Below are 72,089 nucleotides of genomic sequence, written 5' to 3' on the forward strand. Positions count from 1 at the left end.
GTCTTCTTGTGAATATGGAGGATATGGATATGCAGGATGTGAATGTAATATTCTGTTATTTTTTGTGATTTTCTCTGAAGGATGTGAATGTAATAATATGTGATTTTTGTGATTTCCGTGTTTCAGAAAATATTATGTACGTTCTACAAATTATTTTTATCCTGTTCATGACTATAGGTGCCGGTTATTTATATATGGTGTCATGGGCGTCCCTGAAAGTCTTATGCGTGTCAGTTATTTATAGGAACCGACATCTATAATATCATATAGGTGCTGATTGTTCATCTTTTAAATTATATATCAATTTTTAAATCACGATGTCTTCCTTTGATTAAATGAACTATTAACGACCTATAGTGGTTAGTGCTAAATACATAATGACACATAATAATTAATGTCATAATAATGTTTCAAATAATTATAGTATACAATATCACCTAAAAAAATATACAACACTAATTTGAATCTACATATGTAAAAATTAATACAACAGAATTTAGTTATAAACGCTATAGATCTTATAAACGCTATAGATCACGCATAACATAGGAAAGCGAGGTATAGGATATGCATATTGCAGTAACAATTCATATATAAGTACATAAGAAATTGTGTCAATGTGAACTAACACTACTAGAATTCAATGGGTTCCTAGAGTTTTAAAATCTTCCCTAGAGTTTTTGAAACAATCCTAGGGAGCAAAATATCCCTAGAGTGAATTTTGCAAACCCAAGGTAACGAACTGAATCCCTAGAGTTTTTTTTTGTTGCACTCCTAGGGAACCTCTCGTGAAAAGGACACACAGCTATGCCATGTCAGCACAAAAAGGGAATAGATTATTCCCAAAGTTTTTTCAGAGATTTTTTTTACTCGCGCCAAGCAAAGCGCGCCCTGACAATACAAATTTTCTACCAATTTATTTTTTTCCTTCCAACCTTATCTACTCCCGTGACTCAAGGCAGACCACGTCTTGTTCTATCTTCTTCTTCATCCAAGGAGTTAGCCGGTTGGCACCGGCGTCTAGCGGCTGCCATTTCATCGCCGGCAGTCCAAGCTCGAGCTCCAGCGACTGGCTGCAGCAAGCAAGCACCTGACAGCTGCTGCTCCTGACGCGGCAGCTCGGAGTCGTTGCTCCCACCGCACTTCCATCTTCTCCATTCATGCACTGTTCAGATCCAAGTTTCTTGTGTCCTGATTTCTTCTACTGTATTTTCTTGGTAGCCTGCAGCCAAAGAGCGAGCTCCGGCAACCGGCGGGCACCACACGGTTGCTGCTTCTCCACCTCCACTGTGATGCAGGCCGACGCATGGAAGTACAGATCCAAGTGAGTGCTGTTAAAATTTAGCTTATACTTTTCGTATGTGTCCCTTTGCAGATTATCTAGATTTTGAGCTATTGAGGATGATATTTGGGACTAGTTTGGAAGAGGCATGGATTGGAAACGTTGGAGAACAACAAGATTAATTCAGCTCACATCTAGCCATTCTCAAGCTTCTACCGTACTAGCTGCAGCAGCAAGCTAGAGTGCAGTGGTTACATTCGTCCCCAAGAACTTGTATTCTTTTTTTTTTATCATTGTTTGGTTCTGCGATGTTGTCGACGGATACATCAGCACATCCTAAAGTTTGTCATATGTTTATAAAAGGAATAGTTAGCCAAATTTTTAGATCTATTGTTGTACTTAAAAAAAGTACTATGTAAAATGGAGAATCAGTTTGTATGAATTGAGTGTTTCATGTTAATAATAGAATGGTATTATTTTCTACAATTGATTATAATTAGAAGGCGGATTTGATTGACGTATAAATAGAACACATTTATAAGAAATAATAATTTTCAAGATTTGTTAAAAAAGAGAGCCCCTAAACATTTACTTAAAAACATCTTACTTTTAATTTACACTTGATTTGCTAGTCATTTATTCTAAACAAACCACATCCACCATCTTTCTACATAATCAAGAATATTACGGGTAATTGATTATAGAGATAAATTAAATGTTATATGGTTTAAAGCTAACAAATAGCTTGAAAAACTTATTTGAGAAATTAAAGTGAAGAAATTTTATGGAGAAACAGTACGTTTGAAGCCGGCATGCGTTATTCGGATTATATTATTTCACCCTAACAAGTTTCTCACGTATACCCGCGCATTCCCGCGGGCTACATTTCTAATTATTTATTAATTGCCACATTGGCAACAAGGATGAAAGGCCTGCATGCTTCATTGTTTCAACTTGACCCCCTTGACCCACCATCTACCCCGTGACACTAATGATCAACTAATGGGAGTTCTAGTTTTCAAGAACTAGTGTTGATTTTTTTTTAGTCTTTCAAGATCTGACGACTACAGTATGGAATCACTGTGATGACGTCATCAGCGCCTCCGCGTCCTCGTCGTGAGTCCACCACCCAGTGGCGAAGCCAGATCCAATTATGAGGGCGACCAACTTGACAAGTACATCCGATATAAAATAGCATAAAAACATACGAAAATTCAAAGCCTTTTACAAACAATATTTCATACTAACGTAAAAAACACATAATAATAATAATAATAATAATAATAATAATAATAATAATAATAATAATAATAATAATAATAAAACCCAAGTAGTTATACTGAATGTATTTATTCATTTTAGTTAGCCTTATGAGTACTAAGCATACAAATGATTAGGGTAGCTGCGATAATATACCAACCAAATTAAAAGTTTAGATCGTGGCAAACAATTAGAAAAAAAAAAACTAGATTGTGGCAAAATGAGAAAATCAATTATCATCTTGCGGGTATTGACTAATATATTAAAAAATAAAATTAAAGCAGATAGTTGAATTATACAATAAGGGTTGAGGTTCAATTCATACTTGATTATGTATACCATAGTAAATTATAACTTAAAATGTTAGCCACTTAAAGATGTAAACATAATTATTAGATACTTAGATTTCAATAAAAAGTGCACTGTCTCCATTCTTTTTTAATGATGTATTGGTATATTAATTTTGTTCTTAAATAGATAACATTTTGATTCTCTTTATTAACAAAGTCTATGAATTAGGTGTTTGTCGAGATAAATGCAGCTAGCGCTCTCCATGAGGCAGCACTACTGCTTGCATTGATTGGGTACACTACTTAAAAATGATTTTTATGTACGAGAACTTATGATTTTTGCAAACGGACCATAACTTGCAGCGTCTGGAAAAATCAAGCGACATTTTCGATACGGCTCCTTAAGACGCCCGTATCGAAAAATCGATTTTCCCATGCGGGCTCTTAAGTGGTCCGCCAAAAGTGAAAATGATCATTTTTGCATGCGGGCCACTTTGGTCTGCATGGGAAAATCGATTTTTCCATACGGGCGTCTTAAGTAGCCGTATGCAAAAATAAAATTTGAACCTACTTTATCTCACTCATATTGAACTCCAAATTGGATGATTCTTTTTCCTAAATGTTTCTAAAATCATGCTCTATCATGTTATTATGTTCTTACTGCTATTATTTTGGCTATTTTTTCTTGTGACTTTGTTTTATCAACTAAAAATTTGAATTTGAAAATTTCAAATAATATTTTGAAGCAGTAAATAATTTAAGCTAGAAAAGTCGTGATCATAAAAGTTATAGAACTCATCAAGATATACAACTTTTATTTTGTTTTTTTCTTCATCCGACAAAGTGATAGTAACATTGTTCATAAAATTTACATATCTTTCTTATAGTTTACAAAACCATATGAGAGATGTAAATTTTATGAATAATGTTACTTTTACTTTGTCAGATGAAGAAATAACCAAAATAAAATTATAGGTCTTAATGACTTATACCAACTTTGTTGTTGATGACCAAAATAAAAGTTATAGGCGAGGTCTACTCAGCTGCCTTGGGCGACGACCTGGAGCTGGCGGAGGTGGGGGCGGCTCGGCTTCCTCGGCCGGGGCCCTCCCTCACGTGAGTTCGGCACCGGCGACGACGAAGGACGGTGGGGACAGCGGATGCAGCGCCGACAACGACGGCGGGTGGTGGGGGCAGCCGATCTGGCATCAGCGTGGACTGCAGGCGGCGGGGCCGGTGGATGCGGCGCCGGTGACGACGGCAGGCGATGGGGGCGGCCGATCCGGCGCCGGTGACGACTGCGGGCGGTGGGGGCGGCCAATCCGGCGCTGACAAAGACTATGGGTGGTGGGTAGGTGTGGGCAGAAAAAGACCGAAACCGAAAGACCGAGACCGAGAAATTCGGTCATCAATTCGGTACTAGGCAGTGAAAGACCGAATTTTGAGACCGAATTTTGTTCAGTCAATTCGGTTAGTCTCCTTGGTTAACCGAATAGACCAAAAAGACTGAATTAACAAAAAGATGTCTAAATGCAGCCTACAATCCACTAAATGCAACCTACATCCCTACTTCTTCTAGGCATGCAACCTAACAAGAGTCTTTACTCATATGTATGTACGAATTTTTGTTGTGATTTTTGTGTTGAAAATTTCCATTATTTCTTTGCATATATGAAAATGTTGTTGAATTTCGATCAGGACCGAGACCAAGACCGAATTTGTCAGTCCTGACATTTTTTACGTTGAAATTTGGTCTTCACTTTTCAAAAACCGAAATGACGGAAAGAACGAAGACCGAGACCGAATGCCCACCCCTAGCAGGTGGGGCGGCGGATCTGACGCTCCGAATGCGTGCGGCGGGCTCGGGCGGCAGGGATACGGCGCTCCGGCGGCGAGCTAGGGTTTTGGGGGGGGGTGTTGGTTTTCTTTTTGTTAGTTCAATTTATTTTCGCATGTGGCCGGTATAAGAGACTGCATTTTCGCATGCGGTTGCACTACCCGTGTACGAAAAACTCAATTTTCACATACCTTTTAGTGTATGCGGTTGCAACCGCATGCAAAAATCCCTTTTACCTGTATGCGAAAAGGGTTTCCGTTGTAGTGGTAGTTGGAAAGAAATTTAGCAAATGGGGTAGGTTAATTAAGCAAATGAGGTGGTTATATGTGCGGGGTGTAGGTGGGTTATAGGGCTGGGCGAGGAGGGGCAGGCATCCTCCAGACCCTCCCCCCTCTGCCCTAGTGTGGCTTTACCCCTGAGTCAGTATGAAAGGAGAGAGGTAGCTAGCGGTTTGAAACTGGGAGTGATGAACTAACGGTAGAGCATCTCTAAAAGTCTCTCCATCTAACTCTCCAAGCCAAATTTTAGCCATTCTAGCAAAAAAAACATGCTCCAACAGCCTCTCCAACCAGTTGGCTAAGTCATCTGGCTAGCAAAAATCCCGCCTCCACTAGCCAAATTTGGCCAGCCAGAAATCACTGGCCAACCGTGGGCCGCACACAAATTCCTCCCCCCGCCCATCTCCTTTAGCTCTTCTCCAGGATGGCGCAGGCGGCCACGACCTCGACGCCGTTGCCGACGCAGGCACCGTGCACCACCGCGAGCACCGGCTTCCGTGCGTCGCCTGCATCTCCAGGATGGTGCGGTGGAGCCCCTCGGCCGAGGGCGCTGGGCCGCCGCCGCTCGGCTAGGAGGGGGCCGTGGTGGGGTTCTTGGGGACCCGAGCTCGATGCGGCACAGAAGTGCGGGCCGTTGGCGGAGAGCACGACGGCGCGTGTCAAGGCGAGCGTCTTGAACCCACGCCGGAGTGCCACCATCGTTGTCGAGGTCGCCAACCGCTGTCATCGTCGTCGTCGTCTGTACCGTCGCCAGTCATCGCCATCCACTGCTGTCGTCCCCAAGGTTGCCATTGTTGTCGTCTGGATCCAGCTCCACCCGACCTCCATTCCCTCCGTCCCCGCCGGATCCATCCGGCGCGATGTGGATTCGGGCGACGCGGCGTGGATTCAGGAGGAGGGGGCAACCTCCGCCGCCTCCGCCTACGCCTCCCTGGGCTGCGGTTGCCGTCGTAGTTGCCATTCGCCGCCGACACCATCGCCATCCACTACGGTTGCCGTCGTCGTTTCCATTCGCCACCGTTGAGGAAGGGGGGAGAAAATATAGAGGAGGAGGGGAAGAAATTGGAAGGAGGGATAATAAAGGCTGGCATATGGTTTTAGGCTCAGAATAGGGAGCTTAGATGGAGAGGCTGTTGAGTAAACAATGAGTTTAACTAACCAAATTAATTGGCTAGCCGGCTATATGGGTGTTTGGAGAGTCTATTTTAGGTAGTCTGTTGGAGATGCTCTAATAGCGCTAGCTCCTTTCGCTTACGGACAAGATTACGCATGCAATGCAGTTAATATATATCAAAGAACGACGTCAGGCGCAAACAGAGATTGGAATTAGTCAAGGTTTGTAACTAGTAATTAACAAAGCGGGTTTGTGCGTGATATGTCCTAGAAATTAAGTTAGTCAATGATGAAATTATAGTTGATCATTAATCTTTAGAGACAACAATTAAATGTATATATAGATCAGATCTAGAGGCACGTTGGCTAAATGGGTAATAAATAACCAGCTGCAATAGAAAATTAAAGTAAAGAAATTACTTGCGGTTCATTGGTGAATCGCGAGAGAGCTAGTAACGTGCGTGCAGAATATTAATATTCCAACTACGTACGTACATCGATCTCGCGTGCCCTGCATGAATACATATATATATAGACTTGCATGGCCAGTGCAATATCTCGTGCATACAAGCGAGCGAGCTAGCTAGGTTAATTGAGTAAGCTAGGTCGATAAAAAAAAATCCGGTATATATATATATGTTCTCCAATTAAACATGGTGGCGAAACACGTTGCCATGGAACAAGTAGTGTTATGGGTTGTGCTTGCTGCTCCTGCAGCCGTAGTAGCACTTTCTGTGATGCCGCCGTCGGCCACTCCGGCCCAGCGCGGGGGGAGTGCCCGACGACGAAGTGCGGCGACGTTGACATCCCCTACCCATTCGGCATCGGCGAACACTGCGCCTGGCAGGGTTTGGATGACTTCATCGTCACCTGCAACGATAGCTTTAGCCCTCCCAGACCATTCTACAGGGACCTAGAGATCATTGACATCTCGCTGGAGAAGGGGGAGATGCGCATCTACATTCCCGTGGTGTACGTCTGCTTCGACTCGCCCAACACCATCGACTCCTCCTTCTCGTTGACGCAGAACCTCACCGGCTCGCCGTTCCTGGTGGCGCACAAGAGGAACGAGTTCACGGCCATTGGCTGCGACTCGCTCGCGTTTCTCAAGGGCGCCAGGGACGACTGGAGCCTCCTCACCGGCTGCATCACGACGTGCATGAGCTTAGATGATGCTGCCAACGACGGTGACCTCTGCTCGGGGCTGGGTTGCTGCCAGGTGACTTCCATCCCCCGCAACCTTAGCACCGTAGCGCTCGGCTGGGGCGCCAACAACGACACCAACCTTGCGTGGCCATACAGTCCCTGTAACTACGCCTTCATAGCTGAGAAAGGCTGGTACGTTATCCAAAGACCCATATAACTTTCCACACAAAATATATCAATAAAAACTATTAAATAAAGTAAAACTAGCTATAGTTATGTATAATCAATTACATTGTATATATATAGTTGAGGAAAACCCAGGTGGTACCATATTTTATAATGTAAAATTTGGTATATTTCAGTACCTCTAGCACTAGGAAACTAAAAATTTTGCTAGCTCTTAGTAGTTTTAAAATTACTTGTATGTAACTTGCGTATAATTATAATCAAACGAAGGCATGCACTAAGTAGAATTTTTTTCCTGCTACTTTATTGCGTTTATTGATTTCTGTTCGTTACACACACACTCGATCCATTGGATGAAGCTGCTATGGATTTTTTTAGTTTATATTTATAGTTTATATTTATTTTTTAAAAGATTTGAAAAATAAATTCCCATCTCAAAGTTTTATAGAAATATACTCCCGCTCTACCATAGGGCGAGTCTACGATAGGGCAATCTATGTAACGTGGCATCCTGTGAGAGGACGTGCCATGGTAATTTTGCAGACGGCCCCCTCCCAGTGGCAAATCTCCCTAGGGAAGGTCGATTTATCACCGGGAGAGGGCCACATGCAAAATTGCCATGGCGCGTCCCGTGCACCACTAGACTATGCCAATGTCATCAAAATAAATTGTCCTATGGGAGAGCGGGGTCATCTGCAAAAATTGTCATGGCGCGCCCCTCCCACCACGTGCCACATCACAAAGCCTGTTCTACGGTAGGGCCGGAGTAGTATATTTTTACAAAACTTTGAAATGGTAATTTATTTTTTAAATATTTTTTTAAAATAAATATAAATAAATATATAAAAATTCCTAAATGTACTACCGAATTATATACTTCGGCCCTATTTAATTCAGCTTAGGATTATTATAATCTAGCTTATTAAGAGTAAGCTGAAACAAACAAGTAGATTATTATAGCAGATTATAATAATTTATAAGGCAGATTATTATAATCTGATAAGCTGCTCTAGAGGAGCTTTTTTCAGATTATATAGTGGCTAAAGACCCACTACCCCTACATACTTGAGAAAAATTATCCACCTATGCCATCATTTGAACAGATAGTTGAGGGCATTATAGGCTTTAGCCTTTTAAACCCAATAATCCATGCCTTCAATAATCCAGACAAACAAACAACTCATAGCTTATTCTATGCCAGCTTATTATAATCCAACTTACAGTATTTAATAATTTAGATTACAATAATCATAAGCTAAAACAAACAGGGCCTTCGTCGAGCCTATACAAATGCAGGCCGTCCCACCGGCCCACTAAGCTGCCAAGCTGGTTCCATTGCGAGGAAATCCTGGAATTTTTTTATTTTTACTTTTTTATTAAAAATTTACAAAAATATTTTTTTTTGAAAATTTACAAATCTAGTTGCCTCTTGCTCTCTAGTGGGGCGTTTTTTAAAAATCACCCTTCCAAGGGCGATAAGGGACCTAAATGTAATTTTTTTATTTGTGTTCAAACCCTTTCCACCGGTTTTAATTGCTTAAAAACTAATAATGCTTATTCGACACTCCAAATGATTTTAAATGGAAAAGTAGCAAACTGCAAAGTTGTAGATCAAATCGAGATGTAAAACTTTTATATAAAGTTTATTTCCGTCCAAAGTCGTTTGAAATGTAGATCTAAGATTTATTTTAAATAGGTTTTATATTTTGTAATGAATATTTGGATATCTAGAAGATCTTAAATGAAAAATTTATTAAGTACAAAGTTGTAGATCTTCTCGAGATCTACAATTTTGATATAATTTTTTTATTTCATCCAACTTTATATGATAATTTTAAATTGTAAAATATTAAAGCTAATAAGCTATACTGGGAACTTTGCAATTAGATCCCTTATTGCCCTTTGGGAGGGCGGTTTTTAAAAAACGCCCTCCCAAAGGGCGAGAGGCGACTATATTTGTAAATTTTCGAAAAAAAATAGTTTTGTAAATATTTTAATAAAAAAGTAAAAATAAAAAAAAATTCAAAATCCCGAGCAGGACTGCGGGAGATATGGCAATACATGCTTTAGGGACGCATCTAGCTAGCGCACAGCGGTACTGTAGTCTTAAACTGAGACCTCTCACTTTTCCAATTTCACGGTTACTTTTTATCACAGACCTCACATACTTTCTACTTCCTAACATATATATATATATATATATATATAGGTCATATATATATATATTATATATATATAGTATAATAATATATATACACTATTATAATATATATATATATATCTATCTATATATTCTTATATATATTATATATATTCTATCTACTATCTATCTCTTATCTCTACTCTCTCTCTCATTTCTATCTCTCTCTTGTCGTCTGTCTGTCTGTCTGTCTGTCTGTCTGTCTCTCTGTATGTGTGGTCTCTCTCTCTTGTCTGTCTGTGTCTCTCTCTGTCTGTCTGTGTCCTATCATATCTCCTCTGTCTGTTGTCTTGTTCTCTCTCTCTGTCTGTCTGTTGTCTGTCTCTCTCTCTCTCATCTGTTGTATGTACATATATATATGTATGTATGTATGTATATGTCTGTATATATGTATGTATGTATGTGGATTACGTTTTTGGCTGAGGTCAGAGTGGGAGGGTGGGTAAGGGAGGGGGAAGAGGGGCTTTCCCCAGGCTTTGAGGGATGGCCTCGGGGGACATCCGGAGTAGTGGCAACGTAATGGGCACGCAATGAGGATTGGAGCCGTAGGGCTGGAGGTCGGCAATGGGCCGAGTTCCTGGCAGGGCCAACAAGATCAAGCTGGTTAGGAGGCGGGCCGGTGGAGGCTCGTGCGGGTGCTTCACATCGCTAGACTTGGAGAAAAAGGATGGAGGGGGAATGGGGAGGGAGGATGTGGGTGAGGAGGCCAGTCCAGCGGGCTTTGCTGGTGCCTTTCGCATTTTTTGGCCAGCTGGGATTCCGCAACGAAGTGATACAAGGAAGCGATGTGATACTATGTGCAATCTGAACCTGCCGACGAGGATGTAGCAGAACAAGCGCTCACTCCTCCTGCGTAGCTCATGTGTCCTCGGCACTCTAGTGGACACAAAGTCACACGAAAAATAAATTAAATTTAAGGGTTTAGGGTTTAGGGTTTATGGTTTATATATTTTAGATTTGATTAAATTACTTTTTATACATTAAGTGAACGGTTTACTATTGGTTAGTTCTATATTAAATTTAATTTCTAGACAGACTTATGTTTTTACCCCATAATAGATTTACTTTTAATAGATTTACTTTTAATGTTGTGACAAGTTATTTTCTTTTTGTTTTAAGTTACTTCTATAATACAAGTTATTTACTTTTATTTATCTAAGAAGTAATTTAATGAATTCTAAAAGTAATTTAGATATATTATAAAATTAATTTGTATTTTTTATTAAAAATATAATCATGTGAGAATATGAATACGACGGTATAATCGGATCGTATATCGGATGAGTAATTTAAGAGAAAATTTTATTTAAAGTATAGGTGGTAAAAATATATTTTTCTACTTGTTGCTTGATGAACTATTATTATAGTTAAGTAAGACTCTTCTAGTCATCTGATGCTATCGCTGGTTACGACTAAATCAAGAGGCTCTCGATTTAGATTTTACAATCCTATGGTGTTCAGCCAAGGTCGTGCAAGAGGAACTCAGGAACACCGCAAGCGGGAGAAGTTTGGATTGATCATTACCTGTACCATCCTCCGGACAGTATTCCGTAGCTTAGTCACTATAAAAAATATTACAAATTAATATACTAATTGGTAACTATATTGCTCAAACACATAAAAGTGTCTGATTGAATACTTTCATTTCGCCCCGGGCTAACCGCCAATGAACCAAACTTTTTCCATGAGATGTGCATATATTGAGTTTATTATTACTGATGTGCGACTACACATCACATAGGTACAATTTCAGCCGGCAAGATTTGAGTCGTACCGGCAGCAAGAGCTTTGCCAACCGTACTGGAGATTTAAGTGTCCCAATGGTGCTTGATTGGGCCCTCAGGAGAAATGGGTCGTGCTCGTCAGCAACACAGAAAGCGGATGCCTGTGTCAGCTCTAACAGCTACTGCAACAACACCTCCAACGGGGAGGGCTACCTCTGCGAGTGCAAACCGGGATACACCGGCAATCCGTACCTCCCCGACGACGACGGTGGATGCAGAGGTAATATTAACTAGCACGGTGGCCCGCGCAGATTGCGCGGCTAGCATCATTATATTTTCTCTCATAAAATAGCATATATGTTTCTCATTATATTATTCAAATATATTAAAATGACAACATAGTTTTAATTTTTGCAATAACTTTACCAAACTACTAATGTGTAATATTCATATTGTTTGAATATTGTATTTTATATATGTGTTAGTTATTAATTATTTTTAATATCAAATTTTTGTTATTTGTAAATTATATATATTCCTATATGGACTCTAGATTCATCTTTTAATATTTCTTTCTTTAATTCCGAATTTTCTGTAAATTGAATAGACTCTAGGCTCTTCTTCCAATATTATTTATTTTTATCTCTGAATTTTTATTATTTCTAGTTAAATTTCTATGTGGACTCTAAACTCATCTTTCAATATTCTTTAATTTTTAATTTTAAATTTCAGTTACTTCTAAATTGTATTCCTATATTGACTTTAAACTTTTCTTCCCATATTTTTCTTAATTTCGAATTTTAGTTATTTGTAAATTGTATTTTTACACGAACTCTAAACACTACTTTTAATATTGTTATGTTTATTCCTAATTTTAGTTGGGCTCTATACTCTACTTTTAATATTCTTTATTTTTAATTCCGAATTTCTATTATTTCCTAATTGTATTTCTATATAGACTCTATACTCTACTTCTAATATTCCTTATTTTAAATTCTGAATCTCAGTTATTTCCTTATTGTATTTCTATATGGACTCTAGTCACCTCTTCTAATATTACTTATTTTAAATTCCGAATTTCAGTTATTTCCTAATTGTATTTCTATATGGACTATATACTCTACTTCTAATATTCCTTATTTTTATTCCGAATTTCAGTTATTTCCTAATTGTACTTCTATATGGACTCTAGTCTCCTCTTCTAATATTACTTATTTTTTAATTCCGAATTTCAACTATTTCTAAATTGTATTTCTATATGGAATCTGCCTTTTTCTTTTTCTCTGATTAATGTGAGAATTTCTAGACCATAAGAGCGAACGTGGAGGCTCTTTTTTCTATTCCTTTAATAATATAATTAGCTAGGTGGCCCGCGCAATTGAGCAGCTAGCACCCGAACAAAATCATATATTTTTTAGTATGATTTCACTTAAAATTTATTAAATAGCTATCTCATTGTTTTAAGACTTTAAAAAACCAAACCTTATCATCCTCGTGTTTCTAATTATATAGTTTTTAAAAGTCACACCAGTTGCTACCCCTTATGTCATCTCCTTTTTTATTTGCTTGCTCGATCTACCACTATTTTTATTCATTCTTCTTGGAACCTTTAAAAATTGGATTTTATAGTTTTAGAGTTTATTGTCACGTTGGGTTTCGTTTTTATAATTTCTAGATGTCCCGTCAAATGTTGCCATTATACTCCTCTACGGCCCGTCCAGTGTTTCTTCTCTTTATTGTCATTGAGATTTTAAAAATTGAACATAATTATCGTTTGGGTTCATTTTTACTTTCTAGAAGTCTCGTCAAATCATCAGCGGCTTTGCCATTGTACTCCTCTACGGCTTGTCCGCTGCCTCCCTTCTTTATTGTCATTGAGATTTTAAAATCGAACCTGATTATCATTGGTTTTTTTTTTACTTTTTGGAAGTTCCAAACCTTTTAAAATTGGACTTGTAGTTTTATTTTTTTATAATTTTTAGAAGTTCCATCAAACGATGCCACTATGCCTCTCTACAGCTGGTCCATCGCCTACTCTTTATTGTCATTATGATTCTAAAAATCGAACATAACTATTGTTGGAATTCATTTTTTATTTTCTAGAAGTCCCGTCAATCGTCAGCGGCTCTGCAACTATACAATTATACACCCCGCCCGCTGCTTCTCCTTTTTACTGTCATTGAGATTTTAAAAATCGAATATGATTATCAATAGGGTTTTTTTTTTTTACTTTCTAGAAGTCCCAACAACTGCTTTACTTGTTTGCTTCACGGCCTGCCTGGTGTCCCTCCTTTTAATCGTCATTAGGATTCTATTTGGTGTTTTATTAACAATTTTTATATGTTGTATCAACCGCCACCACTCTACTCCTTTATAGGCATGTTACTTAATTTATCTCATCATGTGTTTTAGATGGTTTTTTCTTTCAATAGTCTTTATTTTTATCACAAACTTTAGTTATTTATAAATTGTATTCCTAATTGAAATCTTATTTTTCTTTTTCTAATTTCAGAATTTTTTTTAAAAAAATTAGTTAATACCGTATTGTGTTCTTTTAATGTTTTTATTTTTTTATTTTCAATTTAAGTTGTTTCAAAATTGTATTCCTACTTGAACTCTCTTTTAATTTTTCTAATTTTGGATAGTATTTTATCTCGTCATGTGTTTTAGATAGTATTTTATTTCAATAATCTTTATTTTTATCACAAATGTTAGTTATTTATAAATTGTATTCCTAACTGAAATCTTATTTTTCTTTTTCTAATTTTAGTTTTTTTAAAAAAAATAGTTAATACCGTATTGGGTTCTTATATGGACTCTTCTTTTAATATTCCTTATTTTTAGTTCCTAATTTCAGCTATTTTTAAATTGTATTCCTACTTGGACTCTCATTTCCTTTTCTAATTTTGGATTTTATTTTATTTTTATTTTGAATTTTGATTAATCTCGTATTGGGTTCTTATATGGTAACTTCTTTCAATATTGCTTATTTTTAATTCTGAATTTCAGCTATTTTTAAATTGTATTTCTACCTGTACTCTCCTTTCCTTTTCTAATTTTGGATTTTATTTTATTTTTATCTCGAATTTTGATTAATCTCGTATTGGGTTCCTATATGACTCCTCTTTCCATATTGCTTATTTTTAATTCCGAATTTCAGCTATTTTTAGATTGTATTTCTACTTGAACTCTCCTTTCCTTTTCTAATTTTGGATTTTATTTTATTTTTATTTCGAATTTTGATTAATCTTGTATTGGGTTCTTATATGGAAACTTCTTTCAATATTACTTATTTTAATTCCGAATTTCAGCTATTTTTAAATTGTATTTCTACTTGGACTCTACTTTCCTTTTCTAATTTTGAATTTTATTTTATTTTTATTTCGAATTTTGATTAATGTTGTATTGGGTTACTATATGGACTCCTCTTTCCATATTGCTTATTTTTAATTCCGAATTTCAGCTATTTTTAGATTGTACTTCTACTTGGACTCTCCTTTTCTTTTTTTTCCTTTTCTCCGATTAATGTGGGAATTTCTAGCCCCCACAGCGAACGTGGTGCCTCCTTTCAAGGCTGTTTTAATAATATAATAGATAGATAGATAGATTGTTTGTTTTGCATGTTGCAGCGACTGTCTGTGCTGTGGTGGCTCTTTTGGTCCTTGCTTGGTTCGTTCACAGGGAGCATAAGAGATGGAAGCAGAAAGGGTACTTCGACAGTAACGGTGGCCAAGTATTGGAGAAGATGGGTGTTACCCTCTTCACAGAGGACGATCTGGATGAGATTACAAACAACAAGTGCACCAAGATTGGGGATGGCGCATTCGGCGAGGTATACAAGGGAACCCTGCATGATAACCAAACGGTTGCCGTCAAATACTCCATTGCAAAGGGCGCAACACGTGGAAAAGACGAGTTTGTGAATGAGATCATAATCCAGCTGCAGGTCAGCCACACCAACGTCGTCCGCCTCGTCGGTTGCTGCATAGAAACAGAGATCCCCATGCTTGTCTTTGAGTTCGTCCCTAACGGGAGCCTCGAGAATGTTCTTCATGGCGCTGATCGGTGCCAGCACCTCTCTCTGCAACAACGCCTACACATTGCCATCGGCTCCGCAGAGGCTCTTGACTACATGCACTCGCATGGCAACGGCCAGATTGTCCACGGTGATATCAAGCCTGGCAACATCCTCCTTGATGACAATCTCGTGCCTAAGGTCTCTGACTTTGGGTCATCCAAGCTCACATTGAAAACCAAGCAAGCGAGGAAGTGGGAAGTATCTGCTGACATGAACTACATCGATCCCGTGTACATCAAGACAGGCGATTTCAATGATAAGAGTGATGTATATAGCTTTGGGGTTATGCTCCTGGAGCTTATCTCAGGAAAAAAGGCCAAGTACGACGAGAATAAAAGCCTCCTGGTACAATTTGTCAACCATTATGAGGATGTCGACACAAGGAGGGAAATGTATGACCAGGACATGTTGTCTAGGGAGGCCTTGCATTCTCACTGCATGGACTGTCTTGATAGTATGGCTGACATTGTGCTCCGGTGTCTTGAAAATGACGTGGACAAGAGGCCGACTATGGCTGAGGTGCGAGACAAGCTTAAGAAGTTGATGTCATTGCTAACCACGACGCCGGTTGAACTCGTGTAGAATGAAAGATGGATATATATTACTCCGATCGATCTTCAGGGTATCCATCGGTTGGTCTTAATTTGTCTGTTTTGAGAGTTTCTCGATATATATTGATCCCTATCTAGATTTGAAGTTGGTTTGGTTATACGTATGCATGCATTCCATGTTATCTTTTGTTTCAATGAGTTGAACGTACGTGTTGTTCTCTTTATGTGTGGTTCTTGTACGAAGTATATAAGCTGAAATCCAGCTAGTACTAGTATGACATCATGTTGTTATTTACGCTGTACCTAAGCTTGTCGGTGATTTATCTCTTCAATCTATGTCTGGCATCGATCAAGGGCTGCTAACAGCTTGAATGTAGCAAGCAAACGATTTCACCTATAAGCTGATGAAGACGTGTGAACAAAAAAAAATTGGTTTCACTGTCAAATGTACCATATTCGCTCTAATAATGCAGACGCCATGGATTCCAAGTGTAGAGCAGAGCTTGTCAGCAAGTTAACTCGGGTGGTTTTATCTTTTTTCGAAAGCTGTCCGGTTTGACCGGATTCATTAATTAAGAACAAGGTTTGCAATAGCACGAAATGTGCTAAAACAGTAAAATCAGTTTACAGCAGCATCTGCAGACTAGCGGATGTAATTTGAGTTATTATCTCTAAGAAACTGTTAATTGCTTTGCGTCGGCAACAGTATGGCCAGGTGCTTAGCTCCCGCCATGCTCCAGGATTTCAGCATGTCCGTAGCCGCTTCGTGGTGAAAAACTCTTGCGTTTCTTTCGCGCTATTACTGCCCAGAAGACAGCTAACAGCGCAGAAGCTACTCCTGCGTTTCCTTTTCGACGTTTCTTGCGGCTTGAAGATGATTGTCCCAGGTTGTTTGCAGCTTTTCCTCTGTATTTACCGACGTTAATTGCATTGAGTGTAGCCACCGCAGAATTTGAGTTTTGCCATTGGTGAACCTTAGAGCAGTTCCTGAATAAGTGCTCTCCAGTTTCTGCCGCTTGTTGACAGAAAATGCAAGAACCATTTGCCGGCCAGCCAAGTGAAATGAGTCGATCCGCTGTCCATAATAATCTGTTTTGGTGAAGAACCCAGGCAAAGACGCGGCATCCATTCGGGGCCCATGGCTTCCAAATTAGCCGCGGCACTGCTGAAGTTAGTGAACCTCAGGTGGTTTTATCAACCAACGCAAATCAAGTCAATGTTCCAGTGCTGCAACTGATCTCAATCAGACAGAACAGTTCTAATTCCATCGGCGGATTGTGACGACATTTTGATCCAGCTTTAAAAAAGAAAGCTCAAACAAGGTTCCAATCAAAACCGGTGCGTGCATGATTGGTCAACAGTCAATATATTCGACTCATTCGGCAAAGATAGCGCTATATGTACATTGTATCTGTCAAGGTCTTTGATTGGTCAAGAGTGTGAAAGAAAAGTTTCATGCCCCACAATCCCACATGTGGAGAGAAAACAACATACAAGGGCTCATTGATTACCGTCAGTCAGCCAATCAGGAGGAGGGAAATACATATTATGCTTTGTTAGTTCTTAGCTTGTTGCAAAGTTAATTGCCACAAAAGCATCACTTCAGCGTCGTCATGGCGCTCGGATCTCCAGTATGCATCATCGTGTCCGCTCTGCTGTTGATCACTTTGTCCCCTGTGGCTGCTGCTGCTGCTGCTTCTCCTCCAGGACCGAGCAAGAGCAATGGCAACGACACCGATCTCGCTGCGCTGCTGGCTTTCAAAGGTGAGCTCTCCGATCCCTACAACATTCTTGCCACCAACTGGACTGCCGGCACGCCGTTCTGCCGGTGGATGGGGATCACTTGCAGCCGGCGGCAGCAGCAGCGTGTCACCGGAGTGGAGCTGCCCGGAGTTCCCCTCCAAGGAAAGCTGAGCCCTCACATCGGTAACCTATCTTTCCTCTCCGTCCTTAACCTCACCATCACAAACCTCACGGGTTCAATCCCAGACGATATCGGAAGGCTGCATCGCCTCGAGCTCCTTGATCTTGGCAATAATGCTTTCTCAGGTGTCATCCCAGCCTCCATAGGCAACCTCACGAGGCTTGGCGTTCTTCGTCTCGCGGTTAACCAGCTCTCTGGACAAATCCCAGCCGATCTGCAGGGCCTGCACAGCCTTCGCAGCATCAACATTCGGAACAATGGCCTCACTGGGTCGATCCCAAACAGCCTGTTCAACAACACACCTTTGTTATCTTATCTCAACATTGCCAACAACAGCCTTTCTGGATCAATACCAGCCTGCATCGGCTCATTGCCCATGCTTCAATTCCTTGACTTGCAGGTTAATCAACTTGCCGGACCAGTACCACCAGGCGTCTTCAACATGTCTATGCTAGGAGTTATTGCTCTTGCCTTGAACGGCTTAACTGGCCCTATCCCAGGCAACGAAAGCTTCAGACTCCCGAGTCTCTGGTTTTTCTCCATTGATGCCAACAATTTCACAGGTCCAATTCCACAGGGGTTCGCGGCGTGCCAGCAACTCCAAGTTTTTTCCCTCATCCAGAACTTATTCGAGGGTACTTTGCCATCATGGCTGGGCAAGTTGACGAATCTCGTCAAGCTCAACTTGGGTGAGAATCACTTCGATGGTGGTTCAATCCCTGATGCGTTAAGCAACATTACCATGCTGGCTTCCCTAGAGCTCAGCACGTGCAACCTAACAGGAACCATTCCAGCAGATATTGGAAAGCTTGGAAAACTTTCAGATTTGCTTATTGCAAGGAATCAACTAAGGGGACCCATTCCTGCTTCTCTCGGCAACTTATCTGCATTATCACGCCTGGATTTGAGCACAAACCTGTTGGATGGATCTGTCCCATCAACAGTTGGCAGCATGAACTCTTTGACATACTTTGTTATTTTCGAAAATAGCTTACAGGGGGATCTTAAATTCTTGTCTGCTCTTTCTAACTGTAGGAAGCTTTCTGTCCTTGAAATCGACTCAAATTATTTCACCGGAAACCTCCCAGACTATGTGGGCAATCTATCAAGCACGCTGCAAGCATTCATCGCACGTCGAAACAATATATCCGGTGTCCTTCCATCTACAGTTTGGAACTTAACTAGTCTCAAGTATCTAGATCTTAGTGATAACCAACTGCACAGCACAATATCAGAATCACTCATGGATTTGGAGATTCTACAGTGGCTTGATCTCAGTGAAAATAGCTTGTTTGGCCCCATACCGTCAAATATTGGCGTGCTGAAGAATGTTCAAAGATTATTTCTTGGAACAAACCAATTCTCCGGCTCCATATCGATGGGCATTAGTAACATGACCAAGTTAGAATACCTAGATTTATCTGATAACCAACTAGCATCCACTGTACCACCGAGCTTATTTCATCTTGATAGACTTGTTAAACTAGATCTGTCCCACAATTTCTTGAGTGGTGCATTACCGGCTGATATAGGCTATTTGAAGCAAATGAATATCATGGATCTCTCTAGCAACCACTTCACTGGCATCCTCCCAGATTCAATTGCACAACTTCAAATGATAGCCTACTTGAACCTATCAGTCAATTCATTCCAAAATTCAATTCCAGATTCTTTTCGTGTGCTTACCAGCTTAGAAACTTTGGATCTATCCCACAACAATATTTCCGGTACCATCCCAGAATACCTGGCCAATTTTACTGTCCTTTCCAGCTTGAACCTATCTTTCAACAACCTACATGGTCAAATACCAGAAACAGGTGTCTTCTCAAACATCACGCTGGAATCCTTGGTTGGGAACTCAGGGCTATGTGGTGCTGTCCGTTTAGGATTTTCACCATGCCAAGCAACCTCTCCCAAAAGAAACCATCGGATTATAAAATACTTAGTCCCTCCTATAATTATCACAGTTGGAGCTGTAGCTTGCTGCTTATATGTAATTCTTAAATACAAAGTTAAGTATCAAAAGATGTCTGTTGGTATGGTTGACATGGCCAGCCATCAACTACTCTCCTACCATGAGCTTGCTCGTGCTACTAATGATTTCAGTGATGATAATATGTTGGGCTCTGGAAGCTTTGGAAAAGTTTTTAAGGGTCAGCTGAGCAGCGGTTTGGTGGTTGCCATAAAAGTTATACACCAACATATGGAACATGCCATTAGAAGCTTTGATACTGAGTGTCGGGTGCTTCGAACGGCTAGGCATCGCAACTTGATAAAGATACTTAACACTTGTTCCAACCTGGACTTCAGAGCACTGGTTCTTGAGTACATGCCCAATGGAAGCTTAGAGGCACTTCTACACTCTGATCAAAGAATTCAATTAAGTTTCCTTGAGCGATTGGATATTATGCTAGACGTTTCAATGGCAATGGAATACCTGCACCATGAGCACTGCGAAGTGGTTCTGCACTGTGATTTGAAGCCTAGCAACGTGCTATTTGATGATGACATGACGGCGCATGTGTCAGACTTCGGTATTGCAAGGCTGCTGTTAGGTGATGATAGCTCCATGATTTCTGCTAGCATGCCAGGAACAGTCGGGTACATGGCACCAGGTAAGCTAGTATCATCTGTTTTGCTGAATCCTTGCTGATCTTTTATAGAGTAATTATCAAGTGGTGCAACTAATGTTTGGTGATCATTTTTTCTTGAGCAGAGTATGGCGCCCTTGGTAAAGCATCACGGAAGAGCGATGTATTCAGCTATGGGATCATGTTGCTTGAAGTGTTCACTGCGAAGAGACCAACAGATGCTATGTTTGTGGGAGAACTAAACATCAGGCAGTGGGTTCTTCAGGCATTTCCTGCAAACCTTGTCCATGTCATAGATGGCCAACTTGTACAGGACAGCTCTTCTTCTACCGGTAGCATTGACGGCTTTCTTATGCCAGTGTTTGAATTGGGCTTGCTCTGCTCGTCTGACTCGCCAGAGCAAAGAATGGTGATGAGTGATGTTGTTGTGACGTTGAAGAAGATTAGGAAGGAGTACGTCAAGTCGATAGCAACTATGGGAAGAGATGAGAACCGAACAGCAGTGTTCCATTGACCCTGCCTGACTGCGTATACGAAAGAACGAATCATCCTCTGCACCCATATTTGCTTCTGCATTAAGAATAACAGAATAATAGCATCAGCAACTTGTCCAATGATCAATTACTCTTTACTTCTTTATGTGTATGGATGAATATGAATAAATCTCTTATGTTTCTTAGCTAGTTACACAATATTTAAATTGTGTACATGTATGATTGATCTGCTGCTTCATGGATTTGCACCATGATATGGTTGTAAATGATCTGCTATTAAAATATGCTTTACGTCCAGGCCAACATAAGAAAGAATATTCTAACCTAGAAAGGAATGAAGTTTGGGTGTAAACATTCAAGATAAGACATGGACTTCACTGGTTGCCTGACAGGCCAGCTCTGCTTATAGGCCGCAGGATAGTTTTCCTCATTTCTTTTTTTTTTTACAATTTGCAAACTCTTTGATTTATAACATTGTAGTCATTATTTAGAACAGGTCAATGATACCGAAATTAACGAGTATGCAACAGTCAGGGAGATAATCTTTTCTAAGAATACTGATAGCTATTTGTCCTGTATCTATCAAGGTCTTGGTTAGTCACAAGTGGGAAAGGGAAAAAGTTGCATGTGCTCATATGCTTTTAGACTAGGGAAGGAAAAATCATCATGCATGCTTGGACAGTTGGACTTGTTCATGTCAGGTTGACCAATAGTCAACATCTTAGATTTAGAAAGAACCAGATGCCTGCATGCACAATGGAATGGAGAGCTAAATAAATTAACCTCAAGCTGATTATTCCTGCCGTGCCAATGCATAAGAGCTCAGACATGGCGCTTGGATTGCTAGTATGGATATACATTGTGCTGTTGATTGCTCTGTCCACTGTGAGTGCTGCTTCTCCACCAGGTCCGAGCAAGAGCAACGGCAGCGAAACCGACCTTGCTGCACTGCTGGCTTTCAAAGCGCAACTGAGTGATCCTCTCGGCATCCTTGGCAGCAATTGGACAGTCGGCACGCCATTCTGCCGATGGGTGGGTGTTTCTTGCAGCCACCACCGGCAGCGCGTCACTGCCCTAGATCTGCGGGACACTCCTTTGCTAGGAGAGATCAGCCCTCAACTCGGTAACCTCTCTTTCCTCTCTATCCTCAACCTCACCAACACCGGCCTCACGGGGTCAGTCCCGGATGATATAGGAAGGCTTCATCGCCTCGAGATACTTGAGCTTGGCTATAACACTCTGTCAGGTAGCATCCCAGCTACCATAGGGAACCTCACGAGGCTTCAAGTTCTTGATCTCCAGTTTAACAGTCTATCTGGTCCAATCCCAGCAGATCTGCAGAACCTGCAGAACCTTAGTAGTATTAATCTCCGTAGGAACTACCTCATTGGCTTGATACCAAACAATCTATTCAACAATACACATTTGCTAACTTATCTCAACATTGGTAACAACAGCCTGTCCGGACCAATACCTGGTTGCATCGGCTCCTTGCCAATACTACAGACTCTCGTCCTGCAAGTCAATAATCTCACAGGCCCAGTTCCACCAGCCATCTTTAACATGTCTACGCTGCGTGCTTTAGCTCTTGGCTTGAACGGCTTAACTGGTCCTCTCCCTGGCAACACAATTATTCATAAAACACAATCATATAAGTCCAATTGTTAAGTCTCAACAGTATATCATAAAACGCAATCTATGAAATAAATTATCTATGTTTAAGAGAGTAATGCTGGTGGTAAATCCCACTGCAGGAAAAAAATATTCTTATGTAACATCATATTTGCATATCAAATATTTTTTAAAAAAGAGTAAATTTCACAAAACTACATGTTTTATGGTTCAAGTTGTAGAAAACCACACATATTTTGATACTTGGCACTTAAGTACATATATTTTGGTAGTCTAGTTTCACAAAACCACACTATCAATGAATGGATTCACCCGTGTGATGACGTGGTTATTCCATCTAGGATGATGATGTGGCATATCCTATTAATTTCGTGCGATGGCTGGTAATAGGATGCCACACCCTCGTCCTATGTGAAACAGCCACGTCATCTCGTGGGTGAATCCTTTCATTGATAGTGTGGTTTTGTGAAACTACACTACCAAAATATATGTACTTAAGTGTCAAGTGTCAAAGTGTGTGGTTTTCTGCAACTTGGACCACAAAACGTGTAGTTTTCTGAAATTTACTCTTTAAAAAATAACAGCCAAATGACATGGTATTCACTATTTAGTGCTTAAAAAAAGAATCCAGAGTATTTCAGTCACAAAAATTTCCGAAAAGTTTCTGACCGATTCTGAGTTCCGACGAAAATTGCCCTTATCATTTTCGATTCCGTTTCCGAGAAAATATTTCCGAATTCGTTTACATTTCCGAAAAAATTACGGCTTATAGATTCCGTTTTCGAAAATAGGTCCGGAATCCGGAAAGTTTCTATATTTTCACCCCTATCTCACACGGATTGGGATCCTCTGAAGTAAAATAAGAGGAACATGGTGGCTGACATGAGAGCCCCACCGCTTGCGGTTGCGGGCCCACCTATCAGTGATCACGTTAGTGGGGAGTTCATATTAGAGGATATTAGAGGATCTGCTTCCGTCTTACACTCACGCACAGGCGTGTGACCACCGTGATTGTGAAGATTGCAACCGCTGGCGACCGGCGGACGGCGGACGACATATTTCTGTAACCGAAGGATGTAGTACTCAATTCAGGATACATATAATCTGAACCTGAACATTACTGTCAACACATGTCCATCTATACAGCCAGACAACGGAGATGCATACATTTACCAGAATGCCTAGATTGACTAGTTATTCCCTTGAAAACAGTTTATAATTGATGGCGCCAAATTAAATGGTTGCATGCAAGGCATAATTAATGGAAAGCTGAATAAATCTTAACCCAATCATCCCCTGATATAGTGACATTTTCTTGGTTGGTTGACCTTTTCACCTCTGGCTGCTGGTCGGCAGATTGACACTGCCCAAATTTATACTCCCTCGTTCCCTAAATATTTGACGCCGTTGACTTTTTAAAATATATTTGACCGTTCATCTTATTCAAAAACTTTTATGAAATATGTAAAACTATATGCATACATAAAAGTACATTTAACAATGAATCAAATGGTAGGAAAAAAATTAATAATTGCTTAAATTTTTTGAATAAGATGAACGGTCAAACATGTTTAAAAAAGTTAACGGTGTCAAACATTTAGGGATGGAGGGAGTACAATGTAGGCGAAAAAAATTATAATTGAAGGCACCGGATGGATGCAATCAACAAAACAATGACACGTTCAGTAGATATAGAGAAAAACTGAATAATTCTCATGCCAATCATAAATAATGACATATTGGTTGACTTTTTGCCGGGTCCACCGATTGGCACTGCCCGAATGTATAGAACGATGGAGGGAAAACAGTTCATAATTGAAGGAGCCCAGATGGTTGCATCCACAAAGAATGGAGAACTCCATAAATCTCAGCGCTAATCATCCTCTGAAATAATGTCATGTTCTTGATTGACTTTTTCGCCGGCCGCGGATTGACACCCAAATTTATAGAGCATATGGGAAGTGAAAACATTTTACAATTGAAGGCACCATACCATGTGGTTGCAAGGGCAGGGTAATGTTGAGCGCTGAATACATATCAAGCCAATCATCCGCTAAAATAATGCCATATTCTTGGTTGATTTCTTCACCGCACCAGACCAGCAGATTGATACCAACAAATTTATTGAGCAATGGAGGGAAAACAATTTATAATTGAAGGTGCCAGATGTTTACTTGAGCAGTGGAATAAATCTCAAGCTAATCATCCCCTGAAATTATGGCATCTTCTTGGTTGACTTCATCACCGAGCAACCAGATTGACGCCGACAAGATTGATTAAGCAAGGTAGGGAAAAGAGTTTACAATTGAAGGCGATGACTGCATGCACAGCGGAATGATGTATTGGATAAATATAAGCCAATCATCCCTTGAAATAGCGCCATCTTGTTGGCAATGCATCAGAGCCCAAACATGGCTTTAGGATCTCTAGTATGCTTATCAGCTTTGTTGTTGATCCCCCTGTCCACTGTGTCTGCTGCTTCTTCTCCAGGTCTGACCAAGAGCAGCAACAACGACACTGACCTCACTGCACTTCTGGCTTTCAAAGCGCAGTTCCATGATCCTGACAACATCCTTGCTGGCAACTGGACCCCTGGCACGCCGTTCTGCCAGTGGGTGGGCGTCTCGTGCAGCCGCCATCAGCGGCGTGTCGTTGCCCTGGAGCTGCCGAACGTTCCCCTGCAAGGAGAGCTCAGCTCCCACCTCGGTAACCTATCTTTCCTCTCCGTCCTCAATCTCACCAACACTGGCCTCACAGGCTTGTTGCCAGATGACATAGGAAGGCTGCATCGCCTGGAGCTCCTTGATCTTGGCCACAATGCCATGTTAGGTGGCATCCCAGCCACCATAGGGAACCTCTCCAGGCTTCAGCTACTTAATCTCCAGTTTAACCAGCTATCTGGTCGAATCCCAACAGAGTTGCAGGGCCTGCGTAGCCTTATCAACATAAATATCCAGACGAATTACCTCACTGGCTTGGTACCAAACGACCTATTCAACCATACGCCTTCGTTACGTCGCCTGATCATGGGCAACAATAGCCTGTCAGGACCAATACCAGGTTGCATCGGCTCCTTGCACACGCTTGAGTGGCTTGTCCTACAGCACAATAATCTCACAGGCCCAGTACCACCATCCATCTTCAACATGTCTAGGTTAACTGTTATTGCTCTTGCCTCGAATGGCTTAACTGGCCCTATCCCGGGCAACGCAAGTTTCAGCCTCCCGGCTCTACAACGGATCTACATTAGTATAAACAATTTCACTGGTCAAATTCCAATGGGACTCGCAGCGTGCCCATACCTTGAAACCATTTCCATGCATGACAATCTATTCGATGGTGTTTTGCAATTTGGCTGTCCAAGTTGAGGAATCTCACTGGCCTTACCTTGAGTTGGAATAACTTTGATGCTGGTCCGATCCCTGCAGGACTTAGCAACCTCACCATGCTGACTGCACTAGACCTCAACGGTTGCAACCTAACAGGAGCCATCCCGGTGGATATTGGACAGCTAGACCAACTTTGGGAGTTACAACTTTTAGGGAACCAACTAACAGAACCGATTCCAGCTTCTCTTGGCAACCTGTCTTCATTAGCACGACTGGTATTGAACGAAAACCAGTTGGATGGATCAGTTCCAGCATCAATAGGGAACATTAACTATTTAACAGACTTTATTGTCTCAGAAAATCGTTTACATGGGGATCTCAACTTCCTTTCTACGTTTTCCAACTGTAGAAATCTTTCCTGGATCTATATTGGCATGAATTACTTCACTGGAAGCATCCCAGATTACATTGGGAACCTATCAGGTACACTGCAAGAATTCAGATCACATAGGAACAAGTTAACTGGTCAACTTCCACCTTCCTTTTCGAATTTAACTGGCCTTAGCGTGATAGAACTTTCAGACAACCAACTGCAAGGGGCAATTCCAGAGTCAATCATGGAGATGGAGAATCTCCTTGAGCTTGATCTTAGTGGAAATAGCTTGGTTGGCTCCATTCCATCAAATGCCGGAATGCTAAAGAATGCAGAACATTTATTCCTTCAAGGCAACAAATTCTCTGGCTCCATACCAAAGGGCATCAGCAACCTCACCAAGTTAGAGATCCTAAGGTTATCTAATAACCAATTATCATCCACTTTACCACCCAGCTTATTTCGTCTTGAAAGCCTTATCCAGCTAAATCTGTCTCAAAACTTCTTGAGTGGTGCATTGCCAATTGATATAGGCCAACTGAAGCGAATAAACAGCATGGATCTATCCAGCAACCACTTTCTTGGGAGCCTCCCTGATTCGATTGGGCAACTTCAGATGATAACCATCTTGAACCTATCAACCAATTCAATCGATGGTTCGATTCCAAATTCTTTTGGCAACTTGACAGGCTTGCAAACTTTGGATCTATCTCACAACAGAATGTCGGGTACAATCCCAGAATATCTGGCCAATTTTACCATCCTCACAAGCTTGAAACCTGTCTTTCAACAATCTGCATGGTCAGATACCAGAAGGAGGTGTCTTCACAAACATCATGCTACAATCCTTGGTGGGAAACCCAGGGCTATGTGGTGTTGCCCGTTTAGGATTTTCACTGTGCCAAACCTCTCACAAATCGACAATAAACAGTCGAGAGAAACCGAAAAGAAAGGAAAACAAAACCAATTTGGGCGGCCTGCCTTGGGCCGTCCCGGCAAAAAACCTCTCACAAAAGAAATGGCCAAATGCTAAAATATTTACTCCTCGCTATATTCATATCAGTTGGAGTTGTAGCTTCTTGCCTATATGTAATGATTAGGAAGAAAGTTAAGCATCAAGAGAATCCTGCTGATATGGTTGACACTATAAACCATCAATTACTCTCATATCATGAGCTTGCTCATGCTACTAATGATTTCAGTGATGATAATATGTTGGGCTCTGGAAGCTTTGGAAAAGTTTTTAAGGGTCAGCTGAGCAGCGGTTTGGTGGTTGCCATAAAAGTTATACACCAGCATCTGGAACATGCCCTGAGAAGCTTTGATACTGAGTGCCGTGTTCTTCGAATGGCTCGACATCGCAACCTGATAAAGATACTGAACACATGTTCCAACCTGGACTTCAGAGCACTGGTTCTTCAGTACATGCCCAACGGAAGCTTAGAGGCACTCCTACACTCTGATCAAAGAATGCAATTAGGTTTCCTTGAGAGGTTGGACATTATGCTAGACGTGTCGCTGGCAATGGAATACCTGCACCATGAGCACTGCGAGGTGGTCCTGCACTGTGACTTGAAGCCTAGCAACGTACTATTTGATGATGATATGACAGCGCATGTGTCAGACTTTGGCATTGCAAGGCTGCTGTTAGGTGATGATAACTCCATCATTTCTGCTAGCATGCCAGGAACAGTTGGGTACATGGCACCAGGTAATTAGTCGCATTTGTGCTTGATAAAACCTGTTGATCTTTTATAGAGTAATTATCAAGTGGTGCAACTAATGTTTGGTGACCAATTTTTCTTGAGCAGAGTACGGGGCCCTTGGTAAAGCGTCATGGAAGAGTGTTGCTTGAAGTGTTCACTGCGAAGAGACCAACAGATGCTATGTTTGTGGGAGAACTAAACATCAGGCAGTGGGTTCTTCAGGCATTTCCTGCAAACCTTGTCCATGTCGTAGATGGCCAACTTGTACAGGACACCTCTTCTTCTACCAGTAGCATTGATGCCTTTCTTATGCCAGTGTTTGAGCTGGGCTTGCTCTGCTCGTCTGACTCGCCAGAGCAAAGAATGGTGATGAGTGATGTTGTTGTGACGTTGAAGAAGATTAGGAAGGAGTACGTCAAGTCGATAGCAACTATGGGAAGAGATGAGAACCGAACAGCAGTGTTCCATTGACCCTGCCTGACTGCGTATACGAAAGAACGAATCATCCTCTGCATCCATATTTGCTTCTGCATTAAGAATAACAGAAGAATAGCATCAATTACTCTTTACTTCTTTATGTGTATGGATGAATATGAATAAATCTCTTCTGTTTCTTAGTTAGTTACACAATAGTTAAATTGCGCACATCTGTGATTGATCTGCTGCTACATAAATTTGCACCATGACATGGCAGTAAATGATCTGTTGCATAGATACGCTCATAGGTCACAGGATAGTTTTCCTTATATATTATCTTGTTTACGATTTGCAATGTTTGATTTATAACATTGAAATGGAGAGAACAATGAACACACTGCTTAAACGGAAAATGGAAATATGATTATAGTTCTTATTTAGGACATACAGATGATACCGAAATCAACGAGTACACAACAGTTCAAGAGATAATCTTTAGTAAGAATAAAAACATCATCAACCAATGGGTAGTAGATAGATAAGTGAAGAATCACGCCAATTAGCTACCACGATTAGGATGTGAAGAGACAGGAGATGGTTCAAATCAGCATACGAGTTGTGAAAAGCAGACACGTTTTCATGGAGTTGTTAGAGATCAAATACCTAGAAATCCTTCGTCAGGAACTGAAAACAGCCCAGCATCTCGGGGTTGCTGACTCCGGCGAGCGCGCCGCGTCGAGGAGGTCCTAGATCTTGGCGGCGATTTGCAGCTGGCCGGAGCGAAGAGGGGGATGGGGGGCGCATGACCAGTTTGGTGGAGAGGTGGCGGAAGAGGTGGACTCCTGGGAAGGACAGGGAGGCCGCGCCGGCGTCGGAGAGGCGGCGGCGGCGGCGGCGAACTCCTCTCCGTTTCCGGCGACAAGAACCAACGGCTCAGATTTAACCAATATTAATTTGTGGTACTGAAATTTACAAAACAACACCCTATTTGGATCGCTATGAGTATTAGTATTTGCAAAATGGTCCCTTCTGCCTGCGGGTCTCACACTCACAGGCGCGACCGCTGCGGTGGCCGCCGGCTGCCTCCTCCGGCGGCGCATGAGCATGGAGGATCTGTGCTCCTTGCCCTCCGCGACTACATGGTGGGGCGTCACCCTCCCCTCCGGGCTCCGGCTCGCCTCGTTTTCGTCCGATCCGCCGCGCCCTCGTCTCCCCCATCCCTCACCGCCCCCTCCACGACCCTCGAATCCACTACTGATCTGATTTGAAGGTAATCTTGCTGCTTCTAACTTCCCTTTGCTACATTTTTCTGGTTGCAGTGCAGATTCCCTAGATGATCGATGCTGATACAAGTACAAACATCCTTCTCTCCCGCACTGATTCCCCTTCACAACCGCGCGAAGGTAGCAGGTATTTTCTTTTTTTCCTTTTTTTTTGAAGTGATGATATCTGAATCTTGATTGCTTCTCCTTTGTGGAATTTTGCTATGATGATTCTCTAATGATGCTATACCTGAAAATAAAATTCTTGCAAGTTTAACCAACTGCACAGTCAGGTCCTGACCAATCAAATTATTTTACTTACTTCTACATGACCATTACTTGCAAATTTGCAAGGTTTATGTACATGTTACCTATGATATAGAAAAAAAAACAATGAAATTGGAGAAACGGTTCAGGATGCTGCGTAGTGAACCTGTAGTGATCGATTGCCCTTGCCTATGTACACAAAAGATTTGTTTGTGCACAACACGATTCGTTTGCCATCTGGCGTATTGTGAAATGATCTCCTGACATATCAAAAAAAAAAAAAAACGTGTGTTCTTTTAATGGCCACTGTCTGCTCTTCTTTCCTGAAGTTTTGTACTAGTTGAATGATTGTGATTGATGTGTTCCGTTAACAGAGTTGGATGGTTGTGATTTCTTCATCTGATAGAGTTTCTGGGTTCCCTTGTGTTATTAGCTGCAGTGGGACCCTGTATCTAGCACCAGATCTTTCTCTGCCCTGTCCCAGATATAGCACTTCTGCACCAAAAAATGCAGTTGATGAAAGTTTTTTCTCACAACTACAGAAACCTGATATTTTAGGGGGGCAGCTGTATTTAAAAAAATTAGGCAAATGTAATGTTTTCTCTTTTCTCGGTTCACTCGGATGTACCCAAAGGAGGACCTCTTTGTCCTCTCTTTTCTTTGGAAGTAGAGAAGTTATATGGAAACTGCACAAACGAACAGGCTGTATGTGCATCACCAGCCAAACAACAAACTTACAAAGACTAAGGTCGTCTTTCACCCCCTTCGGAATGGGAAGAAAGTCACATGACTCAAAATTTATTTTCAGTAAGTGCATGCCTGCCTGCCTTCCTGCAATAGTTTTATTCGAAGTAAAAGCCTGCAATAAATTTAATCATTATATATGAGGAAATGGGGTATGAGTTCACCAATTGCCAACTTGGATTTGCATATATAACACGTCGTATAGTTAGTGTTTTATGCACCAAAAGTCTCCCCTTTTTTCCCCTTTGGAATGGGAACAGTAGAGTTGATAAGGATCACTGTTGTTTGCCTCAGGTTGACTGATAGTCAAGGTTTTCCAATATACCAATACAAGCAATCATTTCATTATCAAGCATCATCAAGTTGCTTGTTGTGCTTTCCCTGCACTTGCTCACGGAGTCACACAATGTTGACCAATAGTCAATGTCTTGGACTTGGACGTTGAATGACCCAGTTTCTGGCACGCACGGTGGAATGGAGAGTTAAATAACCCTGTATTGTCTCCAATGCATCACACTCACACACACCCAGGCATGGCGCTTGGATTGTTTCCTTCAGCATAACAATTATTGTCTCGCTGATCGCGTTGTCGACTGTGGCTTCTACTGCCTCTTCAGGTCCGAGCAAGAATGTTAGCAACGGCAGCGACATCGACCTCGCTGCGCTGCTGGCTTTCAAAGCCCAGCTCTCCGATCCTCTCGGCATCCTTGCCGGAAACTGGACCACCGGCACGCCGTTCTGTCGCTGGGTGGGCGTCTGGTGCAGCCGCCGCCGGTATCGTGTCACTGGCCTGGAGCTACCAGGAGTTCCCCTTCAAGGAGAGCTCAGCCCTCACCTCGGTAACCTTTCTTTCCTCTCTGTCCTCAACCTCCCAAACACAAGTCTGACAGGTTCAGTCCCAGATGATATCGGAAGGCTGCGCCGACTCGCAGTCCTCGATCTTGGTCACAATGCCCTGTCAGGAGGTATCCCAGCTACCATAGGGAATCTCACGAGGCTTATGTTTCTTAATCTCGAGTTTAACCAACTATCTGGTCAAATCCCGGTAGAGATGCAAGGCCTGCGTAGTCTTGGCAACATAAATCTCCGTAGGAATGACCTCACTGGAACAATTCCAGACAAACTGTTCAACAACACACCTTCACTAACTTCAACATTGCCAACAACAGCTTATCAGGAGCAATACCAGGTTGCATCGGTTCCTTGCCGATGCTCCAGATCTTTGTCCTACAGAAAAATAATCTCACTGGGACGGTGCCACCGGCCATCTTCAACATTTCTACGCTTCGTGTAATTGCTCTTAACGAGAACAGCTTAACTGGCACTATCCCGCAACGAAAGTTTCAGACTCCCGGTTCTGCAGTGGTTCACCCTCACTTTTAACAGTTTCACTGGTCAAGTCCCGCTAGGACTCGCAGCATGTCCGTACCTCCAACTTCTTTCCCTACGTGAAAATCAGTTTGAGGATATTTTTCCATCATGGCTGGGTAAGTTGACTAATCTCAATACCATCTCCTTGGGTTGGAATTACTTTGATGCTGCTCCAATCCCCACTGCACTTAGCAACCTCACCATGCTAAATACCCTAGAGCTTGCAAGGTGCAACTTAACAGGAGCCATCCCGCAGGATATTGCACAGCTGACCAAACTTTCATATTTGCGTCTTTCAACGAATCAGCTGACAGGCCCAATTCCTGCTTCTCTAGGTAACCTGTCTTCACTGGCATACCTGATATTGGACGAGAACATGTTGGACGGATCTGTACCAGCAACAGTTGCTAACATGAACTCGTTAACGGTAGTTTTTATTTCAGAAAACCGCCTACAAGGGGAATTTTTCAACTTCCTTTCTATGTTTTCCAACTGCAGATATCTTTCCTTACTTTATATTGGCTCGAATTATTTCACTGGAAGACTCCCAAACTACATTGGGAACCTATCTAGTACGCTGCAAGAATTCAGCGCATATGGAAACAGGTTAGCCGGTGAACTTCCTGCTACTATTTCGAATCTAACTAATATCGAGGTGCTAGACCTTTCAGAGAACCAACTGCATGGTACAATTCCAGAATCAATCACGGAGATGGAGAATCTCCATGTGCTAGATCTCAGTGGAAATAGCTTGGCTGGCTCCATCCCAACAAACATCGTGATGCTTAAGAATCTTCTAAATTTATTCCTCCAAAGCAACGAATTCTCTAGCTCCATACCAAAGGACATTGGCAATCTCACCAAGTTAGAGCACCTAATATTGTCTTATAACCAATTATCATCAACTGTGCCACCAGGCTTATTTCATCTTGATAGCCTCATCAAACTGGATCTGTCTCAAAACTTCCTCAGTGGTGCATTGCCGGTTGATATAGGCTATTTGAAGCAAATTAACATCATGGATCTCTCTGCCAACCGCTTTTCTGGCAGCATCCCAGATTCAATAGGAGAACTTCAGATTTTATCGTACCTGAATCTATCCGTTAATGAATTCCATGATTCCATTCCAGACTCTTTTGGTAACCTAGCTACCTTGCAAACTTTGGATATATCCCACAACAGTATTTTTGGCACCATCCCAAAGTACTTGGCGAATTTTACGACCCTTGTTAGCTTGAACCTATCTTTCAATAAACTACATGGTCAAATACCGGAAGGAGGTGTCTTTGCAAACATCACTTTACAATACTTGGTGGGGAACTCAGGGCTATGTGGTGCTGCCCGTTTAGGATTCCCACCATGCCAAACCACCTCCCCCAAGAGAAATGGTCACATGCTAAAATACTTGCTACCTACTATAATCATTGTAGTTGGAGTTGTAGCTTGTTGCCTGTATGTAATGATTAGAAAGAAAGCTAACCATCAAAATATTTTTGCTGGTATGGCTGACCTTATCAGCCATGAATTGCTCTCCTATCATGAGCTTCTTCGTGCAACCGATGATTTCAGTGATGATAACATGTTGGGCTTCGGAAGCTTTGGAAAAGTTTTTAGGGGACAATTGAGCAACGGTATGGTGGTTGCCATAAAAGTTATACACCAGCATCTGGAACATGCCATGAGAAGCTTTGACACCGAGTGTCACGTGCTCCGAATGGCTCGACATCGCAACTTGATAAAGATTCTGAACACTTGTTCCAACCTGTACTTCAGAGCACTGGTACTTCAGTACATGCCCAAGGGTAGCTTAGAAGCACTCCTGCACTCAGATCAAGGAAAGCAATTAGGCTTTCTCGAGAGGTTGGATATTATGCTAGATGTGTCAATGGCAATGGAATACCTGCATCATGAGCACTATGAGGTGGTCTTACACTGCGATTTGAAGCCTAGCAACGTACTATTTGACGATGATATGACGGCACATGTGGCAGACTTTGGTATTGCAAGGTTGTTGTTAGGTGATGACAACTCCATGATCTCAGCTAGCATGCCAGGAACAGTTGGGTACATGGCACCAGGTACTTAATAGTTTTTCTTGTCTTTCTCAAACATTGCCCGATCTTTTATTATTATTGAGTAGATAGGGTGCAACTAATTTTTGGTGTCTAATTTTTCTTGAGCAGAGTATGGGACTCTAGGAAAAGCGTCACGGAAGAGTGATGTGTTCAGTTACGGCATCATGCTGCTTGAAGTGTTCACTGCGAAGAGACCCACAGATGCTATGTTTGTGGGAGAACTGAACATCAGGCAGTGGGTTCAACAGGCGTTTCCTGCAGAGCTTGTCCATGTGGTGGATTGCCAACTTCTACAGGATGGCTCTTCTTCTTCTTCAAGCAACATGCATGGCTTCCTTGTGCCAGTGTTCGAGCTGGGCTTGCTCTGCTCAGCTGACTCCCCCGAGCAAAGGATGGCGATGAGCGATGTGGTCGTGACACTGAAGAAGATTAGAAAGGACTATGTCAAATTGATGGCAACCACAGGGAGCGTTGTGCAGCAGTGATTCATCGCTCTCTCGTGGTATATGAGCGAATGAAATATATATCCTTTGCATCCTTTTCTTCTTCTGCATTAGGAATAGCATCAGTGATCAATTACCCTTTGCTTCTATTTGTGTACGATTGAATTGAATATATCTATGGTGCTTCAGGTTCAGCAACAATTTATAGTTGGTGTAAAAATGTGATTGAACTGCTGGTCAATAAATTTGCATCATGAAAATGAGAGTAGATGATGTGCTGCTTGTATTTTCTTATTTCTGGCTGAAAGGAAAAAAAAAAGGAATATTCTGACCTGAAAAAGGAATGAGGTTTGCATGTAAACATTGGGCCTTTGTCGTGGGCTTCACTGGTAGCTTGACATGCTTCATACCCCCATGGGCTTATGTTTATAATGGGCTTTTGCTTCATACCCCATGGGTACATTAAGGCCTGTTTGAACACTGGAATATTTTGAGCTGGTAGAGATGGACACTAAACGACGACATAGGTAAAATGATATAGAAATTAAAAAAATTAATTGAAACGATATAGTCTTGCAATAAATTTGAGAAACGGTCATTAATGAAACCTCACACACGTCATTAATGCATAATAATGGAGGTAATTTACTAATGAATCATCCAAGATTTGCTCATGTGACTCTATATAAACAGCTGCAAAATGAAGCTAGGGGGCAGGTAGTAGTCAGCATATGCAGTAGCTTCCTTGTCAAAAAGATCTCCTCTCATCTCATCTCATTATGGCGCAACTTCTCAACAAGAAGGCTGCAGTGTTCTTGTTCACATCTCTTATGGTGATGGCCACCGTAATTTTCACATCCTGTCATACTACACAAGGTATATATACCTCTCGAATTAATTTCTCATCACATCCATATACAAAAACAGTTTAATTTGTTCTCTGTTGCATAAAATGATTAGTGATCAATGAAGCTTGAATAATCTGATATATAGCCTGACAAGTATATATGCATTTTACATTTTCTGTATGAACTATTTCGGCTCTCTGTAAAAGCCGGGGTCATTAACAATATAATGATTTTTCCTCTAAAAATATGTATTTTACATGTGTATATATATAGTTGGATATGGAGAAATGGATTCGTGCATGGTCCAAGTAAATTGCGATATGAACAAGTGCATGAGTGACTGCCAAATCAAGGGGTTCAACGGAGGCCTGTGCGACGGCGAGTCGAACGACCACTGCTGCTGTACAGATGAGGCCCGCACAAATAATAGATTTCTCTTGTCCAAATCAACAACGACGGTTGTATAATCAACGGCAATCTTATTATTGATTGATGAAGCAGAGATTCGATAATAAACATGCAGTTGATGCTTAATTGTACCAATTCACTCAGTAGCAAAAATTAATTAATGATGATGAGGTTGGCATGCCTTGGCTCCTCTAGTGTTGACCCATGTATGAAAAGGCAAAACTTAGCAATGAGTTGGTTTCACTTGGAAAAAGTATACTTCGACTCCCTCAACTATCGCCCGAGTATGATTCATGACCTCCAACCACAAAACCAGGTATATTGACTCTTCCAACTATCAAAACCGGTGCAAATAATGTCCCTCGGTGGTCTTAAAGGTGGTTTTGGCTGACGTGGCGCCCACGTGGTAGTCTTGACCGAGTCTTTGTCCTACGTGGCGCTTACGTGGCATTAGAATAAAAACAAAATTAAAAAATACGTGGGACCCATATATCATTCACACAAAAGAAAAGTATTGTGTGGGACCCACATGTCATCCTCCCTCTCCTTCCCTTCTTCCTCCCCTCTCTTTCCCTTATCTCTCTCTCCCCCCGGCCTTTCTCTTGGCCAGAGCGGCAGCTGGACGGCAATGGGGAGTGGCGGCGGCGGTCGGAAGCGGCGGTGGTGGGGGGGGCATCGGAAGAGATTAACGGATTCCTGCGGGATGTTGGCCTTGCCGTAGGCGGCGATGAAGCCAGCCGCCGCCCCCACCACCACCGGCACCGCCGCCGCCACCGCTCCCCACCGTCTCGTCCCGACCATGGCCACTGCTCCTTCGTGCCGCCCCCGCCGCCGCGCTAGCCAACCGCCATCCCCACCGCCTTGTTCCTACCGCGGCCGCCGCTCCTGCCCCCGCCGCCACGCTAGCCAGCCGCCGTCCCCACCGCCACAGGCACCGCCGCCGCCGCCGCTCCCCACCGCCTCATCCCGACCACAGCCGCTGCTCCTTCGTGCCGGCCCTGCCACCACGCTAGCCAGCCGCCGTCCCCACCGCCACTGGCACCGCCGCTCCCCGCCGCCTCGTCCCTATCGGCCACTGCCATCGCCGCTGCTTTTGAGGGAGAGAGAGATAAGGGAGAGAGCGAGGATGACATGTGGGTCCCACTTTTGTGTGTGAATGACATATGGGTCCCACATATTTTTTTATTTTTATTTTTATTCTAATACCACGTAAGCGCCACGTAGGACAAAGGCTCGGTCAAGACTGCCACATGGGCGCCACGTCAGCTAAAACCACCTCCAAAACCAGCGAGGGATATTGTTTACACCGGTTTTGATAGTTAAAGGAGTCGATATACCCGATTTTATGGTTGGAGGTCATGAATCATACTCGGGCGATAGTTGAGGGAGTCAAAGTATACTTTTTCCGACTTAAAACATGCGTGTTTAAAACGACATGCTCTGTGACCGAGGGAGTACTGAGTTTAAGGTGGTGTTAATTTGGATCTAGAGACTAAAGTTTAGTCGTTGTCACATCGGATATTTAGATACTAATTTGGAGTATTAAACATAGATTACTTAAAAAACTAATTACACAGATAGAGACTAATTTGTGAGACAAATCTATTAAAACTAATTAATCCATGATTAGCACATATTTACTGTACCACTACCTTGTCAAATCATGGCCTAATTAGGCTTAATAGATTCGTCTCACAAATTAGCCTCTATCTGTGTAATTAGTTTTGTAAGTAGTCTATGTTTAATACTTTAAATTAGTGTTGAAACATCCAATATGATATGGACTAAAATTTACTCCCTAGATCCAAACGCCACCTAAGTTAAGATAACAAATCAATATTACTAGGAGAAGTACTGATGCAAGTGGGACGAACAAACGGTTTTTTTATTCAACTTCTAGTTTTTTTTATATGCTTACTGTCATGCATATCATATCATTATATGTGTATTTTAAAATACTTTCATGTTATACTAATTTTTTAGTTATTGACAACATTAAAAAGAAATTAGATCAAAGTATAGTTTTCGAAAAAAAACTACGATGCTCTTTACTTGTACTTGTAGTAGAAAGTAATCTTGTTTCACATTCGAAAAAAACTCAGGACTCCATCGTTTCGAATAAGTTAAAAACGGAAAATAATTTGTAAATTAAAACTTTTATATATGTGTTCACAGAGATCTAAAAGTAAAGGCTGAAAAATAAACTACGATGAAAAAACTTCAAAATCAACTCTAAATTTAAGTTAAAAATCCAGTTCTACCCTTCCACCTGCTCAATTCATGCGGACGGAGAAGAGGTACCATCACACAGGATTTACGGTACCTCACGATACTGACGATTTTCAGCCATTAGATCTGTCCCAATGGACGTATTTGGTACCGCCTCCACCTGCTGGATAGTAAAAATTCTCTTCATTTATATGTCGATACAGTACTTTAGGCTCGAATGAGTCTTACTTGAGAATAATTGTGGCTAGTAGCTAGTGAGATAGTGTCCGCATATAATAGAACAAAATGCGCAAATGCTAATTTTATATTGCTCCAGTAAAAGTGAAATAATCCTTCCTGATGCTCTTGAGCTTCACGACCACATCATTTATTTCCATCCGTTCTGCAGGTGAGCTACTGCAACACATCAAGCCAAGCTCGAAAATTGGCAAAAGAAGGCCTTCATTTGGCCAGGTAGCAGAACGCGGCAAGGAGGTAGCATTGTTCTGACGAACACCTTGTTCTATTAATGTTTCAGCCTGTAGAAGCCTACCATCCACAATATCTGCGAGCCTGGCTGGAAATGCTTCAGAAACCCACTTCCTAAGGCTCATGTCACCAACAAACATGGCATCCGTAGGCCTTTTCCCAGTGAAGACTTCGAGCAACATGATCCCATAGCTGAACACATCGCTCTTTCGTGATGCTTTTCCCATAAATGCATATTCTGTTCAACGAATGATTTTTCAAAGAAAGAAAGAAATAAACTAAATTAAGTCTGTTACATAACTCAAATGCGCAAGGTAAAACAAAATTCTCATGAATAGTAAGTGCAAGTACCTGGAGCCATGTATCCTATTGTCCCTGGCATGCTGGGAGTTGTCATCACCTAACAGTAATTTTGCAATGCTAAAGTCCGCCACATGTGCCGTGATTTCCTGATCAAACAACACATTGCTAGGCTTGAGGTCACAATGCAAAATAACCTCAGAATGATGATAGTGAAGGTGCTCCATTGCCATTGACACGTCAAGCATAATGTCAAGTCTCTTCAGAAATCCTAATGGTGGGTGGTCTTCCTTGTGCAGGTATGTCTTCAAGGTGCCATTGGGCATGTACTGAAGCAGCAGTGCTTTGAAGTCTATGTTGGAGCATATGTTTAGTATCCTTATCAAGTTGCGATGCCGAACCATGCGTAGAACCTGGCACTCAACATCAAAGCTTCTCATGGCTTGTTCCTCTTGCATGTTTAGAACTTTAACCACAACCACCATTCCATCATCCAAATGACCCTTGAAAACCTTGCCAAAACTTCCAGCTCCCAACATATTATCCTCATTGAAACTTTCCGTGGCACGAACAATCTCTTGATATGATACTAACCTATAAGAAGTAGGTGTAGTAATATCTAGCTTCTTTTTAATCTTCTTTCTAGTCAGTTGGTATTTCGCCTTTTAGCTTATTAGAAGAGAGGTTCAGTTTAGTGAGGTAGGTAAAGTTTGCTAAGTACTTAGGTATAGTGCCTGATAGATTGTTATAAGAAAGGTCCAATACTTCTAAGCTGGTCAGATGGCTAATAGAGTTTGGGATTGAATCTGTGAATGAATTGTGAGACAGGTTTAGGTAGGCTAACATCTGATGGTATCCAAATGAATTTGGGAGCTGACCAACTAATAAATTGTCTGAAGTATCTAGGGCATACATATCTTGGATGTGGCTGAGATCAGATGGTAATGTACCATTGAGGTTATTATTGGACAGAAAGAGCTGCACGATACCAAGATAAAATAAACTTGTTGGGATAGTCGATGACAACTTGTTATCAGATAGAGAAATGTATTGTAGCATGGTGAGATTACCAATGCTATCAGGTATGGAACCTGAGAGCTTATTATCGAACAGGTACAACCATACCAATCTTGTCATACCAATCTCTTCAGGGATAGGGCCAGATATGCTATTCGTGGAGAGATCAAGCTCCTGCAGATTCTCCAACTTCATGAGGGAAACTGGTATGGAATCACTGAGTTGGTTGCTTGACAAAGCTAACACACGCAGATTACTAAGGTTTGATAGAGTAGCTGGAAGGCCACCAGTCAAGTGGTTGTCGTCTCCTCTGATTTCTAAGAGTTCAGTTGAGAGGTTTCCAACATAGTTTGGGAGAGACCCGGTGAAAGAGTTCTGTGATATGAAGAGGTACTGAAGTTGGCGACAGTTGCAAAGGCTAGACAGGAAGTTGAGATCCCCTTGGAGGTGATTACCTCCAATTTCAATATCTGTGAGAGGCCTGATGCTTCCAAGCGTTGATGGTACAGGCCCTGTCAGCTGGTTATATGCCAATCCCAAGAATGACAATCCAGATATGTTTCCAATAAAAGCTGGAACAGGGCCGTTGAGCTGATTGTGTGAAAGATGCAAACATGTCAGTTTTGTTAGTGTTGCCAGCTCCATCGGAATGTGACCGCTTAGGTTGCAGTATGCGAGGATAAGTGTATCGAGCTTGGTGAGATTTCTGACCAGACCAGGGATCGTACCAACAAGCTCATTGCCGGCTAGAGAGAGGAAAGTGAGACGTGACAAATTGGCCAGCCATCGCGGCACTATGTCTGAAAAAAGGTTTTCCGCTAGAGAAATTGCCTCAAGATTCTGGCATGAAGCAAGCCCTGACGGGATTAGTCCTGTGAAATTATTCGTGTCTAGTTCTATGTCCTGCAACATAGGGAGATTAAAGCTCCGGTTAGTAGGTATAGGCCCCGTCAGATTGTTATCCGGGACACCTATGACTTCAAGGCTAGACACGTTGAAAATGGCAGGAGGGACTGGACCAGAGAGCTGATTGTCTGACAACCAAAGAACTCGAAGCATGGGCAAGGAGCCAACACAGTCTGGTATGGACCCTGATAAACTATTGTACCCCAAGTATATGTGAGTTAAAGAAGGTGTAGCGTTGAATAAATACTCTGGTATCGGACCACCTAGGTAATTGCTCGTCAGAACCATTTGCCTAAGGCTATGAAAATTTTGCAGCTCCACTGGTATGTTCCCTGAGATGTGGTTGTAACCTAGACTAAGAATCTCAAGCCTCGTCAGGTTCCCTAGTGCAGAGGGAATAGTATCGGATAAGGCGTTGTTGGCAAGATCAAGAATCTTGAGACGACGCAGCCTCCCAAGATGAGGTGGGATGGGACCAGTGAGGTTTAAGCCGGTGAGGCTGAGAACACCAAGGAAAGAGAGGTTACCAAGGTGAGGCGTGAGCTCTCCTTGGAGAGGAACGTCCCGGAGGCGCAATCCGACGACCACCCGCGGCCGCCGCCGGCTGCACGACACGCCGACCCAGCGGCACATGGACACCTTGGTTGTCCAGTTGCTGGCAAGGACTCCGAGAGGATCGGAGAGCCGCGCTTTGAAAGCCAGCAGAGCGGACAGGTCGTCGCCGGTGCCATTGCTGCTGCTTCCAACGCCGTGCAGGCGGGAAGTAGAATCAACCAGTAGTACTGTCAATTGGAGTACAAGCATGAGCATACGAATGCTGTTGCGTGGAAGTAACAGCCAGGCCATAGAAGCACTACGCAGAAGCGTTCCTGGTATATAAGCGTTGAGGAACAACCTATATATAACTTGGAAGATAGGGCGCATTCGCGCGGGTATTTATCGTAGATTGCGTTTGAAAAAACTTATATAGCCGGAATATCAACCGGATGACACTGCCATATTTCAAAAGAAATATTTCTCAATAAATTTTCTTCATCAGCATTGCTTAGGTATTTTTTTCAAACTATTTGTTAGCTTTCAAAACATATAATATTTAATAAATCCCTATAAATAATTATATATGATTTCTTCAGTATAGATTTAGATTTAGTTTGTTTATAAAACATGTCTAACTTAAAATTAAAGTGTTTTGTCTTGTTTAATTCAATGTTTAGTGGCTTTTCTTTAACAAATCCTAAATAACTATTATCATTAATAAATATGTTTTATTTGTAGCATCAAGTTAGTCATCCTTTTAGTTGGTTTAGATTGACACAAGTTTGTTACATACTTACATATAAATTAACAAAGACATGTCGTAGATCTCGCTTCCTTGTGATATGCGTGATATATACTATTTTTTTAAAGAAAGACATATATAATTAACATGAGTCCAAAAGTTTAAATTAGATAGTAACAAATATAACTTTTAAATTTCCCATAATATATTTTGTTGTGACAAAGGAAGCTTTTATTAATATCAGATGATTACATCAAGTTGATGGAACCATACTAAGAAAACTCTCGGCCTCTGCATAACTAGGATACACACAGCTAAAACACACACACCCGCAAAAGAGTTTATAACAAGAGAAGAAAAACAGTAAAATTTAGGGAGCACCAATCTTTAGGCTAGACCGCCACCCATATCCTGGGGTAAAACACTCCCAAGATATATTAGTTAGAAAACAAAAGTTATGCCAAAAAGTAAGCAACTATAACATCTAAATTATATGGCTAGTATTTGGTCCGTTTATGTCTTTAGATCTATTTTACATTTAAAGAGCCATATTCACTATAATTAACTTTTCATATGTCACTTTTGGGGTTATATTTTTTGACTTTTGCGTGACATTCAAACAATTATGAAATTATGAAAAAACGTTATAGATTTTATCTTTGTATATAATTGCACAATAATTAAATTAGATTTATAACAATATAAGTAAAATGATAAAAGGACTGAATTGAACTATTTGGAGAAAATCTAATAAGTTTGTGAAAAAAAATAGTTCGTATTCTTTACTAAAATTGGACAAACCATTGCATGTTCCATTTTTATAATTATTTTTAAATGCTTATATATTAATGGCCTTATATCTATCATATACCATAGCACTATGAATTTCTTCACATATTATTGCATATATATGGAGCCACTTAGTAGTATATAGTTGGTTATAAAACATGTCTAACTTAAAATTTAGGTGTTTTGTCTTGTTTAATTCAATGTTTAGTGGTTTTTTTTAACAAATCCTAAATAACTATTATCATTAATAAATATGTTTTATTCGTAGCATCAACTTAGTCATCCTTTTAGTTGGTTCAGATTGACGCAAGTTTGTTACACAGTTGCATATAAATTAACAAAGACATGTTCTAGATCTCGCTTCCTTGTGATATGCGTGATATATACTAACTTTTTTTTAAAGAAAGAAATAATTAACATGAGTCCTAAAGTTTAAATTTAATAGTAACAAATATAACTTTTTGACCAACTATATACTACTAAGTGGCTCCTTATATATGCAATAATATGTGAAGAAATTCATAGTGCTATGGTATATGATAGATATAAGGCCATTAATATCTAAGCATTTAAAAATAATTATGAAAATGGAACATGCAATGGTTTGTCCAATTTTAGTAAATAATAAGAACTATTTTTTTCACAAACTTATTAGATTTTTTCCAAATAGTTCAATTCAGTCCTTTTATCATTTTACTTATATTGTTATAAATCTAATTTAATTATTGTACAATTATATACAACGATAAAATCTATATCTTTTTTTTCATAATTTCATAATTGTTTGAATGTCACGCAAAAGTCAAAAAATAGAACCCCAAAGTGACATGAAAAGTTAATTATAGTGAATATGGCTTTTTAAATGTAAAATAATCTAAAGACATAAATGGATCAAATATTAGCCATATAATTTAGATGTTATAGTCACTTACTTTTTGGCATAACTTTTGTTTTCTAACTACTATATTTTGGGAGTGTTTTATCCAAGGATATGGGTGACGGTCTAGCCTAAAGATTGGTGCTCTCTAAATTTTACTGCTTTTCTTATGTTGTTACAAACTCTTTTGTGGGCATGTGTGTTTTAGCTGTGGTCATCCTAGTTATGGAGAGGCCGAGAGCTTTCTTAGTATGGTTCAATCAACTTGATGTAATCGTCTGATATTAATAAAAGCTTCCTTTATCACAACAAAATATATTATGGGAAATTATGATTATATATCTAATTTAAATTACGAAGTTACATACAGTGATAAAATATATGGTATTATTATTATTATTATTTCAGACTTTTTATAATTACTTGTATGGCACGCAAAAGTTGAAAAATATAACCCAAAATAACATTTATGTGAAAGTTGAATTATAGTGCAATTTGTTCTTCAACTATAAATTTAATCATAAACAATTTAAAGATATAAGCGGATCAAAAAAAATTGTTATATGATTTATATGTTATAAAACAAACTTTTCAAACTAATAAATCATGAAAATAGGAGAAGGAATAGGTGAAAAAGAGGAAATATTTTTTTTAAAAAAAATAACGTACGCACTTAAATACATGCCTAGCTCGGTCCATTTTTGGGAGGTGAACTTTTTCTTTAGAATAAATCTAATGGTTGTAAGGCTTAGGTGGGCCTGATTTTGGAAGGTGATAATTATAGGGTGTTACAATTTTAAGCATAACATATATACCTCATCTATAATACCAGCATATAGTAAAGATGGGTTTTTAACTGTAAATTTATTAATCATAAATAATCTAACAACATAAGCTGATAAAAAGTACATGTATGATTTAAATGCTATAGTTGCTCAAATGCTTTTATATATATTTTGCTTTCTAACTAATAGAAGGAAAAGAGTAGAACAAGATCACTACTAGAAAAATCATTTGTTGCCACGAAAAAAATCATGGCATCAATACTAAAATTGTGGCAATAAATACATGTTGCCACAATTTTAAAATCGTTGCTAGCCGTGATAATAAATAGCGTAGTAATAGGTTATTGCAACGATTTTTATTTAGTGGTAATAAATTTAGATGTTGCTACGGAATGGATGTGGTAAAAAAATCATATTGCAACACTTTACATCGTTGTCATAAAAATTATTGCCACCACTCCATATGTGGCATTAGTTCTACGTACCAAATTAAAAGTTCAAATATTAATCTATCATCCTATCTATTTATATTTATTTCTTTATACCATGTCTTGGCTAGGATTCGAACCCAAGACCTATCCTTCACGCATGATCTCTTTTATCAACTCACCTACGCATCAATTCTGTTGGAATATGCATATCGTTCCATTTGAGCTTACCTATGAGATTTGAATCATAGATTTGAATATCTAAAAGATTTCAAATGAAAAAGTTATCAACTATGAAATTATAGATCTCGTCGAGAGCTACAATTTCCATATAAAATTTGTCCCAATCCGTATCCATATGAAAAAATTAAGTTAAATTATGATATGACAATTTTTTTATTGCAACGAATTTGTTGATCGTGGCAACAAAAAATAGTGAAAAGTACCATGTATTATGTAAATTGCCACAAAAATTAAAACTGTGGCTATAGAACATGTTTTATGCAACAGTAAGATTTTTCGTGACGATATCTCATTTTCTATTGCAACAAAAGTACTAAATAAAACAACGATTGTACAATATATTGCCACAGAAAAATTATCATTGCAATAGTACAATATATTGCTACGAAATATTTTTTGTTGTAATAATTTGGTGGCAATAGCTCAATTATTTTGTAGTGAGAATAGGGTACGGAGTACGTACACGTATACATACGTTAACACAAATAAGGTGGGCCTAGTTTGGTGGTAGATTAGGATGGGTGGATTATTTTTTTTTCTACATCTAATCTAATGGTCTAACAGAATGGGTCTACCAATTTAAATGAAAATTAAAGGTTAGATGTTTTTCTGCCACGTGGCAGCTTAGGAGCGTTTATAAAGTGCCGTGTGCTACCACATGGTGGCTTAGGAGAATTTTGTTTACAGTAATGCTCCATCTCCACCGGTAATAGATCCAATCTACACCGTTTATTTTTTTTTCTACCAGAAGTAAGACTCATAATTCATAAAGCAACGGTTGAGCTCAATTCTACTATGATAATACTGTGATACAAATGTCCGAATTTGCCCCCCAACCCCACACCAATAAATCAACGGTTTACTGCCTTCTCATTGCAATCTCCAGGCTCCGGCCGGCAGCGAACAATCAAAGAAAGAAGGCGACAAGAAAAATCTTCGGTGTAATTATATTTCTTCTTACAAGTCGTTTTTGAGTCAATTGTCCTTTTGTACTATCTACTGTTTTCCTAGGTATATATTACATATGAAACACTCTTTGCATGTCCCCCCCCCCCCCCCCCCCCCAAAAAAAAAAAACCATCATTGTTGAGAGGTAAATAGATAAAAAAAAAAGAAAAATGGAGCACTCCTTGGTACCTGCTCAAGACTAAAAAATTATAAACACTAAAAATTACAGTTCCTATCTGTTAGCATCTTCTTAAGGACCATAAAATTGTATTTTTAATAACTGATTATGTCACACCAACACTATATAGTCGTCGTCTCTGACCTCATAATAATTGAACACAAAACTCAATTTACACATGCAAGAACAAAATTTTAAACTGATATGAGTACGTACTATTTATGTTTATATTTATCTTCTCAGCCTAAGAAAATTAAATTAGCAAGTTTACGAAGTGATACCATGTGCTATCACAAGAAATTTAAATTAGCAAGTTTATGAAGTGATACTATGTGCTGTCACAATTTCTCATAACTATTTATCCAAAGATTTGCTATCAAAATAGCTTGCCCCATCTGCCATTGCAGTCATCAGTGCTGATAAAAGAATAGATATACAGTAAGCCAGTCACCATTAATGCCTCTGATAGTGTTACATATTATATTGGTTAAGGCTGTGTTTAGATCCAGGAGTAAAAATTTTTGCCGTATCATATCGGATATACGGACACACATTTTAAGTATTAAACGTAGTCTAATAACAAAACAAATTACAGAATTCGCCTGTAAACTGCGAAACGAATTATTAAGCCTAATTAATCCATCATTAGTAAATGTTTACTGTAGCACCACATTGTCAAATCATGGCGCAATTAGGCTTAAAAGATTCGTCTCGCAATTTACACACAATCTGTGTAATTAGCTTTTTTTTGTCTATATTTAATGCTTCATGCATGTGTCGAAACATTCGATGTAACAGGGTGAAAAAACATGTCAGGGGATCTAAACAAGCCCTAATTACTTCAAGCTACTTCTTGAGTACGAAGGAGCTGTCTACTATCTCCATCCCAAAATAAGTGCAGCCGTAGGTATCCGTGTCCAATGTTCGACTGTCCGTCTTATTTGAAAAATTTATAAAAAAATAAAAAGAATTAGTCACACATAAAGTATTATTTATGTTTTATCATCTAATAACAATAAAAATACTAATCATAAAAAAAATTCAAATAAGACAAACGATCAAACGTTGAATATAAACAGTGCAAAACTGCACTTATTTTGGGACGGAGGGAGTCCCTAACTGATATACCAACAACATATATAGTCATCTATTGCCTCATAATATTTCAACACAAAACTCGATTAATTTACACATAAAGAAAAATTTTAAACTGATACGAGCACGTTCTATTTATGTTTATATTTGTGTTTTCTCTGCCTATGAAATTTAAAGGAAAATTTTCGTTCTTGCACGTACTTTAATGTGCAATATTTATTTTACCCCTGTTTTTTAGGGTTTTTGTTTTTACCCCTACATTTTTAAAATGAATCAACCATTTACCCCTATTCCGTTAATTCTTGCTAACAATGTTAAATGTAGGGGTAAAAAGACAAGTATACCCTTAAATATTTTCTGTACTTTTGACATAATCAAAATACAAACCTATTGATGACATACTATAGTAATAATTTAATTTGTCAAAAATTTGTGAAAGTTTGCCAAAATTTAGGTCAAAATTGAAAGTGGTGTACAAAAGTACCGGAAAAATATCTAAGGGTATACTTGTCCTTTTTACCCCACATTTAACACCGTTAGTAAGAATTAACAGAATAGGGGCAAACGACTATTTCGTTTCTAAAAAAATAGGGGCAAAAACAAAACCCTAAAAAACATGGGCAAAATTAATATTGGACATCAAAGTAGGGGCAAGAATGAAATTGCCACAAATTTAAATTTGCAAGTTTATGAAGTGATATCACGTGCTGTCACAAGAAATTTAAATTAGCAAGTTCATGAAGTGATACCACGTGCTGTCACAATTTCTCATAACTATTTATCCAAAGATTTGCTATCAAAATAGCTTGCCCCATCTGCCATGCAATCATCGTTGCTGATAAACCAATAGATAGGCAGTAACCATTAATGCTTCTGATAGAGTTATATATTACTACTTGTCCAAAAAAAAGAAAATTCTAGCTACGAACCACCCCAGAAGTCACTTAAAGTTTGACATTCCACCCCATAAGTTATTTTGTTGCAAATGCCCACCCTGTACTCGATTTTGTTGCAAAAACACCCCACTGCACACGTGCTTAACCGAAACAGCCCGTTATCGCTAATACAGAGCCACCTCAGGCTAAGCTAGCTGAATCAATCATGTCCAAGTACTTGCATTAGACTTATTCTTTATGTTTCATTGATTTTTTTTTTTTTTGCATATAGCGAAACTGAGTGCAACAACATTTAAGCTCTCATCAACAATTTTATTTGTGGAATCTGCAGAAAAGTGTCAAGATTATACTCCTAGAAGTATTTAAGTTTGGTAAATACCATGTTGACGCCTCACAATTTAGGAAAACGTAAATGTATCGATTCGGTTAAACACGTGTGTCCTGGGGGTGTTTTTGCAACAAAACGAAGTAAGGGATGGGCATTTGCAACAAAATGACTTATACTCCCTCCGTTTCGAAATGTTTGACGCCGTTGACTTTTTAGCACATGTTTGACCATTCGTCTTATTTAAAATATTTAAGTAATTATTAATTCTTTTCCTATCATTTGATTCATTGTTAAATATATTTTTATGTAGAGATATAATTTTACATATTTTACAAAAGTTTTTGAATAAGACGAACGGTCAAACATGTGCTAAAAAGTCAACGGTGTCAAATATTTCGAAACGGAGGGAGTAGGAAGGAATTTCAAACTTTAAGTAACTTCAGAGGTGGTTTTTGTAATTTTCCCAAATTTAAATTACCATGTTTACGAAGTGATACCACATGCTGTCACAATTTCTCATAACTATTTATCCAAAGACTTGCTACCAAACTAGCTTGACCCATCTGCCATTTCGGTCATCGGTGCTGATAAACAAATAGATATGCAGGACCCATTAATGCCTCTGATAGTGTTATCTATTAAAGATAATCCCTTATATGCCACTGAAAATTGGTCGGATCCCTTATATGCCACTGAATATTGGCTCTTCCCTTATATGCCATTGGTCCAAATTTGCGCACCCTCTCATGTCACTACCGTCAGTTGACCGTGTGTTGACCGTTAACTCTCAAGTAAAAAAGACATATTTTCCCTGTCTGAGTTGTTAGGCATGCCCTATACTCAGAAGGGTAAATACGTCTTTTTTCCTTTAGAATTAACGGTCAATATACGGTCAACTGACGAGAGTGGCATGAGAGGGTGCACAAATTTGGATAAATGGTATATAAGAGAAGAGCCAATTTTCAGTAGCATATAAGGGATCAAACCAATTTTTAGTGGCATATAAGGGATTCTCTCAATATACTAGTTGATACCCCGTGCGTTGCCGCGAGATTTCGTAGATGAAATTAGATAGCTAAGACATATGACGTGTTCAAAATATTTAGTGTAGCATAACTTAACATATATTTATATGATAAAAAATTGGCCGTGGAAAATATTTTTGGGGTTCAGCTTTGTAAGATTAGCAGAAATAATGCAAGAGATGATAATCACATAGTCCAATAGGGAAACTAATATAGGACAACATTTATAATACGGGAAAAAATAAACGACAGACATTAAAGCGTATAATACAATGGGAATACTACTAGTGAATCAAGTACTACTCAATTCAAGTTGCTCTGTTTGTAAAAAAGCACAATTCCAATTCAAACCGAATGAAAAGTAAGAAATATAGGATTGGATTGTTGGCAGGTTTTTTTTTTTTTTGGTCAGATTGGCACCTTTCCCTTCACCTATCTTGATTTGCCCCTAGGTAACACTAAGCCTAGAGTGGAATTGAAAGAAGACTTATATGCTAACTCAGCCTTTTTACCTATGGAGATAGGTTACTTTGGTCAACTCAGTCTTCTCATCATTGCTAATATATTGTATGTGCACTTTTAAGTTACCTAAAACAGTCATCCATAATTTTAACAGAGCAAGGAAGCATTGTTTTTAGAGAGGTTCTGATATAAACTCGAATAAAAAATCTTTAGCAGCTAGTATAGGGTATGTAAGCCTAAGGTTAAAGGGGGACTGGGGATTATTAATTTTACAATTCAGAATCAAGCCCTTCTGTTAAAGTATTTGGACAAATTCAGAATCAATAAACCTGATAGGGGCTGTCTTCTCTTTTTAGTTCCATGGAAATGAAAAAAAAAAATCAGTCAAATTTGGATGGCGAGGATGTCTTCAAGATTCCTGCAATCCACTTATCCTTTCATTCTTCCCCAAACTCCTTACCCCCACAGTTGCTAGTTATTTTCTTGCGCGACCAGGTCCCCCGCCTTAGCGCGCCACCGTCTGACCTCACTGGCTGGCCGGGAGATGACTAGGCCCTCCTCCCCCCTCCCCACCCCTTCTCTCTTCCTCCATAAGTCGCAGTGGCCTCATTATTGACTTTTAATAGAAAATCTATAAGAAAAGATAGCAAAGAATTTCAAAACTATTTTAAAAGACGTCTTTTGATACCATTTTCAAAAGTTGAAGCGAACTATTCAAAGATATATTAACGATCAAAGTGAAAACCTATGGATTACATGTTTTATAAAATTTAACTCGTTCATAGCTAGATAAAGTAATTAAGAGTGAACAATAAATCACGAGGACGAACCAGGACTTTATATTATTTGTTGATAAGCTTGATTAGCAAGTATTAGTCACGGAAATACTGACAGCTCTGATAAATGTGTCAAATGTTCGCACCTACTCGTACAATTTTGATTATTTGGACCAATTTGAGCCCAGCTGGTAAGGTGTACGTGTCCGACCAAAACATCAAATCTTATAATCAAAATAAACAGCTAATAAATTCCTCAGCATAAATGCAAGGGATATGAGTAAGATACTGTTTGCATTAATATATGTCATTTATGGGGGGTTATTGTAATTTGTACCCCTATATAAACACCGGCAACAGTGAAGGTCATAGAAGTAGTTTATCAAATCATCAGGAGAACAAAACGCTATAGCTTGATCTTGTGATGGCAATCATTTCCAACAAAAATAACACAATGGCCATCAGCTGCCTTGTGGTTTTTGTGATCATGGCAACCTCTCTCGGGAGGTCCTAGTACGCGATCGCTCGCTGGAGGGAGGGTCAAGCGATCAAAAAACGATCAGCACCCCCCTATAGCAATTCGATACACTCCTCCCTCTTCTCCCCCTTCCTCCTCCCCTTCTTCTCTTCCTACTACAGTACACCACAAAATTTTTTTAAAAAAAACAAAAGTTAGAAAAATTTATGTATAGAAATATTATATATAAAAAATTTGAATTCAAATTCAAATTTGAATCAGGTATGTAAACTTTTGACTTATAAACTTTGGATCAATAAACTTTAGATGTATAGAAATACTATATATAGAAAATATTTGAATTCAAATTCAAATTTGAATCAAATATAATTCAAATTCAAATTTGAAACGGGTATATAAACTTTTGACTTATAAACTTTAGGTCTATAAACTTTAGGTATATAAACTTTAGATGTATAGAAATACTATATATAAAAAAATATTTGAATTCAAATTCAAATTTGAATCAGATATATAAACTTTTGACTTATAAACTTTTGGTCTCTAAACTTTAGATGTGTAAACTTGAGGTGTATAAACTTTAGGTGCATAAATTTACTAAAATAGAAAAGTAATGCGGTGCCAAAAAAGAAAACCAAATGGAGGGAGGGAGGGGGGAGGGGGAGCGATCGCTACCCGATCGCCCTGGCGATCGATCGCCCATTAGAGTTTCCAACCTCTCTCTCATCATGCAAAGCGGACGGTTAGATTTAATTTCCTCTCTACATTGTTTGCTACAAATTTAAACATTGCTCTAAATCTTAGACCATGTCAAATTTAATGTTTGTATGTTAAATTACAATTGTTTAAACTATTTTACTTCCTCTAAAATATAAATAAAATGATTTATTCAAATATTACCAACATAATCGCAGAATTTCTACATCTAGAAATACCTAGCTTCAAAAAGGAATTTAAATGTAGAGTTGTACCGAACAAGGCCAATATGCAGAGTTGTGCCAAACAGAGTGAAGATTTTATAAGCGAAGATTTTGAAGTTGTGGTAGTTACTAGTACAAATTTGTTTTTCTTTAGTACCTACTGTAAGCATGGCATCACTAGAAATTAATGATGGTAGATGCGCTTAACTTGTGCGTACCACTTATAAATAAATCATGGCATTTTATACAGAGTTTCTTGTTTATTTTGCAGAGAGTACAGATGTGTGTGTTTCTATGCGGGTCTCCGGGCATGCCAAGTGAGAATGTGTGGAGCCTACTGCCTCAAATACTATGGTAATTTGGTAGACTGGAAAGGCGCCTATTGCAATGAGAGCATCCACAATGTAGTATAAAAGTAGTCCACAGGAAATAAATTATTCCATTCAATCACTTATTAATATTGTGCAACTAGTCCATAGCAAGGGAATAACAAAAGCTACCCATAAGCATATGGGCTGCCTATAGAGAATAAAATATGTTATTTGTCTCCACTGCCTCTCTCCTCCTAATTCTACTTTCTATCTATATACATTGTGAAGGTTACAATAGTTTAATCTCATATATGTGGGTCCCATCTATATAGACTAGTTTTACTATATAAATTGGTGTTGCCCTGAGCAAGGGAAATGCTGCTGCAAAGCAAGATCGATTAGTCGTTGAATAAATCAATTAATGTCCACCAAATCGATCTTGTCGAGACGGATTGATAAAAACAAATACTGTATCAGTTACAAATAACATGACGTAGGGCTGCTTGCCTAATCGTGTGGCAGAGGTTGGAAATGTATATATTTTTATTATTAGAAAGCAATATACAGTTATAAATGAAGAAATATAGTTGTCTGTATTTAGTGCCAGTGATTAACACAATGCCATTTACGATCTTAATTAAATTCTTACTGCCAGTGATTATTGCCGAATAAGTGGCCACCCATTGGCATGTAAGAACATGTGTAGACTGCGGCTACTCATACTCTTCTGTTACAAACCACCACACTAGGTTGATCCTGAGCAGCAGGATTTTGGGTATTTCGGCCAAAATTTTGGATCTTTTTTTTGTGAATTTGGCAAAATTTGTTTACATGACAGGCGACAGGTGGGCAAGCGCCATGGCCGCAGCTGTCCACTGCCGCTGCGATGCAAATATGTGTACTATCAAACAAGACAAATTAATCCTAGCTGGTTATATTACCCCTCCGTTTCATTACCGCTGAGTCGGATTACTTTCATTAGCGTCGTCCATATAGGAAAATATAAACATTATCTGAAAAAACAGAGTGCATGCATGCTACAACTCTGCTATTTTCAATATATAAACTGTATCTTGCCTGATATGATATGTAAACTAAGCAATGTGAAGTCATGCTTTGAAGAACTATAAACTATAATATGAATCTTCAATACATATTATAGACTGGTTGATCTAGTATTGCCGAGGCCTCTGCATTTCCAGCATAGATGCAGAGTAATCTTTCTTGATCCCTTTCAGCTTTGAAACTACATCGTTCATAGCTATCCTCTGCTCAGGTGACTCACTCGAACACAACAGGCCTAGCTCAAATATCAACGTAAGGAAGCTGTTACTCCTGCTAGTCGAGGAAATGTTCTGGTAATCAAAACAAAGACGTGTTTCTTCGTCTTGCAGTAGGTGCTCATCGGCAACATCAATAAGATTATCAGGAAATGATTGAGAAACCCACAGCCTCAAGGTCAATCCACCAATGAACATGGGATCTGTAGGCCTCTTACCAGTGAACACCTCGAGCAGCATTATTCCGAAGCTGAACACATCGCTCTTCCGTGATGCCTTTCTCATGAGAGGTCTTTTACAGTGCTTGGAAGGTACCTGAGATACCTCCTACATGAATTGTTATCCACCGTTAATCTTTGAAGGGTAATTTAGGAACAAAATTTTTATTACCAAGGGTATCTTAGTAATTTGCTAATTGCTCAATCCCCATTCCGTCGAGTGCTAGGCTGCCAGCAAATCAGCTAACATTCAAGATTAGCCTTAATCAATCGAGCCAGCGCGTGCGAGGGCAGCCACCGGCTGGCGCGTGCGACGGCGGCAACTGGCTGGCACTACGGGCGCGTGCGGCAGCGACGGCGGTGGCGATGGTGACCGGAGGACGCGTACAGCGGCGGCGACCTCAAGGCGCGTGCTGCCTTGGCGAGCAGCACGCGGGCGCGTGCAGCCTCGGCGAGCAGCGGCGGGCGCGTGCGGCCTTGGCGAGCGACGGAAGGGGAGCCCGTGAGCTTCCACCTCTCCCCCTCCGCATCAGTCACCTCCACCTCCACCTGCAATCCCACCCACACTTGGAGAGGAGGGCCCCAAAGCGGAGACGGCGGGGCCGGCCGCCGCGAGCTCGTCGTCATGGGCGCCGAGGTCGCCGTCGTAGACGCACGCTCCGAAGGATGGGGATCCCGTGCGCCACCGCCTCTCCCACTCCGCCTCAGCCACCTCCAACTCCAATCCCACCGATGCCTGGAACGGATCGGCGGAGGAGCACTCGAAGCGCCGACGGCGAGGACGGCCGCCGCGAGCTCGCAGTCCTGGGCGCTGGGCTCGCGATCGTCGATGCCAGCGCCGACGGTGGGGACGGCTGCCGTGAGCTCGCAGTCCTGGGCGCTGGGCTTGCGGTCGTCAACGCCACTCTCCGATGGTCGGCGAGCCGGTGCGCCTCCGGTTTTCCCCCTCCGCCACACTGTCTTAGGACCTCCACCGACATATGTTTCATTTAATTTTTAGCAAACATTTTTCAGTTGACTTCCTAAATTTCTCTGACAGAGTATGCATTCATGGGAAGAGATCTTCTTAGATGCTTGGGGAAAAAAATGTAGGTGGCTTTAGATTGGCTAGTGCAAATACCTGGCGCCATGTACCCAATTGTGCCTGGCATACTTGCTGAAACTGCTGAATTGTCATCCCCTAACAGCATCTTTGCTATGCCAAAGTCGGCTACGTGTGCAGTCATCTCTTCATCAAATAGCACGTTGGTAGGTTTCAAATCACAATGCAGGACGACCTCATGGTGCTCATGATGCAGATATTCCATAGCCATTGACACATCTAGCATAATCTCCATCCTTTTGAGGAATGATCCCACACAAGGCCTGCTTTCAGAGTGCAAGTATGATTCCAAGTTTCCATTGGGCATGAATTGAAGCAACAGTGCTCTGAAATCCAAGTTGGAACATGTATTCAGTATCTTTATCAGGTTGCGATGTCTGGCCATCCGCAGGACATGGCACTCTGCATCAAAACTCCTAAGAGCTCGTTCAACCTGCATGTTGAGGATTTTGATTGCAACTCCAAGTAGGTTGTCCTCGTTGAAATTTTCGGTAGCGCGAACAATTTCTTGGTAGGACACTAGCCTATGACAAATCGCATCAGCTATGTCAAAAGAAGCCGTAATATCTGGATTCTTCATTTTCTTTCCAATCAATAGGTATAGGAACACAACAATGGCACCAAACGCCGCAATGATAGCAGGGAGCACGATCTTCAGCAAGTGTTTTGTTCTAGTCGAGTGGGACTTCTCCAGACATGCAGGAAATCCCAAACGTGGAACACCACAGAGTCTAGGATTTCCCATTAATGATTGCAGAGTGATGTTTGAAAAAACACCTCCACTTGGTATCTGACCTTGTAGATTGTTAAAGGAGAGGTTTAGAGAAGTAAGAAAGGTTAAGTTGGCAAAGTATTTTGGTATGCCTCCTAAAAGATTGTTATGAGACAGGTCCAGTGTTTCTAAATTAACTAGACCTTTGAAAGAGTCTGGAATTAAATCATTGAATGTGTTTTGAGATAGATTCAGGTAGCTTAACAGTTGGAGGTGTCCCCATGAAGTTGGGAGGCTACCAACCAAATTATTTGCAGAGATGCCCATTTCGGCTATTGCTCTCCAGGGGCTGAGATCAGAAGGCAATGCACCAGTTAAGTTATTATGAGATATATATAGTCGGAGAAGATTACTAAGATTAACTAAGCTTGCGGGTATAGATGATGATAGCAAGTTATATGACAGGCGTAGGTCCTGCAACGTGGTTAGGTTGCCGACACCGTTAGGAATGGATCCAGAAAACTTGTTGTCGTCGAGATATAAGACAACAATACTTTGAAGAGTACCAATTTGAGTTGGGACTGGTCCAAACATAATATTCCCATGGAGGGACGAATATTGCAGATTCTCCATTAGCACGATAGAATCTGGAATTGGGCCGCTTAATTGGTTGTTACTAAGGCTTATTACATTCAGGTTAGTCAGATTTGATATTGTATCAGGAAGATTGCCAGTCAAGCTGTTCTCGCCTGCATTAAAAAACACCAAATTGTTAGAGAGGTTTGCAAGTAAACTCGCAGGAATGCTCCCAGAGAAAGAATTGTTTCCTATGTCGAGGATTTGGAGTTGCCTACAATTGGAGAGAGAAGCAAAGAAGTCAAGTTTTCCTTGCAGATGATTTTCTCCAATATCAAGCCAGTGTAGAGACCTGAGGTTTCCAAGGGTCTCTGGTACTTGTCTAGTCAACAGGTTCGTATCTAATGCTAGAAGAGATAATCGAGTCAAGTTACAAACGAAAGTAGGAAAAGGACCAGTTAGCTGATTAGATTCGAGGTACAAATACGTGAGTTGTGTCAAAGTTGCGAGCTCCGTTGGAATCCTACCGGTTAGGTTGCAAAAGGACAAATCGAGTTCAGTGAGCATTGTGAGATTGCTGAGAACAGCTGGGATCGAACCGGTAAGTTCATTTTCACATAGATATAGGAAGTTGAGCTCGGACAAGTCCGCTAACCATTCCGGCACATCACCTGATAAGAGATTAAGACACAAACCAAGGGTTTCGAGTTTCCGACAAGCTGTGAGTCCAGGTGGAATTCGGCCCGTGAATCTGTTTCCACCGATGCCCAACGTTCGAATCATGGGGCAGATAAAGCTCTGGTTTCCAGCTGGGAATGTGATAGGTCCAGTCAGATTGTTTCCAGCGGAATACAACTCTTCAAGTCTGGACATATTGAAGATGGTTGGGGGCAGTGAGCCGGACAATTGATTGAACTGAAGAACAAGGACCTGCAGCATGGACAAGGAGCTAATCACGCTCGGTATTGGCCCTGACAGGCTGTTGTTGCCCAAGTTTATGAAGGTTAAGACACTACTCGAGCCGTTGAAAATGAGGTCTGGTATAGAACCACTTAAGTAATTCCCCTGTAGGCTCAAGTGCACAAGATTTTGCAGATTTTGCAACTCTGATGGTATCTTCCCTGAGAGGTGATTTCTATCGAAGATAAGAGATTGGAGCCTCGTGAGGTTTCCCATGGTTGATGGGATGGATCCTGACAAGGTATTGCGGCGGAGATCAAGGTATCTCAGACGAGCTAACCTTCCAAGCTCAGCTGGAATGGAGCCTGTGAGGCTGGTGTTGGTGTGGCTGAGAACAGTGAGGAAAGAGAGGTTACCGAGGTGAGGGGTGATCGACCCATCAAGAAGCGTGTCCGGTAGGACGAGAGCGGTGACGCGTTGCCGGCGGCGGCTGCACGACACGCCGATCCAATGGCAGAATGATACATTGTCCCTCCAACCGTCACCCAGGACGCCGTGAGGGTCAGAGAGCTGAGCTTTGAAGGCAAGCAATGCGGCGAGGTCGGTGTCGTTGCTGCTCCTCCGGTGATGCTCCGCCACCGTGATTGACGTAGACGACATGATCACCAGCACTAGCAAGGTCATCCAAGGAGGAACAAGACCCATGATCCACGGACGACTATCGATAGATCACTAGGATCACTCTCACTCGTCAGCTAGCTCAAGTGTCAAGTGTGTGAACGTACTTATTGAAGTATTGAACTACTGCGTATACTGTCTGTGTGTGTTAGGCCATTTATAGAGGGCGGAAGTGGCTGTTACCTGTTAGGATTCTATTCTGGGATCAAATTCTTCGCCTCCTCAGTGCAGCCTGGATTGAAACTTTGAATAGCTTCAGCAATCCTCTTATTCGCTATATTCATCAGTATGCATGTGTCGTTTCATTTTTTTTTTCAGTTTCTAAACATTGACCATCAAAAAAGTACTTTATTTAGAATCATAAAACTCTTATGTGTAAATTTTCCTTAAAAGAACTTATCAAATTTTATATAGTTATTCTAATATATAAAAATTTATGGTGGAAGTCATACCCAAAAGATTTCTTTTTTTTAAAAAAAAGTAGAAGCGCGGGTATTTGCGATGGATGGGAGTGCGTTGGTGCAGGAGGCATACGATTTATTGCCCCCACTTTGGGTAGCAAGAGGCATTTAAGTTATTATCAACAATTGAATTTTTTATGGACCAACTTGTAGGAGCATTTTCACCATTCCTACTACACTATTAGTATGTGTTTTGGTTTAGGAATAAGGCTAACCCATCGCCCTGTTTTTTTAAGATGGGATGATTATATTTTCTATTTGGTTGAAGGGATGGAACGAACCCTGTTTTTTATTTGGTTTGAGGGATATAATGGGTTGAAATGATCCTTACTCTTCTTTGGATGGATGGAGGTGGGGTTGCTTATATAGTTGGTAAAGTTACCTCTCACACAATATACACATAATTAATAGATACTTACCAGATCTTGAATGCGAAGACCAGAGACATACTCCATTCTAGTAGACCCAAATCAGAAATAATCACATATAGTGGCACACATAATAAGAAGTTATAAAGTTTTGCACACAATAGCAAATTAAAGTCCTACATGTAATGATCCTCCTTTTATCTCCTCGATAAAGAGGATGTGCCCATCCCAAACGGTGTTCATCATGCATCCACCGCCAATGGTGCTTGAGTGACACAATTCTTCGCAAGCGATGATTGTTTTTTTTTTTCACGACCGCACAAAAAGAAATCGATGGTTGCAGTACTGGTCCGGGTCGCCCTTGCCGTGCTTCTTGGGCTCCTTGTCCTTGCTATGACAGACCCCAGACGAGACGTCGGGGAAGCCTACCGATTTTGACGATGAGAAGGGTTGGGGTGGCAAAGTGCTGATGCCGCCTGGGCTCACGCGGTTGGCGCCGGCTCGGCAATTGCATATGAGCCATGTCATATGCAATCTAAGCAATAGCATATGTATTTATACCCTTTAGTACTTTATTTAGGTGTACTATCTCCCATTCTATGGTACAAATGTGAGAATAACAATAATTCAAGGATGAACATGCAGCAATAAGGATTATATGTACCATATTTCCCAAACTAGATATTATTTGCTTAAATAAGACATGCCTAGTTTTAAAAAGAAAATACATGGTAATGTAAATCATAAAAATTGGGATTCAGCATGTCCAGAGGTAGTGGGACGGGTAATGTACTGCTCAGGTTCCTCAAAATAATCCACCTCTTCAATCTCCAAAAAGGCTTTTCTCTTCTAATTTAAATTGTAAAGATAAAACTAAATCAATAAATAATTAAAAAATGCTCTAACATGCACGATTTTTGTGCATTGGTAATTAGTACTACTGATTTTATAGAATTATTGTTGGTGAAGGAATTGAATTTCTATTTTTACATCTAGCTACCAGCCTACCAGTCGTCCCTTGTCGTGTGGGTGCGATATGCCTGGAATCTCAAAGATTTGGTTTGGTGGGACGTCACACTGCCGCCACCACCACGAGTCCATGACAACCAACGCGATCGACCGGCCGGCCGCTTCTCATGATCAGCGTAGCGTTGGCGTCGATCTCACTAGCTTACACCAATCCAATCCATGAAGAAGCCGACAAGACGAGGACGAGCGCAATAGCTAGGTCGTGTACTCTGAACTAGCCTAAAAGTACCACATTGGATTAAGTGATTTAAGTGATGAGGTGGAGCAGAGAAGTGATGACGAACACCCCTGGTATAGTGGTATTTATGTATTAGAGGTGACATATTGTATGGATTTTCTCTTAATTTATTAGTAAATGATATGGATAAATTTAGATGTGGTAATCATATCTACTATAACACTTGCCCTAACGAAGCAAAACAAATGCATCATGGTTGGATGCAAATACGGAATTAAAAATCTCATGCATTCTCGGTATCTGGAGCTAGGGAGCCGGATGTCATGATCTTAAATTCTTTGTTATAACTAGCAAAATGGCCCATGCAGATTGCGCGACTAGTATCATTATATTTTCTCTCATATAATAGCATATATATTTTTCTCAATTTATTATTAAAATATATTAAAACGACAACATAATTTAAAATTTTGTACTAAATTTATCAAACTAACAATGTGCAATATTCTTATTGTATTTTATACGTGATAGTTATTAACTATTTTTTATATCAAAGTTTAGTTATTTCTAAATTGGATTCCTATATGGACTCTAGACTCATCTTTCAATATTCCTTATTTTCAATTCTGAATTTTTGTTATTTGTAAATTGAATTTCTATATGGACTATAGGTTCTTCTTTCAATATTATTTATTTATAATTCTGAAATTTTGTTATTTCTAATTGTATTTCTATGTGGGCTCTAAATTCCTCCTTTAATATTCTTTATTTTTTAGTTTCGAATATCACTTACTTCTAAATTATATTCCTATACGAACTCTAGACTTTTCTTCCCATTTTTTTATGTCAAATTTTAGTTATTTGTAAATTGTATTTCTATATGGATTCTAAACTTTACTTTTAATTTTATTATTTCTATTCTGAATTTTAGTTAATTCTAAATTCATATGTAGACTCTATACTCTTTTTCTATTATTCTTTATTTTTAATTTCGAATTTCTATTATTTCTTAATTGTATTTTTATATGGACTTTATACTCTTCTTATAATATTTTTTATTTTTTAATTCTGAATTTTAGTAATTTCTAAATTGTATTTTTATATAGACTTTTCTTATAATACCCTATACTTTTCTTTCAATATTTTTTTTTAATTCTGAATTTTAAGGCTTGTTTGGAGGAGCTTAAGATTTTTGAGAAGCAGCTGGTTGGTAGCCAGCTTCTAAGAATCTGGAAAAGCTGGGTTACCCAGCTTTTGTCATCTAGTTCATTTTCTGGATTCTACAACTATAGCTTCTCAGAATTTAGATCAAAAGCTGGACTGTTTGATGAAGCTTCTGATTATGGGGAAGCGGCAGTAGCTAGAAGCTCCCCTAAACATGCCCTTAGTTATTTCTAAATTGTATGTCTATATGGACTCTAACCTAATTTTAATTTTCTTGTTTTTTAATTCTGAATTTCCGTTAGTTCTAAATTGTATACCGGCATGGACTCTAGTCTGCTCTTCCAATATTCTTTATTTTTTAATTCTGAATTTCAGCTATTTCTAAATTGTATTTCTGTATGGACTCTATTGTTCTTTTTCTTCTTTTAATATGAAAATTTCTAGGCCGTGAGAGTAAACATATAGGCTATTTTTCTATTACTTTAATAAGTTAATAGAAGGAAATACTCTACAGATATGGGGGTAAGGGGTTTGTGCTAGACAAGATGGCCCTAGCTTTGCCCCAATGTGCATGTGCAAATGTGCAATCCACTTAGTGCACTTGTTATTGCTATAAAACTCATTATACATTGAGCCCTATCATCTAAAGTATAATAATTATATATATATTGTTGAATATATCCCTCTCATCCTTAATCATAACTATCTACTATGTGTTATGCACAATTATAATTTCACATCAACTTTTATGCATTATAAGCCCATTTAATTCATTTCTAGATCAGGAAGATCGAGTGGCTTTGGCATTGAGACGTAATCATCGATCCGCATAGCACGCCGAAACTAGCTAGCGAAAATGATAATATGATATCCACCAACAAGTGGCCTCATCGATCCTAGCTCAGCTCCTACACGCATATCACCCCACCATAGGAAGGTATGGTGTAGTGCAACTGCAACCCATGAGATATATAGTTGCATCTTCTTTCACAAGTAGTGACCCACACTGTACATTAGCTTTACGAGTTTTTTCCTTATTTGTGAGTAGAAGATATATAGTTTTTCTAAAAGAGGTAAAAGCTTTATCTCGTATATATTAATAGATCAAAAGTAAGTGAATAGAAGATATAATTTAAAAACCATGTGTCCACATGGGCTGCACTTAAGGGTATAAGTGGATAAAATAAGCTGTGAACCCGCTTTTTTTTTATTCGAGACCAATGTATTTGTGGGTTACCCATAAACATTTTGTTGCCACAAGTAATATTAATTTCTCTAATATTTTCATAGAAGTATTTCTTAAAATTTTCAGTTCCAACACGAGGAGTCAGAGTGGAGTGGATAACCTTATTTAAGGAACCGTATTGCTCGATGCTGTGGTGGCGCTGACCAGTTTGACCTGAGACTCAGACCAGTTAAATGGCGAGCACCATGCTCCAAAGTCCAAAATTATCGAGCGAACACACGATATAATTAATCGCACAGTTCACATATACTCCCTCCGTCCAATAAAATCCAACTAGTATAAGATGGGATATGAGTCTGTTCAGATTCATTGTATTAGATTATGTCCCATGACCCATCCCATATTAGGTTTGGGTTTTTTTGGGACGAAGGGAGTATGGGGTAGACTAGCTAAGGCCCTGTTTAGTTCGCGAACGAAAAGTTTTGGCGTATCACATCGGATATACGGACACACATTTAAAGTGTTAAACGTAGAGTAATAACAAAACAAATTACAGATTCCACCTGTAAACTGCAAGACGAATTTATTAAGTCTAATTAATCCATCATTAGCAAATGTTTACTGTAGCCCAATATTGTCAAATCATGGAGCAATTAGGCTTAAAAATTCGTCTCGCAATTTACACGCAATCTGTGTAATTATTTTTTTTGTCTATATTTAATACTTCATGCATGTGTTAAACATTCGATGGGATGGCCAATTTCATTAAGGAATAGAGAAAAGCGAAGTAAAATTTACAGAGTTAATTACATCGACACAAGGTTGATCTAGTATTGCCGATGCCTTTGCGTTTCCAGCATAGATGCAGAGTAAACCTTCTTGATTCCTTTCAGCTTTGAAACTACATCATTCATTGCCATCCTTTGCTCAGGTGACTCACACGAACACAACAGGCCTAGCTCAAATATCGACGTAAGAATGCTGTTACTCCTGCTAGTCAAAGAAGATCCCAATGAAGTGTTCTGGTGATCAAAACAAAGATGTGTTTCTTCGTCTTGCAGTAGGTGCTCATCGGCAACATCAATAAGATTCTCGGAAAATGATTGAGAAACCCATAGCCTCAGGGTCAATCCACCAATGAACATGGGATCTGTAGGCCTCTTCCCAGTGAACACCTCGAGCAGCATGATTCCGAAGCTGAACACATCGCTCTTCCGTGATGCCTTTCCCATGAATGCATACTCTGTCAGAGAAATTTAGGAAGTCAACTGAAAAAGGTTTGCTAAAAATTTAAATGAAAACACATGTTTCTTGGGGGAAAAAATGTATGTGGCTTTAGATTGGCTAGTGTAAGTACCTGGCGCCATGTACCCAATTGTGCCTGGCATGCTTGCTGAAACTGCTGAATTGTCATCCCCTAACAACATCTTTGCTATGCCGAAGTCTGCTACGTGTGCAGTCATCTCTTCATCAAATAGCACGTTGCTAGGTTTCAAATCACAATGCAGGACGACCTCATGGTGTTCATGATGCAGATATTCCATAGCCATTGACACATCGAGCATAATCTCCATCCTTTTCAGAAATGATCCCACACAAGGCCTTCTTTCAGAGTGCAAGTATGACTCCAAGTTTCCATCGGGCATGAATTGAAGCAACAATGCTCTGAAATCCAAGTTGGAACATGTATTCAGTATCTTTATCAGGTTGCGATGTCTGGCCATCCGCAGGACATGGCACTCTGCATCAAAACTCCTAATAGCTCGTTCAACCTGCATGTTGAGGATTTTGATTGCAACCACCAAACCGTCATCCAGCCGACCCTTGAAAACTTTGCCAAAACTTCCAACTCCAAGTAGGTTGTCCTCGTTGAAATTTTCGGTAGCGCGAACAATTTCTTGGTAGGACACTAGCCTATGACAAATCGCATCAGCTATGTCAAAAGAAGCCGTAATATCTGGATTCTTCATTTTCTTTCCAATCAATAGGTATAGGAACACAACAATGGCACCAAACGCCGCAATGACAGCAGGGAGCACAATCTTCAGCAGGTGTTTTGTTCTAGTCGAGTGGGACTTCTCCAGACATGCAGGAAATCCCAAACGTGGAGCACCACAGAGTCTAGGATTTCCCATTAAAGATTGCAGAGTGATGTTTGAAAAAACACCTCCACTTGGAATCTGACCTTGTAGATTGTTAAAGGAGAGGTTCAAAGAAGTAAGATAGGTTAAGTTGGCAAAGTATTTTGGTATGCCTCCTGAAAGATTGTTATGAGACAGATCCAATGTTTCTAAATTAATTAGACCTTTGAAAGAGTCTGGAATTGAATCATTGAGTGTATTTTGAGATAAATTCAGGTAGCTTGACAGTTGGAGCTGTCCCAACGAAGTTGGGAGGCTACCAACCAAATTATTTGCAGAGATGTCCATTAGGCCTATTGCTTTGAAGGAACTGAGATCAGAAGGCAATGAACCAGTTAAGTTATTATTAGATATATCTAGTTGGAGAAGATTACTAAGATTAACTAAGCTTGCGGGTATAACTGATGACAACCTATTATATGACAGAAATAAGTACTGCAACGTGCTTAGGTTGCCAACACCGTTAGGGATGGAACTAGAAAGTTTGTTGCCACTGAGAGATAATGCGACCATTCCTTTTGGGGTACCAATTTGTCCTGGGATTGGTCCAAACAAATTGTTTATAGAGAGGTCCAATGCCTGTAGATTATCCACTAGCATTATAGAATCTGGAATTGTGCCGCTTATTTGGTTGTCAAAAAGGCCTATTACATTCAGGTTAGTCAGATTTGATATGGTAGCGGGAATACTGCCAGTTAAGTTGTTATTGTTTGCATAAAAATATTGTAAGTTGTTAGAGAGGTTTGCTAGTAAACTCGCAGAAATGCTCCCTGAGAAAGAATTCATTCCTATGTCGAGGAATTGGAGTTCCCTACAATTGGAGAGAAGGGCAAAGAAGTGAAGTTTCCCTTGTAGATGATTTTTTCCAATACCAAGGGAGTATAGAGACCTGAGGTTCCCAAGGGTCTCAGGTACTTGTCCGGTCAGCAGGTTAGATTCTAATCCTAGAAAAGATAATTTTGTCAAGTTACCAAGGGAGGTAGGAAAAGGACCAGTTAGGCGATTAAATGAGAGGTGCAAGATGTTGAGTTGTGTCATCTTTCCTAGTTCCAATGGAATGATTCCACTTAGCTTGCAAGATGACAGATCAAGCACTGTGAGCTTGGTGAGATTGCTTAGCACAACTGGGATCGAACCGACAAGCTCATTCTGACCTATAACCAAGGTGCTTAGCAGGGACAAGCCCGCTAACCATTCCGGCACATGATCCGTCAAGAGATTCCCACCTAACTCAAGCATCTGGAGTTTCCGGCATGCCGCAAGCCCAGGTGGAATTCGGCCTGTGAATCCGTTGAAAGAGAGACACATCACCCGAATCATGGGGATGCTAATAAAGGTGTGGTTTCCAGCTGGGTGTGGGATAGTGGGATAGGTCCAGTGAGATTGTTTCGAGTGGCATACAGCTTTTCAAGTCTGGACATGTTGAAGATGGCTGGGGGCAGTGAGCCGGACAATTGATTGTGCTCTAGAACAAGGACCTGCAGCACGTGCAACGAGAATATCACGTGCGGTATTGGCCCTGACAAGCTGTTGTTGCCAATGCTGAGATAACCTAACAATGCGGTGTTGTTGAATAGACTGTTGGGAATCGAGCCACTGAGATAGTTCCTACGGAGATTCATGCTGCCAAGGCTTCGCAGGCCCTGCAGCTCTGCTGGGATTGGACCAGATAGCTGGTTAAACTCGAGATTAAGAAGCTCAAGTTTGGTGAGGTTTCCTATGGTGGCTGGGATGTTACCTGACAAGGCATTGTAGCCAAGATCAAGGAGCTCGAGGCGATGCAGCCTTCCTATAACACCCGGGAGTGTCCCCGTGAGGCTGGTGTTGGTGAGGTTGAGGACGTAGAGGAAAGAGAGGTTACCGAGGTGAGGGGTGAGCGTTCCTTGGAGGGGAACGCCCGGCAGCTGCAGGGCGGTGACGCGCTGCCGGCGGCGGCTGCACGACACGCCAATCCACTGGCAGAAGCAGGATGCATTGTCCTCCCTCCAGCCGTCACGCAGGAAGCCCAAAGGGTCAGAGACCCGAGCCTTGAAGGCAAGCAGCGCGGCGAGGTCGGTACCATTGCTCTGCTCATCCGCCATGATCGTCGTCGTGAGCAAAGACGTGATGACGACGGCCAGTATTATTAGCAGACTAGTAGTACAATGAGGACCAACACCCATGACCACACTATCGATCACTAGCTTAATTTGCACTCACTCGTTAGCTTGCTCGTGTCTCTGTCTGTGTTTTCGTTGTATGGCCATATATATATATAGAGACACAGAAAACACGAGTACGACTGGTAATAAGATTTTCTTGTGATCAACTTTGAACGTTTTTTAGTCAAAACTTTAAATTATTGATCGTAAAAAAAATTAAAACACTTAATATAAAATCATAAAACTGCTATGTCGAGATTTTCCATAGAAAGAACTTATTAAATTTTATTGATTTATTGTACTAAATTTATTGTCAAAGTCATATGCTGAAGATTAAAAAAAAATCGCATGTCCTATTTGTCAGTCAGTCAGTTTCCTTAGGAAGTAGAGATATGTTAAATGGAAACGGCATAAATTAATGAACATGAGGTATGTGCGTAACGGTAGGGGTAGACAGGCATTGCCACTCACCACCCAATCGACATAAAATTATTTCAACTACGTAAATGCATGCCTGTATGCCATTAATTTTCCTTCTGCGGCGTGACGAAGGGTTATGAATTGACCACTTTTCAACGTTCAATTTGCATATAAATATTACATATCGTGCGTAGTGTTTCACGCAGTAAAGATTATTTATTTGAGGGTGAGTGGAAAAAAAAGAAAAACTACCACGAGTACAGAATCACTGGTGGAGAAACCATCTTTGGTCGGTTGACCAAATTACACAATAGTCCCGGTTGTAATAAAAATCGGGAGTAAAGATCATCTTTAGTCCCAGTTAAAAAATTTTTGATCTTTAGTCCTGATTTAAAGAAGTTGGTGGGTAGGGTCAGACTCCAATTATCTTCAGTCCCGGTTGGTATGATCTAATCTTTAGTCCCGGTTGTTTATACCAACCGGGACCAAAATAGACTGCCGAGCGCGCCCCAATTATCTCCTTGTGGTGACCAATCCCCTTTTTTCTCTCCTCTTTAAGTCTCCTGATATCCGCCTCCAGCGCCTCCTCGATATCCCCTTCCTCCCCTGGCCCTTCCCCTCTCTGCTCCCCCTTCCCCTCCCCGCCTCCTCCTCCTCCTTTCCCTCTTTATTGCGGCCGGGCGGCGGCGACGGAGCGAGGCGGCGGCGGCTGGTGGGGCCGCGGCCGTGCGGCGGCGGAGCGAGGCGGCCGCGCGGCAGGCGGCCATGTGGCGGCGGGGGAGCGAGGCGGCCGCGCGGCGGGCAGCCGTGCGGCGGCGGCCGATGGGGCCACGCCCGGCGGCGGCGGGCAGGCGGCCGGCGGCAGCGGCAGTCAACGTTGTTTTTTTATTTGTGATTCACTGTGATGTACTTTTGTATGGATAATTTTGTGATTCATTGTACATTTGTATGGATCTGTGATGTATAAGATTTATGATGTAGATTTGTGATGTTACTTTCATTTGGGGTTTGATTTGGGTATTTGGGGTTTGATTTGGGATATGTATCCCACTTGATTCGGGAGAAAATAAAAAAGAAAAAAAAAGAAAAGGGACCATCTCACTGCCGCTACCCTCTCTTTTGTCCCGATTGGTATTACCAACCAGGACTAATGATCGATCTTTAGTCCGGGGTATTTAAACTGGGACTAAAGATAGCGATCTTTAGTCCCGGATTGGTAGTCCCGGTTTGAAAACCGGGACTACAGGGGGGTTATGAACCGGGACTAAAAAGCACTTCTCCACTAGTGAATCTTCTATCTGTGACGGCCTCTAACATGTCTGGAATTAGCGGGTCGTCACAAGTCATCTCAATCGGGCAAAAAAAAAAAGCCCGATTAAGATATGGTCGAACAGACATGTTAGATGGATATAAAACTCAGGCCTGTGACGGATGACACCTATCCGTGACGGGCCGTAATTTAGGCCCGATTGAGATAACATTACATATCTCAATCGGGCTTCAAGTTGGCGCCCGTCACAGATGACCATCATCCGTGACGGACACCAACTTGGGGTCCGATTGAGATAACAACTAGGCCCGTCGCATATGACTCATCCGTGACGGGCTCTATACTAATGCCCGATTGAGATGACTTAACCTCTATCGGGCTTTAACTAACGCCCGTCATCAATGACTTTTTTTTCCATTTTTCATATGAAATGTTTATATTTGTGAGTTGACGTGTAGCAAAATAATTAACTGCAGTATAATAATTTGTTTTATTAGTCAAAATAATTTTTCGTGTAATAAATTATTTCAAATGAAAAAATTATCAACAACAAAGTTGTATAACTGATCAAGATTTACAACTTTTATTTTGGTCATTTTTCTATACAACTTTTTTTGAACAGTTTGAATTTGAATTTGAAAATATGACAACTTCAAAACAACATTTTCAAATACTAAATGATTTCAACTAAAAAAGTCATCAACAACAAAGTTGTATAACTCATCAAGATCTATAACTTTTATTTTGGTCATTTCTTATATAAATTTTTTTGAATAGTTTGAATTTGAATTTGAAAATATGACAACTTCATACAATATTTTCAAATACTAAATGATTTCAACTAAAAAAATCATCAACAACAAAGTTGTATAACTTATCAAGATCTATAACTTTTATTTTTATCATTTCTTCATCCGATAAAATGTTAGTAATATTGTTCACAAAATTTACATATCTATGTTAGAACAACTCCAACAGAGTTGCTAGATGGCTCTCCAAGCCAAACTTTAGCCAAAACAATGAAAAAACTCACTCCAACAGTCTTGCTATTTGGATTGCTAAGCTATTTGGATGGCCAAATGAACTCTCTGGATGGCCAAATGTGGCCAACCTCCTCCACTGGCCAAATGGTGGGCCCCACTGTGGGTCCCACTTTCTATCTCTTTCTCCCTCTCCCCTCTTCTAGTCTTCTCTATCCGACGCCGCCCTAGCCTCCCGTACGCTCGCCGTCGCCCATCGAGCTCGCCATCGCTCATCGGCTGTGTTTGCCAAGGTCGTCGTCACCAACCACCGCCGCCGTCGTCTGCGTCGACGCTAGCCCCGGCCGCCGTCGTCTAGAGGACTCTGCCCCCGCGCGACATCCACCTCAGCCGGATTTGGCCGGCCACACGACCTCCGCCACCTCCACGCGATCTCCGCCCCGCGCGGATTTTGCCGGCGGCATGGATTCGGGGCTGCCGCTGCCTCCACGCGATCTTCGCCCTCACGCGGGTTTGGCCGGCGGCATGGATTCGGGGCCGCCGCCGCCTCCGCCTTCACACCCTGGGTAGTCATCAAGGTTTTCCTCGTGAGCCGCCACCGCTGTCGTCCGCGCAGTCACCGTCGCGCGGACATTGTCATCTACGCCGTCGCCGGCTCTGTTGTCCCCACATCTGCTGGCTGCTGCTGCTCCCAACTGAGGATGTGGCGGCGGTGGCATGAAGAAAGGGTGAAGTGGCGGTGGTGTGGAGGGAGTGATCCCGACTGAGGATGTGGCGGTGGTGGCATGGAGAAAGGGGGAAGCGGTGGTGGTTTGGAGGGAGTGCTCCCGACCGTGGATGTGGCGGCAGTGACATGGAGAAAGGGGGAGCGGCGGCGGTGTGGAGGCTGTAGAGAGAGAAAGAGAAGAATAGAGAGGAGGGGTGAAGAAGGGTAGGGAGACTGACATATTGGACCCACTGTCATAGACTTGAAATGGAGAGTGTAAATGGAGAGGTTGTTGGAGTGAGCAGCAAGTTCGACTTGCCAAATTAGATGGAGAGCTGGCTATATGGGTATTTGGAGAGTCTAATTTAAGGAATCTGTTGGAGATGCTCTTATAGTTTATAAAACCAAATGAGAGATATGTGAATTTTGTAAACAATGTTAGTATCACTTTGTCGGATGAAGAAATGACCAAAATAAAAGTTATAGATCTTGATGAGTTATACAACTTTGTTGTTGATGACCTTTTAAGTTAAAATCATTTAGTATTTGAAAATGTTGTTTGAAGTTGTCATATTTTCATATTCAAATTCAAATTGTTAAAAAAATGTTATATAGAAAAATGACCAAAATAAAGTTATAGATCTTGATGAGGTATACAACTTTATTGTTGATGACTTTTTTTAAGTTGAAATCATTTAATATTTGAAAATGTTGTTTGAAGTTATCATATTTTCAAATTCAAACTGTTCAAAAAATGTTATATAGAAAAATGACCAAAATAAAAGTTATAGATCTTGATGAGATATACAACTTTGTTTTTGACAACTTTTTCATATAAGTTCATTTAGTATCATAAAATTCAATTCAAAAATTTATTTTTGCCCTCTCTCCTCTCATAATTTCCCTCCATTCATTTTTTTCCCTCCACTCTCTTTTCCCTCCCACTGCTTCAATTTTTCCCCTCTCTCTCCTCCTCTCATAATTATTTTAACTACTCTCCCTCTCTCTCTTTCTCTCCCCTACTCTCCTCTCCCTCTTTCTTCTCTCCTCTCTCTCTCCCTCACCAAACGAGCGTCGGTGGGCGGGCGGCACCGGGAGCGACTGCGGCAGGCGGCTGTGAGTGCGGTGCAGGTAGCAGCGAGCACGGGAACGGCGCTGACGGCCGGCCGCGGTGGACAGGAGCGGCGCGGGCCGCTGTGGGCGGGCGGGCGGGCGGGTGTGGGTGCGCCGGTGGGCGGGCGGCGCCGGGAGCAACCTGGGGCAATGCTACCAGTCGGCAGCGACGGGTGGCCGCGGCGGCGAGTATGGCTGTAACATCCTAGCCCAAGGCTTAATAAGATTAATAGAATACTCATACCAATAAGTTGCAATTTCTTTTTCGGAAGCCAATCTCCAAAGAACTCTGAGGTTAAGCGTGCTTGGCCTGGAGCAATTTTAGGATAGGTGACCGATCGGGAAATTCTTCCGTGCTTGGCCTGGAGCAATTTCCGGATGAGTGACCGACCATGAAATTTTTCCCGGGTGCGCACGAGTAGGACAAAGTCGTGGCCGGTATGGCGGAGCGACGACGGCTACGGGCGACTGCCGGCTAGCAAAGGCCTGACGCTAGCCAAAAAACAAAATTTATTTTTTTTTGTGGATTTTACTCATCCGTGACGGGCATTAACTTAGAGCCCGTTTGAGATAAGAGTCATCCGTGACAGGCTATAGTTTAGTTCTATTTGAGATGAGAGTCATCCGTGACAGGCTTTTGTGTTGGCCCGATTGAGATGTGTATCATCCATGACAGCCGGATGTCCGATTGAGATATTTCACCACATCAGTGACCTTTACGCCGTGACGGGCGCCATACCCAACACAGATGAGGGTTGCCACCGATTGAGATGAGAGTGACCGTTGTAGTGTACGTACTCCACATTATCTCGTGAAAACGGAATAAGTGGATAAGGACTCAATCTTATCCGTTACACTTCGATCTCCGAGCTTTTGTCTTCCTCCACCTCTCTTACTTC

The 72,089-nt window shown here is 40.7% G+C and overlaps 2 protein-coding genes and 5 pseudogenes across 2 annotated transcripts; 4 read left to right on the top strand and 3 right to left on the bottom strand.

The window, feature by feature from the left end:
- The first annotated feature begins 6,713 nt into the window (after nucleotides 1-6,713).
- LOC127755883 (wall-associated receptor kinase 5-like) lies at nucleotides 6,714-15,976 on the top strand (annotated as a pseudogene).
- Nucleotides 15,977-17,450: 1,474 nt separating this feature from the next.
- LOC127755918 (LRR receptor-like serine/threonine-protein kinase EFR) lies at nucleotides 17,451-21,139 on the top strand. Its single transcript, XM_052281528.1, has 2 exons — nucleotides 17,451-20,484; nucleotides 20,586-21,139. The coding sequence occupies exons 1-2, from the start codon at nucleotides 17,559-17,561 to the stop codon at nucleotides 20,972-20,974; spliced, it is 3,315 nt and encodes a 1,104-aa protein (XP_052137488.1). The 5' UTR covers nucleotides 17,451-17,558; the 3' UTR covers nucleotides 20,975-21,139.
- A 643-nt stretch (nucleotides 21,140-21,782) lies between these two features.
- Nucleotides 21,783-28,539, top strand: LOC127754226 (probable LRR receptor-like serine/threonine-protein kinase At3g47570; annotated as a pseudogene).
- Nucleotides 28,540-29,440: 901 nt separating this feature from the next.
- Nucleotides 29,441-34,900, top strand: LOC127754220 (probable LRR receptor-like serine/threonine-protein kinase At3g47570; annotated as a pseudogene).
- Nucleotides 34,901-38,007: 3,107 nt separating this feature from the next.
- Nucleotides 38,008-41,645, bottom strand: LOC127754224 (receptor kinase-like protein Xa21; annotated as a pseudogene).
- A 12,094-nt stretch (nucleotides 41,646-53,739) lies between these two features.
- LOC127755884 (probable LRR receptor-like serine/threonine-protein kinase At3g47570) lies at nucleotides 53,740-58,055 on the bottom strand. Its single transcript, XM_052281498.1, has 3 exons — nucleotides 56,994-58,055; nucleotides 55,186-56,576; nucleotides 53,740-54,143 (listed from the first exon to the last, which is right to left on the bottom strand). Exons 1-3 carry the CDS (start codon nucleotides 58,037-58,039, stop codon nucleotides 53,740-53,742), a joined length of 2,841 nt encoding a protein of 946 aa, XP_052137458.1. The 5' UTR covers nucleotides 58,040-58,055.
- A 5,054-nt stretch (nucleotides 58,056-63,109) lies between these two features.
- Nucleotides 63,110-66,763, bottom strand: LOC127754227 (probable LRR receptor-like serine/threonine-protein kinase At3g47570; annotated as a pseudogene).
- Between the last annotated feature and the right edge of the window lie 5,326 nt (nucleotides 66,764-72,089).

Source organism: Oryza glaberrima, chromosome 11 (genome assembly GCF_000147395.1).
Source record: "Oryza glaberrima chromosome 11, OglaRS2, whole genome shotgun sequence".
Classification (NCBI taxonomy): domain Eukaryota; kingdom Viridiplantae; phylum Streptophyta; class Magnoliopsida; order Poales; family Poaceae; genus Oryza; species Oryza glaberrima.

What these genes read in the sequence shown, in the direction of transcription:
- LOC127755884 (XM_052281498.1), bottom strand. Translation starts at nt 58,039, where the DNA reads ATGACCTTGCTAGTGCTGGTGATCATGTCGTCTACGTCAATCACGGTG. An exon ending in GAACTCGATTTGTCCTTTTG is followed by an intron (nt 56,577 to 56,993) that starts CAACCTAACCGG and finishes AAATCTGACTAA; the next exon opens with CCTGAATGTAATAAGCCTTA. An exon ending in AATTGGGTACATGGCGCCAG is followed by an intron (nt 54,144 to 55,185) that starts GTATTTGCACTA and finishes CCAAGCACTGTA; the next exon opens with AAAGACCTCTCATGAGAAAG.
- LOC127755918 (XM_052281528.1), top strand. Translation starts at nt 17,559, where the DNA reads ATGGCGCTCGGATCTCCAGTATGCATCATCGTGTCCGCTCTGCTGTTG. An exon ending in AGTCGGGTACATGGCACCAG is followed by an intron (nt 20,485 to 20,585) that starts GTAAGCTAGTAT and finishes TTTCTTGAGCAG; the next exon opens with AGTATGGCGCCCTTGGTAAA.